Source organism: Pocillopora verrucosa, chromosome 14, assembly GCF_036669915.1.
Source record: "Pocillopora verrucosa isolate sample1 chromosome 14, ASM3666991v2, whole genome shotgun sequence".
NCBI lineage: Eukaryota > Metazoa > Cnidaria > Anthozoa > Scleractinia > Pocilloporidae > Pocillopora > Pocillopora verrucosa.
The window spans coordinates 19,610,110-19,671,057 of NC_089325.1; the positions used below are offsets into that span (position 1 = coordinate 19,610,110).

Consider the following 60,948-nt stretch of genomic DNA (forward strand, 5'->3'; position numbering starts at 1 on the left):
GTGTGGAATATTCCTGACCCATTTCTTGATGAAAATTGATTGTAATATAATTTTAAGCCTTCATATAGTCTTCTCACTTTGCACGCGAGTTGGTTAGTGTGATGGCTGTACAGGTTTTACCAATGTAATAAAAATAGATGTAGATGTAGATGTAAATGAGAAGTCACTATTGAATATTTAACATGCACAACATTCGAGAAACAATTGACAGCTTTGCACATTGTCCGTTTTATCATCTTTTTAAGCAGTTTGTGTTTATTTTGTTGACAAAAATGCAGACCGAGACCAAAACTGTTCCTTCGACTTAAAATATATTTTCGATGTTAGTAGATCACATCATATTAACTTACCTCCAGAAAACATTTATTCCAGGTAACAAAATCAAATAAACATGCTAACAATGGTATCTGAATTCATCCTTGGCCAAACACAAACGACTCCACAAGATCAATTCCCCCAGGCATTGAAAACATACACAAAATTGTCCATAGATAATTTTAATCAGACATTCATATAGAGATAGCACTGAGCAAACCAATCCAGAAGAACATAATTGGCACACTCAACAAATCATGAATCATGTAACACAGCTTGCTGTTAAAGAACTGCTCAAATCAAAATGTGCACAGAACTCCATTTTTCTCTTGAACAACTATCTAGGTATCTGATATCTTTCATCTGTCCAGTAGTATTGTATTTCTCTTAAAGCGTAGTAAAATATGTTAAAAATAAAGAAAAGCCAACATTTCTTCTAAAAGATAATTCTATTTTACGAATCGCTCTCTCCGAAGCCCCCATTACTTCATTGAAATTTGAACAACTCTCAAACCAAAGATCAAAAACGACACTGATTGGTGCGAGATACATACCCAAATGTGGCGATCTGATTGGTACAAGATACATACCTTAAATGATCTGATTGGTGCATAATAAAAAAAAAAGACTTGAAAAGTGTACCCTTGAGCTGTCAGCTCTTCAGTGTCTAGGATGTTTTCTCTCCCAGCACAGTTAATCTACTGCTAGTGTTTGAAGTTATTGTTGTTGTTGTTGTTTTTTTGATACAGAAGAAACCTGTTTGAATGAGGGTAGCTACCAAATGAGTCTAAGAAGTATGAAAAAGAACAGTCGTAAACTTAATCAATTTACTTTGATCAGTGTGAAGCAATATGTCCAGTTGGAATTTGAAAACATTAATAACTTAGGGCCTGTTTACGTGGAGGTGGGGGACCCCCGGGGTAACCCGCCTGTCCATATAGTCTCTTATTTTATCTTGATCACGTTTACATGACAGGTGGGGTGACCCGCGTAGGTGGGTTGCCTGGTCTGCTGGGTAGGGTAACCCTGTCAGCCGGAGGAACAATTTGCCATGTAAACGTGCGAAAGTCGGATAACCTGCCTAGCCGGGGTGGTGCTCATATTACCACAAGATCAAATGAGCTAAGCAACAGTGAAACACGAGTGAAACAAACTTTTTAAATTTCCTAGCCGTTCCATGCTGAGCTAAAAACCTTACAAGACCAATTTTTACGTCCTCTTAGCAATGAAACCTCGACAACGAATTAATCACGTTTTTACTTTGAACTCATCACTACATTCGCATGTTGTGCCGAAGTGAAGACATTGTACCGTTAGAAACGGTTAACGCATCGAGCTAGTGGCTAAAATCTTCGAAAATTAATTACGTTCTTTTGGCAACGTTTTACAATACGTCGCCGTGGTGACATCTGAAACTCCTTAATAGCAAGTGCGATAACAACCTCGAGAAACTTCACCCCGGCATCCCGGTGTCACAGCGGATTTGGACCCCCCCGCGGATTTGGACCCCCGGTCCATATCTGCTGGCGGATTTGGACCCCCCCGGTCCAAATCCGCTAGCGGATATGGACCCCCCTTCGCAGATTTGGACCCCCCTACCAAACTTTTCTTTTAAGCATCCTTTGTATCATATTTGGTAACTAATTCTATTTGCAAGCTTTTTGTCGATGTTCTTTTCAATCGCAACACAACATTCCTCAATAAAGGTAAAAGAAAAAAACAGTCATTTCGTTCCAATTCTACCGCATTTATTTGAGCGAGTCGTACAGTTAACGTTAGAATCAGATGTGAACAAACTACTGCATTCGAACTATTGAAATTGTTACGATAAATCCTTGCTTCTTCTGATGCGAATCAACATTGATACGAAACGTCATAACAATAGTGGAGACTATTGCGTCCAGTCAGAAAAATAACTCAGTCTGATTTTCTAAAATAATAACAATAAACAGTTTCTGAACAAGAACGAAGAAACTACTCCTACTACAAGTCGTTCGTAAAGCCTATGATAAGTAAAAATGTTTCTATTCTGAACTATTGGAACTCTCAGCTTATTTTCAGTTGCAAATCAACATTAATCAACATTAATGTCAACGTCTTAACAAAAATGGAGACTATTACATCGAACTCAATCTTATTTTCTAATTTTAATGATTATTAACTGTTGAGGGATCCAAAATAACACCTTAACAATTACGAAGACGTCTAGAGTCTGGCGATCTGCAGACAATGCAGAGCCACTCACCCTCCGGGGTAGTCTTAAATCATGTGAAACCATTCCTCGCACAACTCGCACAGAACCATGTCGTCCCAACACTCGGGCATTGAATAATGACAAAATAAATTAGTGTCACAAGTTTGTCTCCTATTGAATCTAGTGGTGTTCGACTATCTTGGAAAAGGTTCAAAAACGACCTCTCTCCAGACATCAAATTAACTCTTGTGCATTTTTCCTTGGTCAAAAGAAACATCCGACGGGATGCCAGTTCGTATGCATTAACGATACGCATGTTTTGAATGAAAAACATACTTTAGTACGCACTGGAACGTAAAGTATCATCCATTTTTACTAGAACGTTGAGGACGATGTTTTCACTCAGTTTTGTTGGGGGTCCAAATCCGCGGAGGGGGTCCAAATCCGCTAGCGTATTTGGACCGGGGGGGTCCATATCCGCTAGCGGATTTGGACCGGGGGGTCCGTATCTGCTAGCGGATTTGGACCGGGGGGTCCAAATCTAGGGGAGTCCAAATCCGCTGGGACACCGGGGCTGTAAGATTCTATGTAAACGCGGGCTATTTTCTGACCACGGCCAGGCGATTCACCTTTCCATGTAAAGCGGCCCTGAATTGAAGATTTTGACCAGTACCTTTTTACGTCTTAAAGAAGCTGATTTGTCAGTGATTGCACTTCTGAAATCTGATTTGTCGTTTTGTTTCAGTGTACCGTGTCAAGGCGTTTCAGATCTACTCATGAATAAATCACTCAGTTGAGGGTCGATCAGATTGCAAGAAACGCCAGTTATTCTAAAATGTATGTGAATGTCGAATTAATAAATAAACATAGAACTCGTCATGAGGACACGGACGTTAGCAACCTTCGCGCCCATTAGTTTTGTTGAGGGTAAATTCTCAGGGTAAATTCTTAAGCGAAATTATGCAAGACGATTTGAAAGCTTGTCGCCCAGATGACATAATTTATTCGATGTTATTGACATGTGACGGACAGTAGCGTGTTGCATTTGTAGTTTTGGTTGAACGGTGGTTTGTCGTCGCAGTGGGACAGAACCGCTGTTGGGTTGCGTAATCTAATCTATATTAATTGCTTGAATATTGACTTTTCCTCGGTTAATAAGTAATCGAAATTGTACCGAATTCTTGGGGAACACATATCGCGTGCGTAGAATGTCACGTCACTGTAACTACAACACGCGAATTCCATTGATCCTATTCCGACCGAAATTGATAATGTGACAAAGCTTGAGAGTATTAAAAGGCTGCGAAACTTCTAAGAGTCTCGACGTTTACAACGGCTGTGGTCTATTTAGTCGAGTCTGAGAGGCGCCTCATTAGAGAGCCTCCAGGGGGGACCGATCAGGGCGTAAATCAGAGTTGATCGACTGTTAGTTGTTATAATCGCCACCCTAATAGTATTGTAAGCATGATACCACGTGAAATTGTAACTGGAAGAAAAGTGATCTCACCTCCTCCGTTTTTCTGACAAAGGTACGGGAACCTCCAAACATTTCCCAAACCGACAGCTAAACCAACAGTGGCGAGAATGAATTCAGCCTTGTGGCCCCAAGTCTCACGTTGCTCTTTGCCTCCTTCGCCGCTCTCGGCTGTCCCGATGTCGGTGGAAGACTTTCCATTAGGTTCATGAGAAAGGTCTTCTTTAGATTTATGAGTCAGAAAGTCGGTTGATTTATCATCTCGCACTGAAGGATCCATCCCTGTTGTAGTAAAAGAACAGCAAACGCAATATAAACAAACTCGAGAGAACAAATGCTAGAACCACAACATGGTTTGGACAACGTACATTACGTACACCATTGAGGCAGTACTTAGTTTTAAAGTATCAGAGTAGGCATCACGTTTACCTACCGATCTGTCGGTAGTTACACGTGTTAATCCGCGGCCGGTTCGCACGGATTTAACATTCACCGTAGATCGTAGTATTCGATGAGCTTCAGCCCTGAGGTTTACTTTCTAGCGATCGCGTATGTTTCAAGCTTAGGCTGCGACTAATCACAACTTGTCCGTCCTCTTTGACGAAAATGAGTTACTTCTTTGAGGAAAGCCTCGATACACTGATACAAAGCACGAAAGAAGTTATGCTTCAAGAAACAATTTCTTTTTTAGATCCCGTGATCCCGTGATCCCGTGATCCCGTGCACGAGAGGAATGTTACAAAAGCAAATTACTTACATAGACACGCTAACGAAGCATGCTAAACGACCTTTGCTCGAACTTAGGCGGTGTCACGCCTTCACAACGAGTAAATCAAACGAAACAACTGATCAATTGATCAGATATAAGTTTGAATCTGAATTATTTTTGCGAGAAAATATTGAAAACTCTTGAAACTATAGGACCTTAAACTTACTGACCATTACAAAGAAAGGATGTTTGTCTTCCCATGGCACATATTTATTTGTTACCATTGGCGAGTTTGGAGTCCCATATTTGCATGAGTTTGCAAAGGGTTATTGTGAAACTTATATGTATTTTCTGATCTCTTGATCCTTGAAGATGCTTTTACGTGTCTATGTAGAATGACAGAGAAAATATTAAAAAATTGCGTGACATCGTGAGTGGTCCGCTTCGTTGAACGTTGTTATTGAAAGGATTATATTCACGACAAAAGGTGACTTTCTCGTATGAAATGACCATATACGTGTTCGTTTTTGATACGGCTAAATGATAGTTATTTTGCGACCAAAAACCATTTCAATTAAATGAATTTTGAAAAAGTGAATAGGTTAAGTATACGGCTATAATCAATAACGATGAATGGTGATAATACGCCAGCGTACCTTGCAAAAACAATCCAACGGACGTACACACTAAATAGTTCTCTCCTCTAAATTCCCTGTCCTCAGGAACTTTAAGTTTCCGACAAGCCCCTCGCCTGATAATTTAAAGGGCACCCCTCCCACCCCTCCCAAAAAAAGCGTTTACCTAGTAAGGAAGCGTTTAAGTAGATTTTCAATATGCCTGAAAACTGTCTATACTTGTGTTTGATTGAATTCATACTATGTGCATGTCTGTGATTCACTTTTTTTTTGTTTTAATCCATAGAAATGTATTTTACATATAGTAGATTTTGCCAACCATTCAAATGAAAAACATAACTTGCATTTTGTCTCAAAGCAGGTTTCAGTTAAGCCCTTCTCCCCTGGCCTGGCTCAAAGGATTAGTATTACACATCCAGAGGGACCCCATGCGGAAGATGATTAAATCTTGAGCTTCTTAAGGCGAATACAGTATTTGTTTGGTTAAATCATTGATACCTTTCTTACTTATCGTACCACGGAGGATACTACAGAGGGTAATGTTTAGATTTTTCTTATGGCCAGAAATTCTCTTTCGATGATATCATTCTTAGAATGCCTTTCTCATATTGCAAATCAGTGCAAATGAAGTTAGTTCATATTTCTAATGCTAACGTGCGTGACTCGTCTCCGAACCATATCGTGATATTTTGTATGGGGCTCTCCAACAGGAAATGGACTTCCTTTCGAATGTATGTGTGTATATTCGATGCCGGCGGCGGTATTAGATGATAATAAAACGAGAATGGGTCATTGAAAACGGAAAAAAAAGAAAAACTGACAGTCGTAAACAAGATTCACGCTTCGAAAAGTCCTCGAAGTTTTTTCCTGCGAACAGCCGAGAGCGAACGATATAATGAAGCTCAGTCCGCGGGTCGAATATGCCAACTTTAAGCCTAAAGAATGTCTCTTTCATCGGCACCCCTAAGAAAGGAAACTACCCCTTCACAACCTAAAATAGAAAGGCATCAATATAGCTATAGAACAGATTATAATTCGACGCAAAGACTAAAATCCTTTTTTTTTAAGCTGATCGAGTCAAACTAGACGTGATCGATCGGTGAAGTTGGTAAGAAATTGAATTTTCGTCGCCTTTATTAACTAAAAAAAAGAAAATTTGAAGTCCATCTTGTCTCGATATCGAAAATATGTCTAATACATTTAAGTAATGCGAATGTATTTTCATTTTCCATCACCACCATTCCTTTTCATTTGTCGTGGCCACTTTTCCCTTTCCCTTCGTTCCTGTTCCTGATTCCTGCTCTTAATGACACCAGTCTTTGCAATTGAATTTATGGTTGTTGGTTTATGTACAATCTCGTATGCCTGAGCGTTTAGTCGACTTGCTGTGGACTACAAAGTCTTGGATTCCTAGTTAATTTTGAATTAATACGTTTCTTTCCGCATTCCTCCTTGTTCTAATCTTAAATCATAGCTTCGGTATTCAAATTAGTCAACCAAATCACTGCGTGGGATTTGATTTATGCATTCATCTACGATACGGTTCAGAAGTTTGCTGGTCGGTGCATCGCGAGTTAGGCCACTAACTTACTTTATGTCGAGGATAGAATACTGTTATGTTGTAACTTCCTTGTCAATTAATAGTCTACGGCTAAACAGAGACTACAGATTGGATAATTCCCTCCCTATCGTTAGATCACTGTAGTTTTCATATGTATGAATCTTAAATAGTCAGCAGTAAGAATGGGCTGAATAAATTAGAATGCCTTTGAATGGAAAACACGAAAGGAAAAAAAAGGTAAATTCTACAGGGTCCAGTTTCGTGATAAATCAGCCCAACTCTTGATATAGATCGTTTCCGCCCTGGGAAACATAGGAATGAATGTCTTCATCGGATTACTACTGAGCGTCGTCATTGCGAAAACACTCCAGCTAATAAAGTGGTACGAGTAACAAAGCTGAAATCAGGACAACGGACAGTTAAATACCTTACGGGTCTGCGTAGTCAATACTTACCAGTCTCGTTGTAAAGTTGATCTGTTTCTGGATGGATTTTATATGCAGCTAACTGCAAGCGAACGATAACCCAGTCGGAATACAATGAATTCACCAACCGTGGTAGGCCGCAAAGGTCGCAAAGTTCCGGTGCGTTTTACCAAGGAATGATAGGAATGGCACACTTGATCGCTAACAATATTATGCAACCGTTTTTTTTTTGTTCTCAGTTTTGTTCCTAAGTCTGATTTAATTCCTCTCATAAACCTAGATAACCGAAGCCCAACCCCAGAGTGGAGGGTGAATTACTTATATAACTTGTTTTCTTGCGGAAAGTAAACCGATTGTCGATGTAGCCGTTAAAGGTTTAAATCAGGTTGAAAACAGTTTCATTTGGATGAACACAGATATAGTTTCTTTCGTTTCGTTTCTTTTCTGTTTCCTCTCCCTCCTTCGCTCTGCTCAGGACTCTGACACACAAAGCAATCTGCCTCCGTTTGGTCATGATCACCAAAGATATAAAAACTGGACAGAATTTTTTCGCTGGAGATTGTGGCTACGAATTGATGAGATAAATGTGCTTGCTCAAAATGGTCAAAAACCGGAAAAAGAAGGTTTAAGGTGAATAATTATGCGGTCAGTTCTCACTGTTGTGTATGTTCAGATATCGCTGGAGTGCGATCAGTAGGGATTTAAAATAGCATACGTAGACGACCAGCACATTGTGATCAGTTGACCTAACCTTTTCGTAAATACTACACATGAGACCACTGTTTTTCTCTGCAATGTACTCACCGTCACAAATAACCTTTACTTGGCCTTTGTCAGTGTACACCAGCTCCCAGCTTCTATAAAATAGCCTGACGCTTGAAGCCGGTTCTTGGTAGTGCAACTTGTACTGCGCAACAAATACCGTTATTCACTTTTGTTTATGTATGCGGTTTGTTGGGAATATTTCGGTTGCTCAACATATTTGAATAACAAAGCTGCTGTTAAAATGAGTTTTTGTTATGTTTCAATAAGCTTGGGAAAGCTGCACGTGATGTTCGCCATTCGATCACGTATACTCAAAACGAGTGTGAAATGGTACAGTCAAACCACGAGTATTCTAATAAAACTCGCGCACTAAACATGGCCAACCTTTACGAAGCCAGTGTCATAGTAGTTCAGTTTTGGCAGTGTAGTTTTGGTTAAACATTGTACTGGTGTCGTAGAGGTCATGAGTTCAACTCTCGTACAGGCCTGTTTTTTTTTTTCCTTTTTCACTACCACCTAAGTAGTTTTAATTTCTGCGAAGATCAATTTCATCTTCATCAATTGATCGGCAATTCAAATATGTGATTTTCATCTATTCTCATTAGTTTAGAGATCGTTCGCAACACTTGACTGATCGCCTGGTAAATGACAGGGTAGCTGGTTACTGAAGTCGATCATTCAATCATCAACTCCTTTCTTATTGTTCTATCAAGTAAATTTTTTCAAAGCACAGTTCATGTCAACTCTTTGTTAGTCCTCAGGGTTTAGTTTAGTGACAATGAAAACTAATTTCCGAATTAGTATACAGGAAAGGTCGTCCGAGAACACGTCCAACGAACTGCTATTACAACATCCTCCTGTGGAAGGACTGTTTGAAAGTAAAAATCTCATGCGCAGTCTAGTGTGTCCTATGAAGTCAAGAAACGGCGGAGCGTTTAGAGACGTTGTCGAAAGTAGGCTTGGGGGGCTTATCGTTCTCTAATCTTAGCGCATACTCAAACTCAACGTACGTCGGCACGGGCAAAACTCTGTGGAACTTAAACAGTATCTTCTGTGTTCGTAATCGACCGGTGACGACGCATAATTGAAGTAGATAGTTATTCTAAAAATTCCACTGCATAACATTTTGTCAAGCGCGATCTCTATGAAATTACTTGTTAGGATCATGAGAGGGAGTGTTTTGCCTTGGTGATAGAGTTCAGTCTCATCCCCAATTACTTCGTTTAATAAACGACTTGTTCGTAAATGACTAGTTTTACACAATTCAAATACCCTTTCACAAACTTTCTCCTAGGCGACCAATGCTCAAATTTGCCGTCTGCGGCTACGACCACTTGCGAACAATTAGGCAAATCTTATGTTTCTCATTTTAATAGTCAACCACCAACACGATTCCAAGAACTACAGTCGCGTAAATTATGAATGGTCTCCACGACTGTATAATTTTTAAAACAACGAACTAAGTAATCGAGAAACCAGAATCTGGATTTCATAGAAAAAGATTATTTGGTTGGAAAAACTGTCTTTGGTGCATGTTTTTAAAATGAAAATGAACACTGAAACGTTTAGCAACTTTGTAAAGGGGCTTTGCACATTCCCTTTCTTTAAACTGATACTCCACGTGGAGGAAGTAAGTCGATACATGCGATTTTGATTTATGGTTACAATTTTCCTCTTGAGCGACCGCCTCCCTCAAGCAACTACTTTTTTTGTATCCAGTAGAGTCGCTTTGAGAGTTGACTGCATTTTCCGCACTCCTGACAGGGGGTGGGGTGGTTTGTCCCCCCTTACCCAAAATTTTCATGTGTAGTAGGGTTCAGATCCACCTGTTCTCTGCTCCCACAAAACTCATCTCTCAGTGATTGGTAGATGAGCGATTTATAATATATCCATTTGTGGCTCTTCGTGCATAAGTTAAGTTTGCAGACTGATAAAGCGCCAAAAAATCAAAAAAGCCCTATTATGTGAGGCTACTTACCCAGATGTTGAAATGTTGGCTCATGTAGGTTCTTCGATATAAATACGTGCTCCATACCACTCAAGTCTGTACTTCTAGGACTGGGGGGAACAGCAGTTCCTGACAAAGTAGGAAATAAATTAAAACAAAAAGGGAACACAGTTCAACAGAGTTGAGTGAGCAGGAAAAGGCAAACATCCCAATATTTTTCAATAAAAGTGGGAGTAGATCACAGAGTCTCGGGCATGATTTCTAATCTTTGGTAGAGAAGTTGGACAAGCCTCGTCTTTATTAAGCCGGATAAATTTGGAAACATAGCTTTGTACCTATGGTGAGGGTCCCCAATGGAGTTCTTCAATCACGCGATCCCGACTACAATTTTCTCTTAATCCCGTAATCCTGACGGTTTATACCGGCTAACGCCGATCCCAATCATACAATTTTGTCTTAGTCCATTTCCTAAACTTAGAAGGGCCTTTCCAGTGGGTGATGATTTTCTTAACCAGCATTGATCCGTTGAAGTCTATTGTCACCGTCAGGCGTGAGTTTAGCTCTTTTCACCAAAAGGATGATATCGTTCATTTTAAAAGTTTTCAAAGTTTTTCACGAATAAAGTACGCTAGTTACGGTAACGACTTCCTTTCATTAAATTTCGATCACGGACAAACGTATGGGTACAAGCAGGTCAGTATCAAAGAAACGAATAACAATTTCAACAAGTGCATAAAACACAAAAGGTCACGGCAATCCCATGGTTTTATAACAACGGAGATTAAGAAAAATTAACTGAACACAATTCTTCTGTTGAAGCGAACACTTCTTCCGAGGCGGGAATCTCTTCCGAGGTAAAAATCAGCCTCTCGTTCCAAAGATGGAATGTCATCATCACTCGGGGAATCGTACTCCAATATTCCATCTTCCTCTTCGTCTTGTTTCCCGCTGTTTTCTTGCTACTCCTCCTCGAAGTCAGAGCGTTCGAGGCTGACCGGTTCGACCGGCTGAATTTTTCTCTGATAAAGGTACGACGGGAAGTTCCAGCTCTTGCCATCGTTGTTTCCTGTTTGACAGAGAGCTGACGCGCTGCTGCAACAAATGTTTCCGCCAAGTCCCTCATCTTCTGTATGCTTTGTGGTGCCTTCGGCACAGGTGGTAACGGTTGGATTGCTGGTATGGCCGACAGGATCCTGGCATGTTCGGGTACAGGATACCAAGGATTTGGATTTGTTAAATAGTACGCCGCCCAATGGATTGTCCTGATTAGGCCTTGGGTTACATTTCCAAAGTTCCTTGGGTAGTCTAACACCGTGAAAAGTTTATCTTTGTGATGCACAATCGAGTGAATATTCTTCACATGTAGTCGGTCATGTAACTCAACAGGTTAAGAGCATCATATCGGTATAATTCTGAGACTTGCAGGAGGTCTTTCAACGCCGTTAAGCATTCCAATTAACGCAGCAGTCCTAGACTACGTTTTCCTGTGGGCCATTGAGGATTTTTGATAAATTGGCAACTTCGCTTCTGATATAATTTTCATTCCCGCGCAATAACTTAAGAGTGTCGCTGAGCAGCCCCACCGCCTCTTGAATGCTAGAGAGCCTGTGTGCTTGGTGCTTTTCATGACTGAGAAGATAAATTTCTTCATAAATCCTCGTCAACGGACATCCCAGTTCTTGGTTCGTTTAAGTGATTATTTCCCGAATCCTGCTCCTCAAAATTGCCGATTCCCGTGTCCCGTTCATAAGAGCAATCCCGCATCTCGCTCTCTTCTTACTTTAAATTCCCGAATCCGGACTTTAAATGAGCCTAATTTTGCCCTCGATAACTCGAAGTCAATTTTCACTTTTGCGGACTAATGAGCCATAACATTTTGCACCAAAAGATTACATTTAGTGACATTTACATATTGAGACACCTTTGTCGAAATCACACCTTTGTATGTCCGTGAACAAACAGTTTTTACAGTTCATCCCGGCGAAGAGAAATAATGGCGCGTAGTTTGGAATCGATCAAGTGTTTCTGGTCTTTCTGTTCAAACCCCTCCGACTCGAAACCCCGATAACTCGAAGTAATTTCAATTGCCCTTGGTAATTCGAGTTACCGGGGTTCAACTATAATCTGAGTAGATTGTCCAGCGAATAGACAAACCTATTCAAAAACGCTCTTAAAGCGGATTTAACTGAAAACACCGACTGTGGAGATTTACAACTTTCAATCTTCCATTGTTTGCGATCTCGTGTCCCATTCACACAGCCATGTCGGGTAGATTTAATCCAGTCACTCCCATGATCTGAATATCAATTCTCCACATTGGCCGTGTACATTTCTTTAACTCTACCCATGGGAATTTGGGGCGAGTGTTAAATCAAACAGTGTCCCCTGGTTGATATTTTTCTCACTTATCACTGACTTTCGGCATTAAACTGTCTTGATCTCGAGAGAAGAAATTTCTCTCTGGGGCGCGAAAGGAAAATTTCTGCCACCAATTTTATCCGTTGTAGTATGGAAATGGTTAGTAGTGACCATACTGTACCGCAAGTGTTAAGTACTTGTTGTGGTAACAACCACTGTTTACCTGCAATGCGTCTCGTCACTGTTTTTAGTACTTTTGCTTTAGTGTTCAAAGTTTCCTTGTTATGCGCAAAGAGGGTAGTTACAGTTACGCAGTCATTTTAGATTACTATGAATCAGACCACGGAGTTATCATTTCCATAACCTTAAAAAATATTTATTCGAGATGGTCTTTGTTCAAGACGTTTTTGTTGTCCCCTTGTCTTACGCCTTGGGTTGTCTTTCTTTTTCCTCCTGAGAAGTTGTGGCGATCGAGCTGGTTATCATTAAATCTTAACTATGTTTTAACTTTGACGGTTGCGTCAGTTGAAGGTTAAGTCAAATCCGATGATTCAAAACCTAACTTCCTACACAGCTCTAATAACTTTACACTGCTGATCAGTCAAACACTAGTCCCTTAAAACAAGTCCTTAACTACAAACCTGAGAAGGCCTCTGAGTTGAAAGAGGACATGATCCAGCTCGATGTAGTGTTATAATTTGTGGCTGCGCTTGTTTCCTTCCGAAAACTAGTTCATTACCAATGCACTTAATAATGCAGACAGTTTGAAAGTAATTGATGTGGATTGTTAATTGTTATTTATTGTGAAAGATTACAATTGGTTGTTCGACTCATAACAAAGACGGCGTCTTTCTCTTGTGCATCAAATCAACTCAATTTGCGTATTCTATAACTCATCGCCGTTTTGGTTTGCTAAAGAGAATGTGGCTGTAATTGAGTCAAAAACGAAAAACGTTCACAAACTTTGAATTAATGATTAGTCGTGTCGGCACTCGACTGCTGCACTTAAGCTGAAATACAAAGAACTCGTTAATTTGTCAATTGACCTCAGTGCATATTAAGTATAGGTACGAGTAAAAGTTACTTAAATCAGTTTCCTTTTCATGTTTTTCTAGAATGATTTATTCATAATGTGCCAAATCCTCCACTTACTTTCGCAAATTTAGAGAGCGCAAGACTATAGAAATTGTGCTCTTTTCAGGGCAAAACAAAAACTAGAAATAAATCTCTTTTTCATCTTAGAAAAAGGCCATGGAGTACTGAGGGCATAGAGTTCTCTGGATGACCAATGATCAAAGCAAAAGACTTACTCTTGGGATCAATGCAAAACAGTTTAATTCTGTTGTTAGTTATTTTCCTGACGTCCATACAGACTTGGAGGCATTTACGTCACCTGCAAATTATTATTACGTCCACAAAATTACACAAAATACCCTTTGTAGTTATAAAGAGTAACTTGACATATGTTTGCAGTTTTGTCTTCACCTCAGTGTCCTCTATGGCATTGACACTATTGGCTCTCAGAATTATAAGAGAGTAACAATGAATCACAATATTTTTTTTCATCGAACTGAAGTGACAAATATCACCGGTATGAAAACTAAAAAAGTAAAGAAAACTGATCGATATACGGAGTGAATACGGAAAACGAAAAACAGCAAGTCGTTTACCTTGATCATATCCAGCACCAATCGCACCGTAATTTTGCATAACTTACTTTTGGTAGAGACGTCAGGGCGTTTTTATTACAACTTCTTTGTATGCTACATGTAATATTTTAAGCTCGAGGAGAGGATTCGCTTATGCATTTTTGCCACAGATTGGAACCAGACATGACCTAAAAAAATTAATGACGTTAAAATGGTATTCACTCCCGGTTTAGATCGGATCCCTTTGCCTTACTTCCTTACGGGCGCACCCGCTTGTTTGCCCTGACCGAAAGCCTCACACTGTCTAGGAATTGCTGGTTGGAATTTTCAGAATTAATAGCTGAACGTTTTGTAATTTTGGTATTTCTTGGGAAGTGAAACACAAAATTAGTGTTGTCGTATACATGTTAATTTTTATTTTCCGAAGAGGCGCCCAGAGGCTTGCTATTAGCACGCCCAGTGGCTTATGGGCCAACAACCCTCATCCCATAATAGTAACTATAAATCCACGCGGTGCACCACGGATCGTTCTTTTCGTTAGTATTTGGTGGAAGACTATGGGTAAGTATACACGTGTTTTTCTAAATTACTGTCTTTTTTTATCGATTAAAACACCACAAATACTGAGATAAACTTCAAAGTACCTCCATTCACTCCTTTAAAACTATTTTTGTTTTCTTAAGGTAAGCCAAGAGGTTTAAGGACCGCTCGTAAACTCCGAAACCACCGCCGAGACCAAAGATGGCATGACAAGGGATACAAGAAAGCGCATTTAGGAACAGCACTGAAGGCTAACCCTTTTGGTGGTGCCTCCCATGCCAAGGGAATTGTTCTCGAGAAAGTGTATGTATTTAATGTTCTTCATTCTTGATTAAGAGTCTTTGTCTGAAGTATTTTAACAATCGCTGAGCAATTTGGCTATCATCATGGACTAGTACACTTCTTTCGATTAGAAGAATATAATTTTCCATCCCGTATCCTTGTCTGTGACACTGTTTAAGGTATTATTCCGCCGTCTGTTTGATGTGAGATCGTCGTTATATTTTTCAACGAGTAATATATGAAACTCTGCGGTTGTTTGAGTTAGTTGTCTTAAATTTATGAACGAGGTTAGAGTCACTGGATCGAGGGAAACCATGAATTTTCAGTGCTAAAATCCTCGAAAAGGAAATGTGATCTTATTCACTGGGCGGCCTGCCTTATTCCTGCCTAGAACAGCGGATTAACTCAGTCACCAGTTCACATACATACTCAAGGAATTCCCCACTACAGCTTAATGGTAGAATCACTGGATAATATGCCGTTCTCAGCCCGAGCTATGCTGCCATTTAAGTATACTCAGAATTGTTGATACTTTCACTCGAAATATTCAAATTCCATCATAGGACTTCAATAAATAGAAACTTACTTTCGCTGAAAGGTAAGTTTTCTTGGCTGGGTTAGGCAAAGTGATACTGAAATCAGGAAGGTACATTTCCAGCATGAGGGCTTATCTCTAGATGCATTGTTAGTGTGGAGGAAGGGTGTTTATGAATTTTGGTTTTTACGCTTACATACTGGGTTTCCAGCAAGGGTTGCATAATTTAGGGCCCTGAATGAAGAAAATACATTAACCTCATTCAAAGCACTGAAACTGAATTATTCTTGATAAACACATATTGGAATCTGTTTGAAGTGATCATTGCCTTGCTCAAACCTCCAGTGTTTTTGTTTTGGTGGTCATTGTTGGGTCACTTTCCAAAACAACTTTTTGTATTAATGAATAAGTGTAGTTATGTGTTGAGCATTTGGCATATTGAATTGATGACAACAGTTGACATCTAAATGTTTGTTTTGTAGGGGAGTGGAAGCTAAGCAGCCAAACTCTGCTATTCGAAAGTGTGTTAGAGTACAGCTCATTAAAAATGGGAAGAAGATCACTGCCTTTGTGCCAAATGATGGCTGCCTTAATTTCATTGAAGAAAACGATGAAGTTTTAATCTCTGGTTTTGGCAGAAGAGGTCATGCTGTGGGTGATATTCCTGGTGTGAGGTTCAAGGTTGTAAAGGTTGCTAATGTTTCACTTCTTGCTCTTTTTAAAGAGAAGAAGGAACGACCTCGATCCTAAATGGTGCTGTAATGATAATAAAAAAGTGAATTGCTCCACTGCTGTTTACCTTGTTTTTTATATAGCAGTTAGCTTCCCTTCCATTACCTTTGTTTGTAACAAAAAGTGAACGAATGAAAGGAGATTGAAAGAAAAAGTGACTTAAAATGTAGGAAACTACCCTATTCTTATTTGATAAAATGAAAAGGAACATAAGAGACAGAGTTGCCTTACACTGGCTAGAGGCATCTCTTCCCCTCTTGTTTTTGCATTAATGTAGTGGTGAATCCCAATGCAAGGGAAAAAGTAGTGACTCATTATTTAGCTGCAAATGTACCATGTAGACAGTGGATTTCTCCCCATACTATTGGAAGTGTAGTTGGTCATTTACAGCGAAAAGGTTTGGAAAATCAACTTGCTCATCTTGCAATGTCTATGCTCACAATTTAGTTGATGCAATAGAAAGGGAAGATTGGTGTGCAGACATATACAAGTGACACTGAAAGGAATGCAACTCCACAAGATGTGAAGTGATTGTGCATTGAAAACCTAAAAAATAAGGCTATGGATTTCCAATGTCTTATTGAAAACAGGGCAGAGTAAGCTCTCATTGTTAAGTAAATGGTATTTAGAATTTGATGTGAATTGGGGTTAAAATTAACAATTGGTTCCTACGTCAACATGCGTTCATCAAGATATGAAGCATGTGGGAAGTTTGGAGAGCATGAAAGATGCGCAAAAGTTGCTTGAGGCATAGCCAAGAGCAACTCTAGCTTCTTGAGTGCTCTCCAAACTTCCCAAGTGCTTCTTATCTCCATGAACACACAGATGATGTATGAAACAATTGTTTAATGACATTTTCAACCCAATGGAAAATTATTCATATTCCACAATAGGAATATGAAGCACACTTGTGCAATTGAATTTGATTAGACAAATTTACTAGCTATGCTATAAGTCCTCTTGAGACACCCCACACATGCCAGAAACATGATAGCCAGTGTTTATTAGCATGCCAGTGTGAGCTTTAGTAAGAAACAGTGAGAATCTGGGTTACAAAGAAGAGTTTGGGTGAGAGGGAGCATCTTGGACTTGCTGAACATAGATTTGCAAAGCCAAGGTAGGTTTTATTCACCCTAGATGATATGGCACTACAGGGTGTGAAGATGATATGGTATAAGTACATCTCTTGCAATCATGCAGCTTGCCAGTTTTTAGAGAATTTACTTTTCATATCCAGTGATCTTGGGGAGTAGATGAAAGTCTTCCCAAGTCTGCTTTCTCTAAATCCTGCTTCCTGTGTCACTCTTAATCTTATGACAAAGAGATACTTTGATTGGTCTTGCAACATTAACCATTTTAAGACCATTATTTTCATATTTTCAGAAAAAGTATTTTTATTAACATTACAACAGTGGCCTTGAGTGGTACAGTTTCAAACTTTGCAGCTTCCCACTATTGACAAAAGTAAGTAGACTTTAAGTTTTAAAGGTACAGGGGCTATGATATCTAGAGTTCTCTATTTTTCAAAATGGAGAGTGCAGTTGTCTAGTATCGTTTCCTCTTCAATATCTCAGGTTTCCAACTCACAGGATGAGTTTCTTCACTCTGAAATGAAAACAAACATTAATAATTATGTCACAATACATGTATCCAGCACATTAACCTTAAAGCTTTTCAAGTAGCAAAGTAAGGCAAAAGTGAAGGATTGTGTCTAAATAGAGACCCAATTTCAGGCAATTATTTCACTTAGAATAAAGGTAGTGATACTTACAGCTGTGTCATCTTCTTTGTAGATCTTGACTGTTTTATCAGCTTCACATGTGATGAGTCGACTGCTACTCAAGTCAAAGGTCATTGCAAAGATACCAGCCTCACTATCCAGAGAGCCAGGTTGCACAGCTGCCTGTAATCGCTGGAAATTATAACCTGTACGCCAATCCCAGAAATGCATCGTTCCATTATCACCTGATAAAGCACAAAAATTATCTGCTCTTAGCCATCAACATATAAGAACACAAGTTATCTCTCAGTTCATTATACAGAGATGTGTCACTGGTTGAAGAATTGGTCATGTCTATGTTGTCTTTGATCCCCTTGACTCCATGTCAAAGATTGTTTAAAATATTCCTCACAAATGTGATAAATAATTCCAATGAGTGCCATTTCTTTGTGGAACACTTGCAGTTATAAAGCTTTTGCAACCTCAACTTTACCTCCTGAAACCAAGACGCCATCAGGGTTAACTGCCATGCAATTCACTATAGAGTTGTGTCCAATCAGATTCTGAAGGAAATTCCCATCTGGGAACTTCCACTGTTTGATGTTGTCAGGAGAAGCTGAAGCAAATGAAAACCTTGCAAGAAAACAAACACAAATCTCATTTTAAAGAGTCCTTTCATGGCACCCCACAGCTAGTTATTCAAAGTTATTCAGGTGTGATTATATTTGAGACAACCCTTTTGAAGCCATAAAGCAGGTTCACTTTTGAAGCTAACTCTAAGTTCTTCATGCCAGGTGGGGACTGGGGTCATGATCATGTCCCTGATTTGATTGACTGGAACTTGCTTAATTTCTTGATGAGATAGATGAACTCTTTTTAAAGTGATTCCTCAGAAAAGAAAGTTATAGAACAATTTTTTTGAACTTTCCTTAAATGTTCCCTAGCAGTTTCTGTTTAGAAAGGTGCCATTAAAAAGGTAGGTCACAGTGCTTGTTTAAGAGATGAACATGGCCAAACTTACCCCATTTAGGCCTGTTCTGATACTAATCATGTATGTCATTTCATTGGTTTATGGTTCATTTTGAGGTAGCTTACCCCATTTAGGCCTGCTCTGATACTAATTGTGTGTGTCATTTCATTGGTTTGTGGTTCATTTTGAGGTAGCTGGAAGCAAGGGTTTTTTGGCTAACATTTTAAAAAAACTTAATAGGTAGATATTTTAGAGCGTATGGAACAATTTGATACATTATTTGTGGAAAATTCACCTAATTTTAAACTACATTGACTTAAAACATTCCTTGAGTCATTACTTTCAAGGTCATAATTTGCATCATGGAGTACCAGGCTTTGAACAAACTTTCAGCTTCATCTTTTTATACCTTTAATGAGTTTTTTAAAATTCATCCAATTTATAGGGGATAATTTGTACACCAATATTATGGAATAAAAATATAGGTCACCATGCTTGTTCAAGAGCTGAAGACCATCCTACATCTTTACCTGGTTCATTTATTGAAAAACAATACCATGTTCTTGGAATGCATGCACATTTATTTCATTTTGTTTTTTTTTTTTCACAGTACAAGATGCACAGTGCAGTAGTGAGGAATCACCTTAAATGATATTCTGATCAAGGAAGGGGAGGCACGTTACCAGTACTACATGGGTGTAAAAAACAAGGATTTAAAATTAGGGGAAAACATCATCAGGTATTGACTGACTGAATATCCAACTCTTGCATAGATCATGCCACCAAAAAATCAATCAGTAGACTGAGAAATGGAAGGATATGCTGACAAGCAGACAGATAGACAGAAATACCCAGAAAGACTGACTGAGTGACTAATTGACTAGCTGACTGACATTTTACAGAACAACTAACTGATAAACCAGTCTGGTGACAGGAAAACACAATGATTCTAGGTTTTGCATTCATATGTATCTGATTGTGTACTGCTACTTACTGTGTTGGATGTAACACTACAGATCTGACACTTTTCTTGTGATTAGTAAGGGTGACTTTAGACTTGCCAGCTGCCAAATCCCACAGACGAATGGTACAGTCATGGCTTCCTGTAACAACCTAACCAAAAGAAAAACATGATCTCTGATTACTAAAATCTTTGTATAAAACATCTTCTGATCCTCACTTCACTAGTATTGTTTAATGCTGAAATAATTTCATTGACAGCTCCAGATGCTGAAAAAACTTCCCAGAGAACATTTCTGAGGATAATTGTTCAAATATGCCCTTGTGTTTTAGGTTACATAGATTGAAACTTTGATAACAAAATTTATAGTACGACATTAGCCTGAATTAGAGTTCAAGGTGGCCAAGGAATACAGAGATAAACAACAACAAGAAAAAACTGGATCACTGAAATACTGATTTGCATTACATTCTCCATTTAAGTAAGAGATAATTATTTAAGCTGAAACAATAAATTAATGCCGAAACGCATCTGAATGTGTCTCAATGTATGACTATCAATTATGTGGGGAAAAAGTATCCTGCATTTCTACCTGATGGTATTGAAAAATCATCCTAGGTTAAATTGACAGGTACTTGTCTGAGGATAACTTTTCAAAGTGGAGCCAGCCATGTTATAGTTGGATCAAGCATTTTACTAACCTGAGGCTCTGCAGCCTGAGCTTTAACAACTGCTACTGTACTTGTATGACCTGTCAGAGTGTGTATGCAGGCTTTGGTTCTCATGTCCCAAACCTGAAAACAATAATCGATGTCTTGAGTCAATCTGAAAGGTTAATCACTATACTTTATACAACATTTAAATTTCTTACAACAGAGTACTCACTGAAAGTTTGAAAATGATACTAAGGGTATCAATATGATTTTGTTGCATTCAATTGATTCTCAAGACACCCTAAAGTAGAAAACAGAGAAAGTCAACTGAATGAGAAGCTTTCTCCTGCGCGAAAGCAGTTGTGGTAGCTGGTACAAACCAAAAAAAGTAGCTTGTTAATTTTGCCTGCTGCCAGTTCTACAAATACAACATCATGTTTCTTGTTATACTCATCATTGTTACCATCATTGTCATTATAATCATCATATCCTTCACATGATAATGATAAACTGGCCCCAAATTTTAATGATTGTGCTCCAGAAGCCTTTCAGAAAAGGCGCACCAGTGTATTTGATATACTTTGATACAGAGGCCAAATGGTTACTGGTTCTGATAGTTATGTTAATAACAACTAAGGGTAGAAAATTCACCCTGGTTGTTGCATCTCTACCACAAGTGAACAACACATCAATTGTAGGATGGAGATCCAGTGAATAAATAGCACTCAGGTGACCATGGTAGTGCCGCACAACCTGCAAAACATTTACAACAAGAACAAGTTTTGATTAAAACAAATTGATAGAGTGATTGATGAGTAAGCATAATGAGTCATTTTACTCAAGAAATGTAAAAGTACCTTGTTGTACTCCAAGTCCCAGCATTTGACTTGTTTGTCCTCTCCACATGAAAACAGATATGGTTGTCTTGGACTCACAGCCAAACCCCTAACAGTACTTATATGGCCAGTTAGGGATAACTTAAGTTTGCCACTTCCAAGCTCCCATATCTGAATAAAATAAATCATAAGTTGTACTCAAAGATGATGTCATGACAGATGGCATTCTTGTAAATAAATTGCCACAAATCTTACATCATTCCACAGCAAGAGATAAAAGCAATGCACACCAAGCAACTTAAACATCTAGGCCCTGGCTCACAGCTTCATATCTCAAGTAACTTGGTTAAAATTGAGACAAGCCTACTTTGATAAACCAGAAACCAGCCAGATATATGTCAGTGGATGAACAGGCTAGGTTGCCTCTAACCAAAAAACCAGGTTGCCTCTAAAGAGACAAATCTTTAATGGGGTTGTTGTCCTGTGTTGAAGGACTTTTTGCAACAACAAACATTTCATGTTTTTTTCTATGACAAAGTTGTCCATTTAGGGTCATTTCATAACATGAGTAATTTTGTATTTCAGTATTCCTTTTCAAATACAGCTATCCTGTTACTGTTATATTCAAATTCTTGTTTTACATAAAATATTCTTTTTGGAACAAGTTTCTGGTTTTATATAGAATTTGCATGGACAGCTGTTTAGGAACTTAAGTTGAAGGGAGGGTGGACAACAATTTAGATCAAGAAGTAACCCCAGCGACAAGATGTGTGCCTCTTTAAACAAGGCCAAAAAAGACAGTTAATCTTTATCTGTCACCAGCAGATCTTATGTTCAGAGGCTAAAGATTTGAAGATGAGTTAGACTTGAAATATGTTCTTGCTGTACCTTGATTGTCCTGTCAGCAGATCCTGTAGCAAACCACTGGTTACCAGGCTCTACAGCAACTGATCTTACCCAACCAGTATGGCCACTGATTACCTGCAACAAGAGTTATGGTGTAATCTAAAAAACAGAAAAACACTACAGTCCCACAAACTCAACTACTTTATTAAACAGCGAGTAATGTTCTTAACAAGGAGCCACTCCTAAACATAATATGATACTTATCGTTAATAAACTTAATTATGTCCAGCACAGTCTATATCCACAGTCTTCTGCAATAACTTCTTAGTATAGCTTTCAAAACAGTTTTTGCACTGATGATAACTACTTCTCTTACTACATAAGCGAGTCTTAATATACATTCACAAAGTGTTCTGGAACATTCCAGAAGCTTACTCAAGAACTATTTTGGCAATATTACATAATAAATACATGACTAGATGAAATGTCCTGGAAAGTTCTCTGATATGTAAGTCAGCATGACTCAGCAGTCTGGAAATTTCTAGAAGATTATATTTACAATAATTTCTCATAGCACAAGTCACCAAAAGTCAAAGGCATTTTCAAAAATTATTGACAGGAGCTCATTCTCATCTTACTTGCAATTATCATCCAATATAATTACATCAGTGATATTGAGTATTTTAGAAATTGCTGAGCCCATAATACACATGCATCAAGTGCAAACACAAATAAAAAATTAAAATATGTTAAAGAAAAAGTACATACATCTTTGGTTGATTGACTAACTTTTAATTTTTCAGTAAAAAATGTATTTTCCTTTTTTTAAAGCCATCAATTCACAAATAAGATGAAAAAGTAAAGTTGTTACCCTCATGAGTTTCCATGGTGGATGCCACTGTGGTTTGGGCAAGGATGCTGCTTTCTTTTGCTGAATTAATGCTGTCGATGATTTGTTTCCTCCAACAGAAACCAATGCTTTAGATGAAGGCCCAAGTCTCTCCTTTCCACCTGAGGCTGAAGCCTTCTGTTGAATGGCCAAAACACCTGAGCTTTCTTTCTGGGATTGGAGTCTGTGAGTTTTTATAAAAATTATGATTTAAACAGAATAAAAAAGTGATAATACAATCAAGCTCAGTTATTTAATTGAGTTTATGATAAATTTCTGAAAGATTATCTGCAGGTAGAAGTCCTTCAATTCAAGCAAACAATTCTTCTGCTCAGTCATAAAATTTCATATCTGTTAAAAGTAACAGCAACTATAGCAACTTTAAGTGGGAAATATGAAAATTGATAACAATTCCTTACAATTTTACAAGTATCTTGACAAAATACTCACTGTGCTGCTGAAGGTGGCAAACCTGACATGAGTTGTTGAACTCCAGCCTGCGATGGGGACCTTATGTTTGCTGCAGTGTCTGCAGTCAGTGCAACACCTAACATAAACAAAATCAGTTTTAAAAATACCTCATTGCTGAATTTTCAAAGAAAAATAATTGATGTGCTTCAGAAAATAAACATATCCAAACTAATGTTGCCAAATATTCTTTACTGAAACTCAGCAAGTCGTGATACAAAAGTAAGGGAAACAAGAGTTTGAAAAAAGTTAAACTAAAGGAGTATTAAGGGTACAGCTGGCGTAGAAACACATTGTCAGTGTGTAACCACAGCTAACTTGTGTGGAACACAGCTGTAAATGTGCACCTTACAGGTAAAAGTTCACTTCAATTGTCAGTAAGATAATCTATCTATTTGACCTTCCAGTACTTTTCAAGGTAATGAGCTTAAGTGACACAACAACTATACAGGATGTGAAGTTGTTATAGATTACCTGGTGCTGATGGATAAGGATGTGATCCTTGTATTAATGGGGGCACATCTGAAACTGAGAACAAAAAAAGAAAGTCAACAGCCAATTTCATTTCCCTCAGGGAAATGACGCTTTTACACTCCTTCATTAGGATGACATTTCTCTTGTAAATGAGGGTTAGAGAAAATGGTGAAAATTTGGCTCCCTGAACAAATAACAAACATTTTTACTTGGTAATTCTAACACGAGGTATGTACATGATGCAACTTAATTCCATGCTTGGGTCAAATTTTATTCTTCACTGTTTCTAAGTTTAATACAAATCTGTGTGGGATAGATAGGAAAATAACATTTGGCCAAGTATGAATTGAATCAAAAGATATTTACTCTTCTTTAGTTTAAAGAGTGTCCCTTACCTTCTTGTGATGGGTACTCTCCAGTTGCTGGATTTCTGTTTGATGCAGTGTTTTCTTTAGCAGGAACCAAGTCTTTCACCACAAAATATTCATCACGAACTTTGCATAATCTTTTCACTTCATCACTATGTAAAAAAATGTATACAGTATGTGAGTAAGATGTGTTCAAAATGTCTCAAAGCAGTTTAAACTTCATTTCCCTTTGTTGGAAAGATGACCCACTATGACATTACAATTTCAAAAACATTAAAGTTTGATAAAACTCTGCCCAATAAAATTTATTCAAGCTACAGACCACACTTTCTACCCATTTACTTGCCTAATAACTCACATGGGATGTTGGGGCAACAACAGAAAAGTTTGTAAATCACAAGCCACAGTTTGCAGACTTTCCAAGTGTTCTTCCCACAACTGAAGTGGGTTATTATAACAGCTAACTTGTAGGAAGTGCAGTTTATTGCTTTTGCAAAGTAAACTTACAACAACAACAAAAAATTTCTATGGGTTTACTGGTGCAATAAACAACAGGTTTTTGTCTAGTCAGGGGGCTCATAGTACCACAACCATTTTCTAAAAATTACCAATTCTACAATTGAGGAAAGACATGATGTGTATATGTATGTTCAATTCTTTGTAATTTGGAAAGGACTTATCCATTCATATTTCACACTCCTCGTTTATCACTTGCAAGGGTTAAGTTGTGAACCAAATATTTTTGGAACTCAGATTAAGCTGTCAGTTACTGGTCACAAAACTGGTTAATGCTGAGAAGTTGCGAACCAAAAAAAAATGTGACATTTTCAGGACCTTATCCTATTTTTCGGATCTACAATCCATTTCGTCAGAGATTACAAAGAAATTATGCGAAGAGTAGGTGTTGGATACCTACTACATTGACATTAAAACAAAAAGAATAGTATGCTAGATGCGCTGAGGCCATTCTAAAGCTATTCTACTGAAATCAATAGATTAATATTCTGAAATAGCACCAAAAAATTTGCAATTTACACTCCAAGGCAAAGGATTCTTGTAAGAACCAAAGGTAACTTATCTTCAAACACTACCTTTTTTGATCCCTTTTCAGCGGTAGAGCGTTATCATGAAGAAACATATCATGACTTCTCTTCAGAGAACGAAACACAAGGGTGTGAACTGAATGCTTTACAATGTCCTGAAACAAAAAATACTCATTGAATCAGTTAAAAGAATGAGAGAAGGTTGCAAGCGCAAAGAACCAATTTACCTCCGCCATCTTGAATGTTGGTACTACGCATAATCTTTTAATGTTCAACCGCTGATTACTAGTCCTGCTGAGGAAGATCGAGGGAAGCTGGTAAAGAGAAGATTCTCCCGCCACTTTCTGCCAGACGCCTCTAGACGCAAGCATTAAACATTAAGGAGAGAGTATTTTACTTTTGTTAACGGACACATAAGAGCTTCGAATCGGAAGAGATGAATGAAGATATTGACGAAGCGATGATGAAGACATTTGTACACAGGGTGTTCAGGAAGAGCGATAACATTGGGTAAGTTGAGAAAGATGTTTATTTTTGTCTTGTCACAAACGTGGGACAAAGAAAAAATTCTGAGTACCCCATGAGGAATCGAACCTCAGACCTTCGGATTCCGCGCTCCAATGCTGTACCAAGTAGTCACAGAGACTCCACGGTGAGCGAGGTCTGTTACGAAGTTCATATGACTCGCGTCTTGCGTACTGCTAGGATCAGCAATGTCGATAGCGTAATGTTTGTAAATAGAAATAAGAGAGATGGTAAGTTTTTGAGCCCGGTAAAGAAATAGAAATAGATGGTTTTTTTTCATCTTGTCACGAGCTCGGGACAAAGAAAAAAATTCTGAGTGCCCCATGAGGAATCGAACCTCCGACCTTCGGATTCCGCGCTCCAATGCTCTTAAGTTGTTGCTCCGCCAAACTGCAAGTGTACCCGCAAATAACGATAAATTGATCCAATATTGCTCCAATGGGGCTAGTCTGCGAAATTTCCAGCCAATCATTTGCATAGAATTGAATATGAATAGTGACTATCGATTTATTCCCTGTTGCCCTGAGACTTCTCGCAAGAGTCTTTTTCTGATCTTCCCCTTTCTTTAAATTTATATTAGGGGTCAAAGAGCGTGTCCTTTGTGGCTCTGTGTTGGTGTCCCTGGCCCTAAATTGTAAATGTTAATGGTCCAACTATGATTCCCACAGTATTATAGAAGAGTTCCTTTACTTTAAATTCTCAAACAAACTTTTTATGTTTACTCTCAGCTACCTCCTTTGATCATATTCAGTTATCTTAAAAAAGATAAGACCTGTGACAGATCCATTTTGGATTAATCCAATGTTCAATTTTAGTTTCCTTGATTTTTTGATGTAGGAGGCTTACTGTCAAATCATTACGTCATCAATTTCTTGAACACCTGGGATTAGAGAAACTGGAAGCTTACCAGAGGGAAGTCTTCAAAAAGACTGTGCATAATGTCTATGCTTTTTATACTAATAAAAATCAAGGACAAAGTGAAGGTGATCAAGGTGAATTTGATATAAATATGCTTACTTATATATAGAACTTTTTCAAGGGTGTGATGCTAGAGAAGGTAATTCAAGGGTTAATATTGCAAGGTAGGGTGGGGGCTGGGGGTTAGAAACTGTAAATGTTATGAAAAGATAGACAGGGTTGTACCTAGGAGTAACAGTTAATTGTATACTGTGGCCACCAAGGTAAGGGTATCTTGGGAAAAAGCTCTTGTGGGTGACAGATTGTCATGAATAACAGTCATTCATAAGACCTCAAATCTATCTCTACTCTTACTCCAATTATCACACTTAATAATTAAATGGAAGAATGGCTTTCAGGTGGTGATAAGGAGAGTGTTAAAAAACAGTCCCCATTTTCAAAATATACTTTCAGTGTACATTTCCATCATTTAAATAATATTTTGACAAATATTCTAGTTCAAATAGATCAAGTCATCCATGATTAGCTTAGCTTGAATATATTTAGAGCTGTTAGACAGGGACAGTAGCAGCTGGCTACTTTCATCTCATTTACCGTATTTACCTGTGTATAATGCGCGCCTGTGTATAATACGCACCCTAATTTTTGACCTTTTTTTTCCGAAAAAAAAGATTTCATGACAAATACCAAGAATTAAAACTTTCATTTTTTCACTTAATTAACAAGAGCTGGGAATTCATCAATAATATGTTTACAACAATTTCTAACTATTTGCTACTACAAATATCGAACGCACCGAGCACCTATTTACAAGCTTTTCTATTCAGTAACAGTCAAACGTTTTATAAATGTTGTAACTTGAAGTCCTTACTAATATACCTAAATTCACAACTTGAATTATTATCATAACAGCCGTTCATAAACATTATTTCTACTCACAGTACTGCTGGTAGCTTGAATATAATTACTGCATTGCAATTGCGTGATTTAAGTAAAATGTTCAGTGTCTTTAAACCGACTCACAGTCCGATTCGAATAGGTTTTCGATGACTGAATCCTCAAGTTCATCAGTGATCTCAGTTGAATTGTAAACCAATTCATCTTGTGATTCATTCGAATTGTTTGTGATTCCACACTTCAGAGAGAGGCAGCGATCATTTCTGATGGAATGCCTTCCTACGCTTGTGAAATATACGAACAGATCAGTTCCTCCGAAGCCTTTTTTTGTTGTCCAGTAAGTTTGTGAATTCCATCAGCCATCCACTCCTTTCGGACTCCATCTCTAAATGGTTTGTTCAAAGATACATCGAGCGACTGGAGAAGGGAAGTTCGCGTTTGAAGGAAGTGTTCACAGTATCTGTCATGTGAGCTTCAAATGAGTCGTAAACAAGCAAGCTCTTTCTCCTCCCCAAGCCACCGATCCGTGCACTTTTACTTTCTTTGTTGCGTTTTAAACGTATGCAAATTAGGACGTGCTTGACAAACAATAGAATCCGTGTATAATACGCACCGCAATTTTGATGCTTGTTTTTATGGAAAAAAAAGTGCGCATTATACACAGGTAAATACGGTATTGTCATTACTGATGAAAAACTGTGCAATGATTGAAATACTATCTGAAATTTTTGAAAGAGCTATTTGTAAGTTTTGAGAGGAACTGAGTTATATGATATATCAGTGACAGTTTTGTAAGTGTACATATTGCCATGTTTAGCATATACTCAATGGTTGGTGTAAGCATGGTGGGATGCTGGGACATTTTAGCTGGAGAGGTCTTAGTCTTGTTTGAAATCTGTTGAAACAAGGTCAGGATAACTAGGTTACTTATAACTTCTTATTTAAGCTGTATAAGCTTTGTTTTAACAAGAAGTGTACCTTGACTTGAGTAACATGCAAGAACACTGTTTACTTAGTTCCTAGCTTATAAAATATTGTTGTTCATTAGAGTCAAGTGTGGAAGATTCCCAGACAGCTGATGACTCAAGTGATGCCACAACATCCACTTCATCTTTCAATTCAAAGCAAAGGCAAAGAAAACACTCAATAGACAACAAAAAGGGATCATCTAATGTTCATGATACAAATTTAGGTGACATTTGTGACAATGAAATACTTGATAACACCAATGATTTGTCTGGAGAACAATACAAAGAACAAAGAGAAGCAAATGAATACGGAAAAGAAGCAATGGACAAGGAAAATATAGATCAAAGGAATACTGTTTCAAATGGAAAAAGTTCTCAAAAGCTAAATGGAAAGTCTACATTGATTTTGATAAAAAGTAAGGACAAGGAGCAAATCAAGAGGTCTCCATTTAAGAAGAGAAAAATATCCCAGGACATTGATGATGATCCAGAAATTGACGAGGAAAGAACAGAAGAAAAGAGTATACCTAAAAAGGTGTTAGTGGAAAGTGTTGAGGATGCAGAGGTATCCAATGATGACAGTGAGGTAGTAAGGAACAACAATATATCCAAAAAGAAAAAGACATTGGAGAGAGATGAAGATGAAGAACCTATGGAATCTAACCATGACATTGATGATGAAATACATAAACAAACACAAGGAGGTGGAAGGAAAAATGGTCATGAAGCAGACCAAAGTGATGTGAGGGTGAATGATGATGATAATTCATGGAAGGGAAAACAGAAAGGGAAGTCAGAGGTAGCTGAAACATTATTATCACCAGACAGAAAGGGAAGAAAAATGCTTGCATTAAATTTTGGGGCACTTTTACAATGAACCACTTTCATATTGCTTTGCAGACTACTTAACCAAGTTCACTTAATGAGCAAGTGTTCACTTGTTCTAAATATTTACTGAATAACTTAATATAAAAAGTTTTAGCTCAAGAAGCTTGAGTTGTTTGTGCTCTTCAAACTTTTATGGGGGCTTCCACATCTTAGCACAAACCATGTTAAACATCCATCAAGAGTATTTTTGCTTTAAGGGAATATTTTTGAAAGATTTTTGGCAGTGGTATGAATATGCCAAGACTTGATAGACTGCAAGGCAAATCAACTTCTATTTTGGGCAAAACACCCATTTGGTGAATGACTTCAAACACTTTAAAGAAAACCAGGTTCTTACTACGATGAACAAACCAACTTATGGCTTTTTTTGTCTAATTGAGCACATGAAATTACCGGTACTTTGTCTACTTGGGTAGCCTCAAGATGACAAAAGTTTTGCCGTTTTAAGGGCCACGTTGATTTTTGGCCAACAACATGGGGTTACACTGAATTGGCCAGCAAGACAAGTTGGTAAGTTCTTGCTCTTTTTCATTGCTCCTCTCAGGATTTGAATGAGTAAATTTCATTGTTTTGCAGGAGATAGGCTCCTCTAGAAGAAAGAAAAAGTCATCACCACCTTCTGCAGACAGTGTTAGACTAAAAAACTTAAAACGTTTTGTTCGAACCTGTGGACTGCGTAAAAACTATGTTAAACTGTTTGCTGCATGTAATTCCATGTCTCAGAAAGAGACAGTTTTAGAAACAGTGCTGCGAAAGGATACTGGGTTTGAAGGTAAAATTTCATTAATAATACTTAATTTGGTCACATAATTAGTTTTTCTAATTATCAGACTGCAAAATGCATAGTTTTCACTGCTTCGTCCTCTGGAAAATACAGGTTGGTTTATTAATTGTCCTTGTCTTTATTTAGTAAATGTTTAAGTGATAGTAGGAAGTACTTTGGATGGTGTAGGTTTGTTAGTGTATATGTAACCATTTCTCTGTTATTCAGGAAGAATATCGCTTGGTATGTGTAAGGAGTTCAAGCAGGCCAGGGAGGAAGCAGATGAAGTAGCTGAGCTTGATTGTGGCAATATCATCTCCACAGGTTAGAAAGCAGTGACCTTAAACGGAAAAATTGAGTAGCGAGTTCTCTTTGTTCAGGTGCAGGTGTCATGGCAGATTGAACGCAAAATTGTAGGCCATGAAATTTCTTTCCTTACATATTTAAAAAGAACCATTTACCTTTCTCAAATTTTATTCAGAAGGAAGTTATTTCAACCCTTGACGATGTTCCCTAATATAAAATGATATTCCTTTCAGCAGAGAATGTCAGACTTTTCACGAAACATATACTTACTTGCCATATTATTCATTTTATCTTTCATTCTGAATGCAGTTGCGTTGGGACCGAAGACCTTTTGCCGATTAAAAGCTACTAATTTGTTGAGAAGTATTGAAATTACTTGAGGTGCGCTCTAGAAAGATGGAGAAGGCGCTGACACCTTAAAAAATTTGTTTTGAGACGTTTTGAGTTAGTTGCAGCCAGAGTTAGGGTGTGACATTTAAACAAGATAATTCATATCTTCCAAAGATCAGTTTAGTTGGTAAATTAGTTTATTATTTATTACTTTAGATGGTGGAGGGCGGCCAACTAGAAGCAGCCGTATAATATCAGATCGCAAGCCAACACCCAGTACCGTCCTAAACTCAAACCCTAAACTGTTCAGCCGACTTCAGGGAGTGGTTGATAGTGATTCCAGTAATTCGGAGGACGAATATAATGGAGGAAAGAACGAGCGGAGCACTTCTCCTTACAAGAACAGTAGTCAAGGAAACTCCAAAAAGAGACGAAGAGTTGACAGTAGCTCAGATGACGACGAGGAATAAGCCATCCAAGATGTTTGTAACCATTATTTTACACAATTTTATATACCATTGTTTTATCAGTAACATAAAAAATAAATCAATTATAACGAGGATGGCAAAGGGTTGATATGTGACGCGTGATTAGGGCCAAATTTAATGTGTGACGCGTGAATTTACAGAAAGGCAAGCGTGATTTGTAAATTTATGAAGGCGTAATTCGCCTCTTGAAATATACGTGACCCGTGAATTGTTTCTTTCATGCGATAAAACCCTAAGATTTCCCTGAAACCTTGTAGAAAAGAAGAGGGATTTGAAGTTTCCCCTTTGATATACGTCCCGCGTGAATTTCTCTAAAATTCGTGCGTGAAACGGGATCAAGATCCCCTCTGCCACCCCCTGTAATGAATACCATCTTAGTGCGCTTGACCTTAAAGCTCGCGTAGTTCGAATCAGTAAGTCTCATAGTAAAACTTATTAATTCGTAGATTTCTAAATTGGTATTTTTGTTAAGCTCATTGAATTTTTGGCATTCATGTCCATTAACACCCTATGGATTCAAGGATTTTTATCTCTATTGAAGAAATCTGTGTTAATCGCGGTCATTTTCTCTTCAAAGTACTTTCTTGTTCAGGAGGGAAAATTACAGGCCTTTGAATTGTACTGTCGAGTTTTTGTTTTGTTTTGTTTTTTTCAGTTGTATTCCACTGCGCTTTTTAGTTTTGAACCATGTTAGACTTATGCACCATTCACATCAGCGAAACATGTGTAGTTTATCAATGTTTAACTGAATGAAAACAGAAACGAGAATTAGAAAACTGAATTTCCCTTATGCTTGAAGTAGTCATTTGTATTTTCAATGTGCCAACTTGAAAATCGACAAAAATTGGTCTAAGCAGCTTCGACGAAGAAGACAATTTTAAACTGTCTGACAAAAAACAGCTTTAAAATGTGTAAGCTTTGGCATGGTGGGAATAAGACGAATTCGCCTGTGGCTATTTGATGAGCCGAATATACTTCTCTCTGTCTTTTCAGAGCAACCTTGCTCCGTTAGCATCGGGTCTGTATCGATTAACAAATGAAGGAAAGAGGTGTTTGACCCTCATGTAGTCAGAGGTCACTATCTTGGGTTTTCTAGCAAGCGTCCGAAATCGGACTTAACTAACCAAAAGTTAACGGATATTTGTTAACTCCTAGCGATAGGCTATCTGTCACTTTAATTATTCACTTATCGTTTTGGGTATAAACTGGAGTCGTTTTGTTGGGCGTTGCATTTTCAAACTTTTTTAACTATGTTGTTACTTTCATCATTTTTAGAAGTTTTGACGTGTGTTTAATGTTATTAAAGTTGTCTCCTTTGTCATTGATTGGACTGGTTGTTTATGTATGTACATACCTAACCTCAAAAACATTCTTAAACATTTTTTCCGTCGCACTGTTGATGACAGTCAAAGTGAAACGCAGCGTCCCATGCCGAACATTTTAGATTTTATTAAGATCGTGAAGACTCGGAGAACTAAAATTCTTTTGTTTAAAAAATAACTGTTAGCACATCGAGTGTTTTTTCTATGTTTTGAGGCGAACGGCCAGGCTCCCGTGAGGGCGGTGCAATGCCTGCCGATCAACAAGTCTGATCCAACCTATGGCTGGAGTGCAATGCCTTAGGGTTGGGTTCACCGCAAACCGAGGGTCACTAGACACCAAATTCTTAAGGAATCGAATCCCACCTAAAAATTAAACACACCCACTCCAAACTGAAAATTAAGCGTACTCACTCAAACCAGACAATGAACAGGGACACCCGCCCAAAAATGATGACCTGACGATCGGGGTCGAAAAAGGACAGGGAGCACTACATGATCGGCCAGTCGAGGGGTACATAGGAGTAAACTTGTCGACGCAATGCGGTGGAACTATGTTCCACCACGTTGCCACGGAGAGACAGGGAGCGAGAACGCCAGGATTTTAGAACATGGTCCACCGCATCAATCCGAGGACGCCAGTTGTCCTCATTAAGGTATGTATCTCGCACCATTCAGATCACAGCACTGGGGTAGACTTGCACCAGTCAGAACGTCAGAGTATCGTCCCTCATGCCTATCATGTCATGAAATTAGAGTACAGTAGTATGTTGCGATGGAATCAATCCAACATTGACACACGCACACGCATAAACTAAGGACGGCATAAACAAAGAATACTGAGCTCAGCTACCTAGTGTAATAGTTTATGTTTGACCTTTTCGCTTTGATCTTTCGGGGTTAAGTAGGTCGTTGGGCAATTTTTCTTTTTCTTTTTCTTTTTCAAAAGTGCAAGCAGTAGTTACGTAGCGCCCCATTTCAACCCACCCATACAAAAAGAAACTCTTGCATGCGTAACATGTTTGTTTTAGATTGTGTGCTTCGATATCGAGCTCTAGTTTGCCCTCGGAATATGCTGACGATAGCCAGATCCTGTGAATATCAGACCCTTTGAATTAATTGAGCAGCCAAATTTGTTTGTCTATTATTATTATTGTTATTATTATTATTATTATTATTATTATTATTATTATTATTATTATTATTGTCATTATCCTTTTTTTTGGGGAGGGATGGAGTAACATCCTCCTAATACATTGTTAAACTGGGCAATTCGGTGAAGTTGTCACAGTGTGCAAGAGAAGGACCACAATGCAAACTTCCTTCCAATTTACCGGTGATAAAAGATGGGACGGAGCTTTTCAGCAAACCAAAAGCCATGAACGCTATGTTTACCGTTAGTATGCATTTCGTGGAGTGACGACCGATGCTACTCCATTTTTTTGTTCATGACCATAAAAGGCCATCTCTACCTAAATTGAATGGGGGGGGGGGGGCACTAAAACGTCAACGATTCATTTCTATCATCGAAGAAAGCCATTTTCGTGAAAATACCGCAAAAGAGGGAATAATCTACCGGCCTTTCTGGTCGTCGCCTGTAGTAACCAAGTTGGTTGACAATTTATGGCTTCTTATATAAAATGATCTCCGCCACCATGAATCTCGGGTAATAAACATGGCGGGAAAATCGAACTTCAACTTGCTTTAGTACTAAGTTCCTTTGTTCCACCCCTTGTTTACTTCACAGCATGATTACCTTCACAAACAGATAGATTAAAAGCTATTTTAAGAACTTGAGATGATAAACTCCAAGAGAAAGGCTGGAAAGAAGACGAAGACGAGCTCCAACTCAACCAAGAAAGAGCAAGGCTCTGGTAGGTTTCTAACTGAAATTGGCGTTGTTACTTGACTTCAATAGTTGAGGGGAGGGGTACTGGCAACCGAGGTTGTATGGAAAGGTATCGAAGTTTTGGTTTTATGTTATTTCTTTGCGAGCCATACATCTCAGTTAACCTCCTCTAATTCTGAGTAAAACGTGAGTTTAATGTAATAAAATATGTGGTTATTAGTTCATCGTGGTGTATTGATATGGGTTGAACTTTATTTGTTTGTCTCACAATGGAGTCACTTTGAATGTTTTTTCAGGTTCCAGAGGGTCCTTAGGTTGCACTAAGTGCGACCTAAAGACACTCTGGAACCAAAAAAACGAAATGGTGTTGTTTACAAGATCCGTGAATGCGGCAAAGTTTATATCGGTAAAATGGGGAGATCAATGCCAGAAAGGATAAAAGAACATGACAGAGCGACACTTAAACAATCGACCTCATCACCTGATGAAGATTAGCAGTATTGCAGTCTAAATGGTGCAATCAACGTCCAAAGTGACTCCAACGTGAGACAAACGAATAAAGTTCATATCCTAATGTGAGTTTAATTTGGTGATTTGCCAAACAATGATGTAATTAATGACAGATCTGTAGCCAGAGTGATAACATTATTTACTGATGGAAAATGACACCGAAGCAATTTTGTCATTGCTGTACTATCTATCAACTGTCTTTTAAACTAGTCAATAATGCTCATGTATTGTTTTGTATTATTGGTGCAGAGGAACATCCACCAATGCAGAGCTTTTGTGTAATTCCTTACCATGGCCACCTCATGGTTATTGTCTTGATCTAATACCAAATTCTCATAACAAATTAAAAAGAGTGGGAGTTAAAGAGTGAAAAGGTCATACCAACTTTTGTCGCAGATGTTTTGGTTAAAAAAAAAAAAAACAAACAAGATTCAAATATCATTCCTCCAAAAGGTTTTAGCATGCAGTTCAAATTGTAATTACATGCCTGACATTCAAGAATGGCAAAGAACTTGGGTCAGTTTTATTTTCCCAGAAAATATGATATTTTATCTAGAAAGATATTTCATCTAGAAATATGATACATATACCTTTTACTGCAACAAAAATGTCATGTCATGCATTCTTATTAGTCATTGATTAGTTATATTGATTATACCTCATATACAGTACAGGTACAGTGCATACTAATACTTCAAAATGGATGTGCACTTTACAGCTTAATAGTGGAAGTCTTCTTTCACATAAATACAGATTTTTTTTACTTCGTAAATTACAGATTTCTGTTTTGCAAATTACAGAGTTTTTTTTATAGTAAATTACAGAATTTCATTTGATTTGTTTTGTTTAGTTTCATTTAGTAAATTACAGTAATACAGAGGAATACATGGCAATCATTTATTTGTACTTTTGTCTATTATTGACCTTTCTCCCTATATTACCTGTCAAATGGTCCATCACTTTGACCTATCTGGCATGATTGGTTCTACCTTGGAAAATGTGCTAAAGGTGTAAACACCAAGAAGATGTTATCAACAAGTACTACTAGCTACTGTGACCTCTTTTCAATATTATTTTCTAGCAGAACTCTAAACAATCATTTTACTCTATGTTCATTGTTAGTTTCCAGTACCCCAACAAGCACAGTGTCTGATCATGACAGAATACCAGTGGTGACCAGTCTCCCCCCTGCTGTAGATGGTCACCTTAGGTGTTTTTTAAGAGTGTCTGTGCCAAGAATTCACTGGATTGTTCAAAAGTATCCAACAGATGTCCAAGTACGACTCAGATGGTGGGGAGAAGATGGTGATGGTGTACTGTTAAGGTAGGCTGTTAATTTTGTTTTTTTTTAATTTAGTTAACCCTTAACTCCCAAAAGTGATGGAAATGTAACTTCTCCCAACAATATACATGCATCATCCAGCAAACAGGTAATAAGAATACTGAAACTTATCAGGTAGAAGTTGTTGCCTTGATCTAACACCAAATTCTTGTGTGTAATTTACCAGGAAACGTGTAGCAGATAGGGAGAATTAACAATCATATTTTGATAGGGAGTATAAAAGGGTTAAAATATGGAAAAAAATGGTGAACATCCACTCACATGAAACCTCTTAGTTCTGTAGGTATACTTTCATTAGTAGAGTCCCTCTCTTACCAAGTTTGTGGACCTGTTACCCTACCAATGTTCATTGGAATTCTAATCCACAAATTTATTACATTTTTATATATTATAATCAAAACAATACAGACCTTTAGATGACAAGGCAGATGAACAGACAAAAGATTACACAAGGCTGACATGTGTAAGATATGCAGTATGCAGTGGTCCAAGACAATTTAGTGCATATTTAAATGGTGAGTGATTCATAAGGAAAAAATTATAACTCAATTATTGTTTTCTTCTGTTACATTGTTAAATGGGTGGGCTCCTGGTGTGATGACCATTTCTTGTATACCAAATATGATTCATTTCAAAGCAATGATGCAGGGATAAATTACATTTCATTGTCCTTGTAGGTTTGTTTATTATTTCAGTACAGGAGTTGGTGTAGGAAAGAGAAGTGCTGGAACTCATCATTAACTTGAAAAAAAAATCGTGGGAGTAACTACTGTGCCAAGCAAATTACAAATTAATCTATATATTTCCAGTTCTCTGACATGTTTGGAATGAACTTTGTAGATATGTTTATTTAGATATGGGAGCCCTGATATTTGAGGTAGTTCATGGTCCATCACTTATAGTACTTGGCCGAGTGAGACTGGTTGATGTCTCAACACTGTCAGCAAGCACTCCCATCCAGGGGTATGTATCAAAACATGACAAAATTTACAAGTGCTTCAGCCAAGATATTAGCCGCTGGTTTAAAAACGATCACTGGCCTTAACATTCATTGTCATGAAATAGTAATGTAAAAGACAAATTACTCACCCTAAGTGTTTTGTTAGTCCAGGTTATTTATCAGTAGCTATTTGTTTTACTGGACAGCAAAATGCATCATGTAAAGAATACATAATGTTCTGGTACTGGAAATGATATTTGCTAGAGGCAGTTCTTCAACCAAGATGTCTCAAACTAGGAAAAGATATGATAACCGAGTGGTACACATCACACACACTTCAAGCATGGCATTGTTTATTGTCAGTAGTTGTCATATTCTTACTGCTGATCAACTTTCCCATTTCAACTGTTCTGTTGTTCACCTTTGCCACAAAAATTGATACAAGCTATCTTCTTTTTCTAGCTTTTTTAATGTTATGTCTACAACATTACCTAGTGAAAAGCTGGCTATTTTGTACATTACTCTGAGATTTGAGTCAACATCAGGTAGGAGACAGTTCAAATGTCGTATAAATTTAGAATGCATGTTTGTTTTACAACTGTTATAGCTTTATCATTTGCCAAATGAATATATTTTTTACAACAACACTAAGTACCACTGATAGTTAAACCAAAGGAGGTTTGTTCTAGCCAGAGTAGGAGAGTTATAATTTTTTGCTTGCTGCTGGGTAAGATTCAATGCATTTAATATTAACATGGAAATATTTCACACATGGAACTTTTCAGCAGCTTACAGCCAGCTGTCATCTTCTCTGGTACCTACTGTAGACATGGAAATAGATGCACAAAGACAGGCTATTGATGAGAGTGATGCCAAGCCAACTCCTCCCCCATCCCTGTTAAATCCAGTTGAACCAATCCCTCATCCAAGACAGTGGACAGAGGACATGGATCTCTTCATGCCACCTGCAGTGCCTGCCAAGGTCATTAGTGATAGTGTTAATAAGGAGAAGAAAAATGTTCATACATAAACTGGTTTGGAAAAAATTGAGAGAAAAGAGACCTGAAAAAATAAGGCTTTTCCAAGATTTGGGCCCAATTACCAACTTTGCTCAGGACCATTTGGTATTGACAATGGGAATTTAGTGGCTTCTGTGTTTAAGGAACCTGTTCACAATAACATGAAGTGAAGTATAGTTTGACTTGAGGATAATAGCAACCAACAAACTATACACATATAGGTGAATTGTAAGGAAGCTTTGGTAGAAAAAATTATTTGTGGGGTCACAGTTGTTTCAGTGTGTTTGATCATAATGAGTATCAATTGAAAAATCATAGTTAAATTGAAGATTAATTTTTTGTTAACACCTAGTATGTTTTTTTTAGGGTGTGAAATTTGCTCTCACTTCACCAGAGAGACTTGAATACACTGCAGAACAATCACTAATTTCAACATCAAGAACAGGCAAGAAACAATCAGGTTACTGACAAGGTTCATGTATTGGTCAGTGTCCTTCCTTATGCTTCGGAAAAGACATGTTTACAAACTAGCATGATATAATTTAGGTGTAAACTGTTTTCCTTTGGTTGCTCTAAATGACTCTCTTTCCATGTTTTTTTGTTTAAATGGATACAAAATGGCAATTTGTTTGTTTGTGAACTCAATTTTTGCTCCACATAATCTCTGGATGAATAAGAGTCAGAAGTAAAAAATTTCATCCAAACTCAATTTTGAGCCTCAGTGAATTTTGTGTCAGAAATTGATTTTACTTAAAATGTGTCTTCAGATGATCTCAGAACTAAAGTGAGATCTAAAGAGCTGACCAAATCAAGCGAACCACTTCACATTGCCCACAGAGGTCAAAATGAATCTTCTGATCTGATTGGTGTATTACTTCATCGAGGGGAGAAGCTAAGGGAGGCAATGGTAATGTCGGCAGATGAGGCCAACAATGAAGACGAAGCTGGAGGAGCAAGTGTTGTTTTTGACAGGTTTGTCCATAACACTGTTTTTAAATCTCAGTCTACATTTTGGTTATTGTCTGTAATGTCAGTTATGTTAAAAAACTTCCCGTTTCTTAGTCAGAGACAGTGCCATCAATAAGTTTTTGTATATGCTGTCATTCAGATATTCCCATATTTTAACACATTGTGTTGAATTATAACATCAATTGATATTTAACACTACACTAGTTTTTTTCTTATCTATATTCAACCTTTAGGTGAAAATGTATACATCTACTGTGGTAAAATCAAGAATATAACTATCTAGCAATCAAGAACTTGTGTACGGTCAAATATTTAAAGCAATCTAAGAGTGTTTAAAATTCAGTTAGTACTGTCCCCAATTAGCTCATATAGCTTAAGTGTATTGACACTTAAATAAAATTTATTATTATTAATAATAAATTTAATGCTAAAGGAATCATAGATCAAACAAGTTTAATCTTAGCTTTTCATTTAGGAATCATCCATTTATTCTATACAACAATTAAAAGAAGGTAGGTTCAGGGTAACTGCATGAACACTTTAGAAGGGAACTTAACTCACTGTCAGTGATAATACTAAGCTTAAAATTGTATCAACAAAGTTTAAAGTTCAGTTGCCCTTGTGCTGTCAGTAATAAGAGGATATGTGTTCCACTCTATGTTCAGTAAACAAAGAAAAATGTGTATATATATATATATAATTGTACAACACTCCAAGTTCTGGCAAACTTTGACAATTCTGTTCTAGTAGGCAGTGAGCTTATATTTGAACTTGGCATATTCAGGAATGCACCATCTGGCAAACTCCTTAAGGAAATTCTTACTTCTACTGAAATCAAGCATGGACTTGTCAAGTCTGGAGGAAAAGAGGATTCTGTAATTGAGACAGTATTTTTACATAATAACAAAGCTGTGGACTTGCTTCTTGGTGAAGATGAAAAGCTTTATCTGGACGAACCACTCAACTCCTCCCCTGACAGTAGCATAGTTAGTGAGCCAGGGGATCCCCTACATGATGACACACTGTTGAAAGATCTTTTTTACACCACCCCAGTAAGTTACAAGGCTTTACATTACAAATGTTTCACCCTGCTAGATACATTATCTGTGATTATCTCATTCAGTGGCCTTTGGGACTCAGTAAGTAAGCTAACAACATTGTCATTCAAAACACAGATAAAGTTGTGAAGTTAAGAATTAAGAGAAGGGTTCACATGGCTATTTTTGGAATGTTGGCCCCCCAAAAAATTTTCTTTGACTTCTCATGCATTGCCTTACAATATCACTGTACCTTGCTCCAAGAATCTTAATTCTTGCTTTAGGCTGTAAAGTTATCTTTCTGAGAAGTACTTTTAGATACATGTAATTTACAAAGCTTGTAAGGGGTTGAGGCACCAATATCACTTCTATCAGGGTTACACTTGCTATGTTAAGGGCGGCAGATTCAGACAGCTATTGTACTACTAAGTAGGTAGATACCTGTGAATGTCATAGAGAGTGTAAGGATGTGAGTTAGTCACAGAAAAATAATCATTCACAGACTATCTTTAACTAAATGGTGAGGTCAAATAAATACTAGGTTTGAATAATTGATCAATAGAGTTTTTAACATTTTTCAGATAGTACAGTCAGATACAGATTCAGATAATACAGTTGTCACTGATGAAGACAACTATGATGATGGTAGTGTTGATGATGACAAAAGTGTACAAAATCCCTTGCAAGAAGATCAATTTGAAAAGGTACAAGTTACAAGTTTGAGTTCTAAAGTAAAATTAATCTTTGATAAAATGGAGGTATGGTTTTATATGTGATACCATGACTAATGTTGGTGTAATTTGTCAAGACCATTGAACACTCGGGCTCATGGGACTGGTAAATTATATTTAAAGATTTATTGTGGCAATGAAAATTAATATTTTGATGTCAAGATAAAAGTGTTAAGTGTTAATGTGATACCCTTGTTTTTTCCTTTTAATGTTTTACATTTTTATTGTAATAAAAATATCATACTAGCACAATTCAGAGCATAATAACCATTACAGCATACTTCCCACTGATGTCCATGGAAATCTTAATTGTAAGAAAATGATCAGATTTTTTATGTGATTATGATCGATGCAGCTTTATGTTTCTATTAACCTTCAGTCATAGTGGTTATGTTTATAATTATGATTGTAATTTCACAAGTGAGAACCATGCTTGTTGATGGATGTTGAAAACTAGAGTTTTCTACTTAATGTTAGTAAAATTTACATTATTCATTGAATTCATTCTAAGCTACTTGCATAACCATAATAAGTATGTTTATCATATTTGTAGTACCTAATAAACATTTATGTCATTCTAAAAAGGTATTAAGTGAAGCAATAAGCAAGAAGAGATCTCCAAAGACAGCATCTAGAGACATCAGTACAAGGATTGGGAAGGAAGTGAATCATGTACAAAACCCTGGAGGAAATGATGAGCTTCCTAGTTTAGGTTACCTTGATAAAAAACAGAGCAGTGCTGATGACGCAAGTGAAGATTCTAGAGGTAGGTCTCTGGGTTCAGTATGATGTAGATATTCATAGGGATTAGGGATACAGGAAGCAAAATAAGGTTATGCAAACAGAAGTCTAATGCTGCCTAAACTTAATTACCTGACCACTGTAGTTTTACTCTGCTACATTACAACAGATTATCTGCTGAGACTTTAATAAAATTGCGAATCAAATGAAATGATGATAATACTGTTGAAGCTGAGGTAGAAGAGTTTGTTTAGCACTTTGTCAATGTAACTCAGCAGAAGCATTGCATTATCAGCAAATTAAACTGTGGTTTTTTCCATATTAAGTGTAAATATTGTTACTTCTCTTTACGAACTGACTTGAGATAAATCAAAGTGTGCAATTTTTTCCTATGATGGTCAAGACAGTGTACTTTGTATGTCAAGTGATTCATTTACATCAGCACCATTGCATGGGAAGCCACCAAGGATAGATCCTGATGCCTTCATTGAAAACCTTGGTCCTGAGAAATTTACTGCTCTGGGCAGAGTTGATGCAGCACGTGTCATGGTGGATAGTCTTCAGATTGCAAATGAAACCATTAAACCTGGGTAAGTGCAAGTGAGCTGGTTAGGGAAAAGTCAAGTAATAGGTTGGTCAGGTAAGTTGTAAATTGCATTTTAGCATGGGTGTGGGTTGAACTATGAATACTATCAACCATAACTAACACCTTTTATACAATTACCTAACATTTTTTCTCTAGTGAGTAGTTCTCTTCAACATAACTCCTGATTGAGTCTCACTGAGTCAAGGTGCCTCACATGTCTACTTATTAGAATGTTATCCAGCAACCATCAGTATGGCTATTTCCAGATGAAGAAACTTGTAGTGATCTTGACATCAATATGTGGGGTTTTCTGGGGAATGCCTCATTTCACCATATTATTATTATTATTAATTCAGAACATTCTTTGTTGAGTATAATTTCCCAACCTCAACCCCAACACGTGGTCAAGACCAAGATATCACCATGGCAACAGAATTAACCAGAATTGCTTCCAAGAGAATTCAAGACAGAGGTGAGTGAAAGACTCATAAGCAGTATTACATATGTATCTTTTACAAGTCTTTTCCTTTCAATTTTCTTGTCATTTAGATATCAGTGTAATTGAGGTATGACCAAGAAAGATAGCAGGGGCTTAAGCTTGAAAAAATTTCTGAGATGAGAGCTATTGCTTTTGTGTATCAGATTACCTAGCTTTCTTGAGTTTGATATTGAAAAAGCATTTCATATTAGAGCCTATAAGAGTCTAATGACATGTTTAACACTTGTTTTCAATACCATATTGCTCACTGATGTCAAGACTCTTGTTTGTGCATATGGTATTAATAACTCATGAATTTAAATGATATCAGGGTCTTACCAGGTAAGAGTACTTCTTGTTGTCATATGATATTTACAAGAATGATAAACAACAGGTCAACTGACAAAAAAAGGAAAGAAAAACAGTAGCATATTTTTTTCACACATGCTGGGTATTGTTGACCTTCCAAGAAACAAAATTAACTCATTCATCATTCTGTGTGTCAGTGGTGTCACTCAAGAGTAATCTATGCATTCACATTATGAATGTTAGTTTTAAAAGTTAGAGAACATGTCTTACAGTATTGCAACAATTTGTTGAATGTAATTTTTTTCCTACAGTGGTGCTATTTGGCCATCGTTCTGTATTCCCCTTGCTGTTTAATTCTGTTGTTATAGATTACTGGTGGAGACTTCCTCTGACATTCCGACTTTACTTCAGAGAGTCTAGACAAAGAAAAGTAAGTTTTCCTTTTGCGAAGTATGTGCCCTTCGTCCACTGACACTTTTAACATTTGATCAGAAAAGGGCACATTCAGTAGTGGACAGCTAAGATTAAAAGCATGTGGTCAGAATGCTTGGCCACATTCTTGATGTAGTTTATGAAGCAAGTATTGTGAAACAAAACAATGCTGTATAAATGATTTACTGAGGGTAGAATTTAAGTGATAACATAGTTGTAGTACATAGACAGTAAAATTTTGAGCTGTTGCAAGTAACGAAATGTTTTTCCCTAAAGGCTAGGAATGTCTGTACCATTGGATATAATATTGTTGAATTTTTGAAAAAGTGAAATAACAAGTTTTATACCATAGGGATAAAGAGTGCTTTTTTTCTTGTACTGATTGGCCAGTTCAGAAGTGATTAGCAAGTTCTATTCACCTCAGATTCTCAGAGGGGACAAAATCATGTGTCAGAGTTTAATTTCTGATCATTTTTTGGTATATTGAGAGAAATAAACTAAAATATATATATATATATATATATTTTTTTTTGTAGTATGAACTAAAAACAATTGTTTATCTCAGTGTTAGTGAAAGTGTTAGATGTATAATAGTGAGATAAATTTTTTCCTTCCTTTTTTTCCTTTTCTTTCTTTTCTCCATCCTTGTACATATGGACTGCCCCTTTCTTCCCAGCCTTTCTCACAGTAATGTTGAGTTCACTCATCAAAAATGCATCTGTAATATAGGATAGTGTAATGAAAAGACAGTAAGGGTTGAGAGTACTTCATTATTACTCAGTGACTGTAATTTATAATGGTAATAGGACTGAGTCGAGTCCAATTTGGTCTGAAATCATATGAGAGATTAACAAAATCCAACCTGTTAATGAGCATGATTACAAGCAGAATTGGATGACATGAAGTCCAGTTACCACCTAATCAAAACCATGACAAAATTTGAGAAAGAAACTAGACATCTGTTGTACTATTTCATGAAAAATAAAAAAACAACAGTTTGTTCAGCAGAATATGCAACAACAGCACATGTACATGATGTGTACTGTCCTCTTACACAGGCATGACATTTCAACTATCCAATTACAAGCATGATGCTCATACTGTCCTATTAGTGCTCAAATCAGGCTAGTGATAACCAATCATGTTTGAGAATTTTGTCATAGTTTTGATTAATACAGTAATTGTTATGGTGTTATAAATAGACCCTTTTTTTAATTATTTGTCTGTTTTGGGTGTTGATTAATTGTGATTGTAGCCAGTTGTTATTGGAGTGGCAACATTCCCTTTGAAGACAGTTCTTCAGTCTAACACTCTCAGCTCCTCTGCTTTGCTGCAAATCAAATGTGGTCTTCACTCTAAAGAAAAAGAATCCTCTTACTCATGGTCCTCTTTACATGACTTCAGTGAATCATGTGGTCCTTTGTTGGTAAGATAGCTAAGCTTCAGCTTTATAATTGCCATTTTGTATGTCAATAATTTTAAGAAAGTCACTGTCCACCAAGTTCTCTACATAGATATGAACAGCAAATTTACTGCAGTGGTTGTTTTGTTAAAGGAAGCATTCATCAGCAGGGTATCCAGTCATTTCATACCCAAATTAATGCAGTTGATGTGTACTAAGTTTGAGTTGGTTTGTACCCAAACCACTGATAAATTCTTACCTGATTCTTACCCCTTTTAAATTACATTGATTCAGAATACCTCACACAAATGAACAGATGTCAATTGTTGTGTACAACAAGTTAGTAAAGGGAGTATTAAAGATACAAACAAAATTTTTTTGTATACTTGAAACCTTATTGCCTGGCGCAAGGTAATTGAGATATTTTAAATAGAAAAGGGTATTGTTTATACTAGAGACTTTTCCTAATAATACCAGCTCGAATGAGCGAGATAGTTTCTTGCAAAATAATTAAAATAAATAAATATAAAAACAATATGTTTCTGATAGAAACAGTCTTAGTCTTATCATGCCTCTGTCTTACGACTCCCAGATCCCCATTATCAGTTTCAGGCCTTACATTAGGTGATTTGGTTTTGTTGAATAAGTTGATGATGTAAATTGAATGCACTCAGTGGTCATGCTTTAACAATGGACACCACATTAGCAAAACTTATTTAATGCAGGTAATGTTGCTATTCACAAGAAGAAACCAACCTTACTTTAACATACTTAACATGGAAACATACTTTATTAGTTTGGGTATGAAACAACCTTGCTAGGTACAAAAAGACTGGTTACAAAATGATTGTGGGTATGAAACAACCAGTAACTATCAGCAGAGCTTTACCAAGAATTAATGTACAAGGAAATACCTAACCATACAGTATAAGCATGGTTTTGAAGATTATTCCAACTAATAGGAGAATAATAAACAGTAGCCAAATCCAAGATAAGTTTTGCTTGCCTTTCTTTTCTAGTTTTATAAGGGGGCCATTTTTCACCAGTGACATCCCTGGTCACTAGCATAAATAAGATAACTTTTCTCTCTGATTTGACTTTCTCTGTGAGTTTGGTCACATTAAAGCTATAACTTTGCCAAGTGTGATTGCTTTTATAGGCTCACTGTCTGGTTAACAACTTGCATTTCTTTCAATTCTTACATTCATTTTCTTTCTTTTTATTCTTATTTTCACAGTAAGTGTACATTTTAGTACTTCCTTTAGATTTGTATCTTTGGTTAGATACTTACATATCTTCATCAAATTTTGTTTGACTGTCCTGCAGGTGAAAGTAGAGTTAATGGCTGATGGAAAGAAAGTTCATCTGAAGACCAACATGAACAGAAAGCCTCCACTTCCAACTACAACAACACTCACTACCACTGAGCATATGCATACTGCAAGACCTGCTTATACTGTTGTAAAGAATGTTGGGAAGGTCTCGGATGTGGAACCTCTTGAGATGAAAGAAATTCTGAAGACATCAAGTAAGCATTCTCTCAAAGATGGTAATCTTGAAGATGGTATTCAGTACGACAGAGATCCTTTAACTTTATACAGCCTGCTATGGATACCTGAAGGAAAACAACTCACCCAACAAGGTTACCGTGTAAACCAAGATACTCTGACTGGTCTTGTTGTTAAGAACAACCTTTACCTTATATGTCGAACTTTCTGGTGTGAAGAGGTGTCGAAATCAAGGGTATGTTGGGGTGAATCAAATCCATCATTTGGCTTCAAACAGGTTAGTTGGCAGTGCCGCAGGACATTGATTGATTATTTTAACTGTTTGGATGTTATGAAAGTGTTTTAGTTATTAAGAAATCAGTTGAACAATGATAATGAAGTATTAGAACTCCAAATATCCTTTGCTATTCACTTCCGAACTTGCACATGATTCACACCGGAAAATATTGCAATTGTTAAATCATCTTTTTGCGCTACATTGTCCCACTGTTTTGGAATAAAATCAACCATTCACCCTAGGTATTAGGTAATCTTCCCCGCCCCCCTTCCCCTAGCAACTCATAAAGTCTCCCTGACATTTACTAGCATGTATTTATACTTGTGGGTGTAGAAATCAGGTAGAGTGGAATTTAAATATCTCATTTAGGGGGACAATGCATGATTTGACCAGAATGCAGTAACTACTGGGCCATTATGACTTTCACTCAAATATTGCTGTGATGTATTTTTGTTTGTGGCCTAGGTTGCACCAGTGCTGTTAACATCAAGTCTATTGCAGCGAGTGTGTAATAACTTTATGGTTATTGAAGTTTGGAACAGAATTGGGCCACAAGACCAAGGAGACAAGGTGAATAAGTTATTGCAAATTATGATTGAAATTACCATTGGTAACAATAATTTTCTGTCGTCACTTTTCTAAAACTTTTTACAAAACTAAACTTTTGGAAGATAGGTTTACCTCTAGTCAATTGTGTTGTTTTCTTAGTTATTAGGGCTTGTGAAGTTACCTATACACCAACTGTACCTGTCATACAGGGACCACAAGATCACAAAAACACTTCTCAAGTCCAAGGTGAGTGAAATGAGTAATCATACAGGTTATACAATGGTCACCACCCAAATGCTGTAGAAAAGGCCTCTACACTTTGCTCTACAATTTTAAGTTGGATAGGAAATGAACAGGAACAGTTACCTGTAAGTGATATTTATTACTAGAGGTATGAAAGATTCATGAAGGGTAAACTGTGTGCAGTTGTTTTTTCTTTTTTACTGATGTTGTAGCAACTGAATTAGGTGGTCACTACTGTTGAACAGATGTTATAATTTAGTTTGTTTGATAAATGTATTAGTTACTGTTATACAAAATTACTCAGCCATGTTAAGTCCAATATTTAGATTATGTCACCAGTGATAGGCTCCAAATTAACATTACCTTGCTGTGACCTGTCAAATTCCCCAGTGGTGCATGCATTTTTCTTTTCTATAGAAACTGATAGAAAAAGACTTCCTCCTTAAAGTCACACATGAAATTGAGAAAAAGGGCAAAGGCAGTTTAAAAAAAACCATGAGAATAACCTTTTTTCTTATCCTTCCTGTCTGATGCTTGCTTATGGATGAATATTTTGATGGAACATCAGTTTGGGTGTTGTCTACCAGTAGAAACTTTCTTAAGGATTTGACTTACCATGTAATGAAATATTACATGAATGATTAGATATCATACATTTAGATATTTAATTATTCTGTAGTTAGGATGGAATGCTGAGGTGCCATATATTTTTCAGTATCCTGTGATAGCAGTGGATGAGTGGTGTCCCGTAACAAACCCATTTTCTCATACACACCATGGCCAGCTAAGGGTTGTCCTTGCAATGGGCTCAGAGAATCAGGTGATGACATTTTTTTCTTAAGATGTGGTTTGATCATATTTACATTGCATGAAGGAAAAATTTGCAAAGAATGCCATGGATGTTCAGGAGAATGTATAAATTTTTTTCAAGAAAGGTGTTCCTCTTCAATAAATCTTAAACTAGGTGTCTATGTGTTGCGAGTGACCAATATCGATTAGTTAGGCTGGTGTATTTACCGTAGTGACAGAATCTGGAATATTCAGCAAAAGCAAGTAATGTTTAAAGAAAGGACTGGAAAAGCTTGCCATGTTACTGGTATACATTATGGATAAATATCTTTGGAAGAGATGATTTTAAAATTGAAAGAGAAAGAAAAAAACTTTTTAAAGACTGAGGCTTCAGCAAGATTTGAAATCATAACCAGCTTTGTATACTGTCCATGCATTTCTCAACCAATCAAGCCACGAAGCTAACCTATAAGTTGTACGTCATTTGTGAGCCAATAATTATCTTGATTTACAGCTTCATAGCTTAGGATTAAATCACTGCATTCATCCTGTTGAGGATAATTATGCTAGATCCATCAACAAATGATTTTGGTTTTTAGGTAATTAAGATTTAGAAATTGCAAGATCATGAAGGTCTTTTATTTTCTTGAGTCCTGCTGTTTGTTATTACAACATTAGATTGGAGCCATTTTGTCAATGAAGTGTGGTGGGGAAGTTCCATTTGGGATGGAGCCACGCCCAGATCATCATTTAGATCTTCAAAGGTTGGTGTTAGGCTGTGCATGAAGCGTCTCTCCTGTCTGACTTTACTCTTCTAATAATGATGATTGCTGCTCATGCAGCCACTAGCCTATTCTCCATGCAGTCACCAGTTTGAAAGTGGCTCTCTCAACAAATACTAGTGAAATGAGATAATTTTCATATTATAGCTCAATTTTGATGTAGTACAAGCAAGGAAAATTAAACATTAATTTCCCAAATTGAATACTCATTTATTTGTATGTTTATTTAATTGTGTGATATTCATTCATTTTAATTTCCCACAGCCCATTCTTCACCTGTTTTTTCAGAACTCTTTCAAGGAAAAGAGAACACAATATTGTACACTCTTCAACTAATTTTTGTCTTTGAGGTAACTTTTTATTTGTACTAATAATTTTGAAGGCTCAGAGATGGACAAGAAAGTCACAGTGCTCAAATGTCAAGCAATCAAGAACTCAGTAAGAAATAGTTATTTTATTTGACAGAGCACTTTATGAATTCCACTTACTTTTTCTTCTGCAACTTATGTCTCACCCAAAGGTTTGAGTTTCCCTTTTGGCAGTGATCCAAGTAAAAAGTGAATCTCGAAAGATATTCCTAATTATTTTTACTGTGTCCAAAAAGGCTGTTATGTTTACTTGCCTAATGTAATGATACAATAAGTAAACACCAGGGCAGGGAAGTGAAGTTTAAAGGTATACGTAGTCAATTGATAATTGTTTCCCTTCCATTTTTTACATGGTAGTTGAACACCAGTTTGAGATTGTGGTTGAAGATGTCAGAGGTCTGTCTGTGTTGGGAGCACTGTCTGGGTGAAACAGACTGTTTGTTCAATACCACTTTCCATTCCAGAGCCAAGTGGAACATGAATCTTCACTAAATAGTGGTAGGTGTAATTTTAGGGTTGTAAATTATTACTTACTAAAGATTGACTTCCAGTTACAGTAAATGTGTTGATAGCTACATAATTTCTTTCTATTGGTCAATTCATAGATTACTGACAGGTTGAACATATTAATGGTTCTAATCTGCTTTTGTACTTTAATAGGGTTCTATTTGTCTTTCATGCAATGCTCAACGGTATTGCAGTGACAGATTAAAACAGTATTTGCACAACTAATGTTGATAATTAGGAATTCATATTTATTTTGTCAGTGTTTCTAAAGCCATTCCTTTTTACCTGTCAAGGAATCTTTGATCTTCAGCCTCATCGTACTCCCACCACTCTGTGTTTACCTGATCCAGTATTTCATGATGCAGCAAGACATACTTTCAAGCTTCCTTGTGGTTTTCCTGTTCAGAAACACTTACTGGCAGCTTTCACTGGCTCAAAAGTTGCTGTTCCTTCTGTCTCAGGGTCTGGTGGGGTGCCTTTTGAGTTGTGGAGAAGATACTACTACCCAAACATTAGAGACCAAATGGTGGCCAAGGTTCAAATTTACAATAATATCTATCTTCTTTCAAAAGAGAATCTTGTTCGTCGCTATCTTTTTTAGAATAAATGTTTTCTATTGACATGGGCTCTGAATACAGCCAAAGAATATCTCCCATTCATCAAATCTTACACAATTTTTATTGTCCATTCTCTTATTTGTTTGAAGTAAAGCCACAAGGTGTCAGAGAGGAGTTGCACAAAAGTTTTGAATATTTTAAAGTTATTTCAGTCTATGATTAGTGATGGTAGAGACCATGGAAGATTTTGCCTAGTCTGTTTTCTACAACTTTCAATAACATATGCTGTATTTAGGCAACTGTTTCTACCAAATACAACTGTTTACATCAAAAGAGTGATCTTTTCAAAGGCATCCTGTGTTTTTGGTACTAAACTTCTGGTTTCAAAATATCTCACACACATTTTAAGCATTTGACCCTGGAAAAATTTAGATATTTACTAAAGTCTAATGTTAGAACATAAATTGAAGCAATGCATTAGTTTTTTGTTTTTAATTTTATATTAATTTGTCTTGCTAGGCAAGTCTGCCTCTTGCCAAGCTGTGTGCAATGGTAACCATGCAGAAACAAGGTGACACTAATATCCAGACATTCTCCCTGCCACTGGCAGTTCTTTCTGGAGATGAGATAGATGGTATGCGACAGACTAGAGTACAAGACACTGGTTTGCTTGATGTTACCGTCAAGTACAAACAAGTGAAAGTGGGGCTTGTAACAGAAATACAGAAAGAGGATGATAGTCATGTGTGTTATCATTAAAAGTGTTCCGTGCTTGTGGACTACAGGTAAAGAAACTTCCCTGCTTTCTCCAACGTTTCAGTAAACATGGCTTTAACTAAAGGTTTATTGGATTCATGTAATTTTGTCATGATTTTTAATGATTTGGCCTTGATAGTTAATTATTTAAGTAGGCAGTTGATGTAAAAAATAAAATAAAATGACAAAGGAATAAGGAAAACAATAAAAACAGTACTTTAATGAGGTGGTGTTCCACCATAATGTGTCCAGTATCTTCTACACTAAGAAGGAGCCACAATATGCCAGTCCATGGCAGGCTTACCATTTAATCTGTTAGGTTTGCATGACAGTTTATTGGGACCCATTTATCTTTAGTGGAGAGGGCAGTATAAGACTTTTGCCTGTCACAGTGACCTACCCAGGGCTTTTGATGTGGAGTCCAGACACTAAACACTACACCTCATATGTCCCATCAACATTTTTTGGTTGTAGGCAGCAGCAGTTCTTCATGCCAAATCCAACCCCAGCCTGTCATACCCTGCAGAGGTTGGTGTGAATGCTTACTTAGTAATCCAGTTCCCACTTGGAAAGAAGCACAAATATGTAACAAGGACTGTGGCACGGACATTCAGCCCTGAGTTTTCATATAATGCAGACATCCTGTTGCTATTATTTACACCATCTGGTGTAAATGGCAGAGGAAATTTGAGTTTAGCTGAACAACTTGAAGATTCTGAAGTGATGTTTGAAGTTTGGTAAGTTTCACAGAGGTTCCAAACTTAGCATTTGCTTTTGAAATTACACATGATAAACTATTTGGAAACCACATAGCATAGACTGGGCACTGATCTGAAGTTTTGAAATACCACCACAGACATGGAGATATGGGAAAGTTAACCATTTTCATTTGTCTAAATAGCTTTGTTAGGAATTTGATGAAATTGAAGAGCTTTAATCAGGAACTTGTTCCACATGTAATTTAAAAGCCGTCTATTTTGTACATCCTGGGAATGTCATGGTGAAATGGGGAGAGGGATGATGATAATGTTTTTGATTTACAACAGTTAGACACTAGATGTATTTTTGGCCAAGTGTACTTTGAATTCTCCATAAAATTTTTGTGCCACTTTAAATTAACAATCAGGCATCAAATGTCACGAGAGAGGAGGAGTGACCATCTGGGTGCATCAGAAACAGAGAAAAACTTTGGAAGTCAGAGGGATGTATTACTTGGAGTGGCTAGAGTACCACTTGTAAAACTTCTTGCTTACAACACAGGTTTGCAGACAATTTTATTGGGGGAAGTTGATAATTAATTTTGGTTCAGGAGTAATAAATAGACTGCTTTAGCTTGGGAATAACTTACAGTTTTGCAGATAATTTACTCTTGGTTAAACACAAGCTGTTATTAACTCTAGTAAGTACAGGTGAGTGGTCAACAATATAGTATTATATAGAGTTTTTTTCATTCCAAGTTGGTCAGACTCTTTCAATTTTTGTTCTTTAGCCTCTCAAATTATAAGAACAATTCTTAGAGTGTGCAAATGTGCTCACATTTATACAATTATTAATAAACATGAGTGATCTTGATGTTCTGCTAACACCCAGAAGAGACACATCAGCAGTTTCAAAGAAGTTCTGTTCAGCATAGCTATTACTGCCCCTTTTCTTGTTCCTTTTCTTGTTTCTTTTTTTCTTAATTAATGTGAGTGCCTCTGCTAGTTAAAGGTAATTTTTTTAATTAGGTGTGAAAGGATGGTTCCCGATACACTTGCCAGGGGAACAGGACACACATGATGCCTCACCATATAATGAGATCAACAAGGTTGTTGGAGGGTTGGAACTTGGTATTTCTTTCTCCAAAACAGAGGATAGGGACCACATCATTCATATATCGAGAGGACTTGGCTGGTCTCCTCCACCTGAGGTAGATTGTAATGAAGTCTGGTTGGACAGAGAAGAGCCTTCTGTGAATGAGCACTGGACGTTTTGTTTAAAAATCAGCTCAGCATGGATTCCTTTATCAGAAGTAAAACCTTTAGTGCTTCAGAAAAGAATACAGATAAGCCTAAGATGAAAGGTTATGCCAGATATAAACTCCACAATAAAGGTAACTGCATAATATGCACTAGGGAGGTGTTAAACACTTCACAGTTGTGTTCCATTGGGATAAACGGTTTCTACTGCAACATGTTTAGGATGTAATGGTTGGAGTCTTTCAAAGAATACTTAGCACACACTTTTTTTTAATGCAAAAACTCCTAGGAATAGCTGTCACTCCGACTTTTCTATGTTGACAAATTGAGGAAAGAAAACTAGAAGCCTTTTTCAGTTTATTGTCTCTTTAAAAGGCTAAGATTATTCTAATTTTTATTCATTACAGCTCCCATATTCTCTAGAATGTCCTCTGTGAAAGATTGTGGTGATGGTAAATTAATATGTGAGCTGAAACACTCTAAAGAAATAGTACTACCAGCATCACACTCTTTTAGTTGGCACATGAGGGAAGAGTCTTTGGAGATCCAGCTATGGCTTAGCATTGGGAGGCAAACTGCAGACACAAACTCTAAAAAGAGGGATAGATTGGTTGGATCAGCTTATGTAGACATGTCATCTTTACTTGCCATCAACCAAAGGAAACATAGGCAAATAGGGTGAGAATTTTCACTTCTACCAAGATTCTGCATTTTTCCTCATTGTCTGTGTTAAGGTTGTACATTTCCTTTTTGCTCTAACTATTCGTTTACACGAAATTTCTTTCAATAAGACAACCTCTTTTCCATGTGATTATTAATCATATAATTGTTCTCCAGTGGCTTGTACCCACTGTTCAGATCTGGGCAAGTAATCTGTTTGGTGGATGTATCCATGTTCAGTCATTTGTTAAGGTTGGAGATATCAGTGATCATGAGGTAAGTCTTCAACACTTTGACACTCAGTAAGTTTTGTTAATAAACACAAATTTTAATTTTTGTATTAATTTTTGAAAATAGCATGGCAACCTGTCAACTCTGGTCTTTATAAACAGCTATTTATGGCATCTTATTATTATCGGAGAGGCAATGCTTTCAAAGCCAAATGTAAATTATGTTTCACATGAAGCTGTGGCATGTTTTCAAAACTGTCTATGCTTAAATTTCACACTGATTTTTTATCAAAATGCAATGGGAAATGGGAATGGGAACATAGCACTAGACATTCCAGCAGGTGGCTCCTCTTATTCACTTTTTCCAGATGGAGTTGGATTTGGAATGTTGGTTTTTTGTGGAGGGAGGAAAACTTAAGGAACCTGAGACAAACCCTTAGTGCAAGGACAAGAACCAACAACAAACTTTACCCACATGTGAAACGGGTCTGGGAATTGAACTTAGGTCACAGTGGTGGGAGGCATGTATTTAAAATGCCAGTAATGCCTGCATCAGTTGATCATTAGTTTTTGGATGATTTAGGTATTATACAAAGACAGTTTTTTTAGTTTTTAGATGATGTAAGTATTATACAAAGACAGTTTTTCTCAGTTTTCTTAGTTTTTCTTTTTTCAGAAAAATGCAAACAACCTAATGGTTAAAGGAGTATGTGGTGTGTCCAATAAAATCAATGAAATGTTGGAAGAAGTATTACAGAGTGCTAGTTGGAATGTTGACTTTTGTAAACTATTTCTAATTATTATTTACTTGGTTGATCTTGTATAGCCTTTAAGCTCTGCTGAATCCATCGATGCTAGTTCTCTTCATGAGGATCAAACTACAGATAGCAGGACAAAATTCCCTATCAGGACCAGGTGTCATCAGTTGAACCAATGGTGCAGCAACAATCCAACAGACAGCTGACAGTCACTGAAGCTAGTGATGAGACATTCATGGCTCATGTCATAATTGAACAGCACTACACCTCCCTACTGTTCCGGAACCAGTGATAACAGGTATCAGTTGGTTACAATGGAAAAACAATTTTCTTGTTAACCAGTAACTCTACATCAATTATAGGTTGTTGCAATCTTGCAATATGCCCAGCATGGTCTTACACATAAGAATATTTCTGCTATGGCATAGTAATTGCGTTTACTATTCTGAAGTGTTAAAAGCAGTCACTGTTATTTTCTGATTTGTAGGAAGCCACCTTACAGAGGACTAGATGTAAAATTGCCTATAGCAGAGATGTCATTTTTGAAGTCTTACGTGTTGCTTCCTTTGTCTCCAGAGTAATGCCAATGTGTAAGGGTCTTATCAGACGCTATCATCAATATCCCCAGCTTCCACACCAGTTGTTGTGTGTTCATCCAGTCCAAGATGGGAGTATCAGTAACTGGAGAGAATCACTTACTCTTCAACTAAATTACAGGTAAAGCCCTGTTGGTATTTGTTTTTTTTTTTAATTTTTTTGCTAGTCTGTTTTTATTTACTGTTGAGAAGGGTTCACCTTTAACATTCAGAGGGGATCTTATGAAAAATGGGATTTTGTGGGGGTTATATTTCCCTGTTTAGGGTCATTGTGTTGTGGGAGACAGTGGGCTCTCAACATGCCTCTCCTCACTCAGGAGAGTAAAGAGATTTGTCAAGGCACTATACAGATGGTTAATACTGTACAAATGAGGATAGGCTTTGGTAGCTGTGTGAGTCAGTCTTGTTTACATACTTTGCTATACACATTAAGTGACATTATGGCACATTAAATTTTGTGTCTTGAAAATCTTTGTTTTGGATATGTTTAGGATTTTCAGTTCAAGGTGTGGCATACCTCAGAAGCTCAGAAAGGTAAATGAATAGTAGAATATAGAGAGATATGAGATTTAATCATTCACCTGAGGAGCCAACAGTTTGTCTGTTGTTCTCAGTCCATGGTCAAAGATTTTAAAGTCATATGTAACAGGGTCCTAGAAAAAAACAAGTCCTAGAAACCTGGAAGTCTGGGATTTTATTTTGACATTTTCCAGGACTGGAAAGTCCTGGAAATCTACTTGTGAGCAATAAATGGGTCAGATTTATGTTATAAGAAATGTATGTAGAACGTATGTAAGGAGAATTGATTTTAAAATCTTGGTGATGAAAAGGATTATGGTGAAATTTGTTGTCCTGGAAAAATCAATCTGAATTCTGGAAAAGTCCTGGAAAAGTCCTTCAGATTTTTCTGAAAAAGGGGGTGAACCCTGATGTAAGAGGCAACTTTAAGAAAACATTCATTTGCTTGGAGGGGGAGTTTCTGAATTGTGTAGTATAATGATCAAGAGAAAAAAAGAGATTTTAAACATCATTTCTAATCTATTTTCCACAGGCCTAGACAGTAAAGAATCAGAGTCTTTTGAACCTAAGGTAGACAGTTCTGGTGAGGGACCGTTTGATTGGGTCTGTGTCATGTGACTTATCACCACTGTTAGCTGGTATGCGACAGCTCATCGGCTGGTACAATGTAATGATTTCAACGGAGGACTGTCAAGGACAGATTAAGGTAAATGATTAACACCATTATAGGGAAACATATTCATGTATTTACTTTGATTGAAAACCTCTTGAAGACATGTAGCATGTTATTGAAAAGTCTCCCTTTCCGGCTATTATTGTAAACAGCCCATTTTGAGTTCAGCAATTTTGTAGTGCTTCAAATAATCACAAAAGTGAAAATACGTACTCGTCCCTATGTAAACAATAATTAACTGGCCTCCCCCTTTCAGAGAAAGAATGAATGCCTGAATCACTTAACACAACATGTGCAGTTTTGATTGTTTAAGTTTAATGGACTGAGATATAGGTATTTCCTGAGCTTTCTTAATTACTCAGTCCACAAAGTAACTTTTTTGTCACTAATTATTTAACTTATGTGACTACACTGCAAAAATATTTTAATCAGTGTCAGTGAAAGTGTTCTTATGGTTTTATTTTCACTCCAGTGACCAGAAATATTTGTGTATCTATGTGGTTTCCAGGTGGCATTTCTCCTGTGAATCCTCTCTCCCCCAAGAAGTTTCACAAGTTCAAGAATAACACACAGCCACATACCAAAGCAGGATGTAGAAGAAATTTATGATTATTGTAATAACATGTGTTGTTCAAGACTTAAGTCAGTGAAAAATTGGCCAACACACTACAATTACAATCTCCCTATTCTGAAATGGCATCGATCAATGTTATTTCTAACGCATTTTGTCTCACCTCCTCTTGATTTTCTTCTGTGAAATGTTGCACTTTGTTTTCTTTGATTGTACACCATTGAATGGGGGAAAGGAGGTACTGTCACAAACTGTAATTAATTTAAACTTGTATCTAGAACTTCCTTAAAGTGGCTATGGAGATATCATGTGTCATAATTTGTCATGTTTACATGTGGACCTTTTCATCTCAGTCAACAAGAATTAGGTTGTAGTTTTCCCGCAGTTGGAGGTTTGTTATTTTTTGTTTGGTTGTGTTGTTGTTTGTTCTGGAAATTCCTTGTATGCCAATTTTAACGTAGTTTTCAAAGAGTGCAGGTCAAGCACTACTATCTATGAATGACTACTGTTAAGTCTAAATTCATGACAACCCGAGCACCAGTTATTTATGTCGCTATGTCCCCGTAGGCAACCTTTATCTAAACCTGTGCCAAAGAATCACAGAGCAAATGATTTAATTAGCAAACTCAGGGAGGCAATCCCTCTGTAAAGTCGTTGCAAGGATGTTCTGAAGAACAATGGAAGGATTTAAGGAGGGACAAACAGATGGAGAAACGAGAGCAGAGTCTAAGGTTGTTCGTCATCTCTACTTATGTCTCAACTAAGGTTTGTAACCATTACAATGTAGATCTAGGATGATAGTTCTCTACAGTACTTTTACTTGGCGTGGCGCTTACAGAGTTTCTGTGGTAGAACTTCGTAGAGCTATGTAGTGAGCAAAACATTACCTGCCCACTAATAGATACAGAGTTATCTTCTCGCATTGATATAATTTATGTCTACATGTAATTCTCTCCATGTACCTCTGAAGACATGAATTAAGTATGAATGGTGTTTTATTGCTTTGCAATCTTGATTTTACTGCTCTGTTCATTGATCAATCTTTTGTTTTTAGGCATAATATGAAGGAACTAGACATTCTTCAGCAAAATTTAACTGTCAAATTAAGATCAAATCCTGTCAGTGATGGTGACGGCCACAATCGGGAAGATTTGTGGGCCACTCTCCACCCACAGTGCCTTTTTTCTGGTGGAGATGAAACAGTAAGTTTTCCTTTAGAATCTTCAAGAACATTGAGAACTGAAAACATGACTGGCAGTGGTAATGTCTTGGAAGGAAAGTTGGCTGAAGCTGTATTTAAAGAGAATTGTGATGAACATATGGGGTTGAATGGCAAACACATGACTCAGGTCAGAATTGATGGTTACATACTGCCCTCTCCAAAACTGACCCCAGAATTGAAACAAAGCAGTAGCTTTGTTGATAATGAAAAAACTGCTCTAAGAACTGCAGATAATGTGCTGGATAGTGGGGCAACAATACCTAACTATTGTGAACTTCAAGAACCTTCTGCAAAATGTAGAGAGGAATGTCTAGAACATACTTCAGTTTTGGACAGTTTACCTGATGAGGAGAACCAGTTATCTGTTACCATAGATTGCTGGCCACCTTTGAAAAGGGAACCTTCCCTCACTGATATTTCAGGAGACTTTTCAGTTAGCGGGTATGTTCAGGACAACACTAATGACACAAGGTTTGCTGATTTGAAAGACAGCTGGCTCAGCAGTGAAGAAGAAGAAAACTCAGGTTTGAGCCAGGCTGAAAAGCCTGGCATGTTAAATGTACCTTCTGGATTAAAAAGTAACAGACATACAGCTGGTGAACTGGAGAGAATTACTGTTACAAACTTTCAAAAGACAGAAAATAAAGTGAGTGACCGGAATGATGATCATTCCAGTATTTTTGGTGATAAGGATGAACAAAACATGGATGTTGATGTGATGTCAAGTGAAGCTGAAAGAAAACAGTCAGTTGATGACAGCATTAAGAGTAATGATAGTGGTGAAGATTTCACTAGATTGACCAGTATTGAATCAGGTGATATTTCTGCTGCAGGCAGAAAAATTACATCTAATCATGATAACATTAAGGAAACCTATTCAAATGAACATGCATCTAATAACAGTTTAACTCCAAACAAAATGGTAATACAAGACTCGTTACCTAGATACCCTCTGTCTCACCGCCAGACAAGTGCTATGTTGCCAAATTTCTTCATGCCTTCAGAACAACTAGAGGAGTCTATGAGGGCGCTTAGACTGGGAACCTCAAACACATCTTCACATTCCAAGCTGTTAGCTTATTCACAACATACAAGAAACAACCAATGCACAAAAGAAAACCTGACTGAGAAATTTGCAAAAAGGAAACAATATTATAAAGACAAAAAAGATGAAAGGCCCCCAATCTCCCATTCAGAGGTGGATAGGATAGCTAGAATTTTCAAGTTGAATTCTGGGAGTTTGTAAGACTATGTTTAAAACAATGTGATGCAACCATTTGCATTCTTATGGTCATGTATTATTTCACTCCTGTCAAATTTTAAAAAAAAAGATATATTGACAGCTATTTATTTCATCTGTGTAGCTTCCTTCTACCCACATATTTTTGGCTGTATGCTAATTACTTTTTCCAGATCATGTGAAATCCTCATGGTATTTGATGCTTTTAGTTTTTGAAAATCAGTAGTGCATTCAAACATAGATATTACTCACATCAATGGAAAATAATTCCTTTTACAAGATCAATACTTTGACAAAAAGATGTGCAGGTGAATGAGATTTTCTATAAGGAACAATAGTGGGCATATACAAGTTGAGGTAGGGGATATAAGCAAGGGAAAAATGATATTTGTGTGAGATGAGTTACAAATTGGATAATACAGGCATAAGTAGCATTGTTTCTTGTTGCTCAATGAAGTCAAATATTTGTCTCGTCATTCCACCCATCAGATTGGTGCAAGCTCTGAGTGACTGTTGCACATTGGGTTTCATAGTGTCAGGCAGTTAAATTCCTAACAGAACGATACTATTTGTCCCATTTGTTTGGAATGGCAATGTGACATTGGTGCTCTTCCTTTGTTCTTTGTTACAAAGAAGACTGGTAGATAGATTAATTTGTATGAACCAAAAGCAGAACTTTACCCCAGCAGTCCATAGTAGATTTAAGGTCTAGAGAGACAAGAACCTGGTCCAATGGAATTCATTTATTTGTAAATATTTACTAGTGATGGTTGAATAAATATACCATACAAACCTAGAATACTTTTTTGTTTCATACTTTGACTCTCAAATTTTTTGTCAAATCCCTTGCACCAACAGTCATGCATAAATTTTTATGATCTCGATCCATTCATTCTAATGTTGGATTGTACGTCTTACCAACAGAGGAGAAGTTTCTGACTTGTACAATCTGGGTAAAATCACTCATCAAAGCAAAACTGCCTGATACGAGACACGCCTATTCCATTACATACCCAAATTTATTCAATCTTTCCGTTGCAACCATCCACGGTACCTTTAAATCCCACGTGAACACTTTAAGACGTCCT

General features: G+C 37.1%; 5 protein-coding genes and 1 non-coding gene across 9 annotated transcripts in view; 4 read left to right on the forward strand and 2 right to left on the reverse strand.

Annotated features, from left to right (window-relative positions):
• Positions 1-7,502, reverse strand: part of LOC131793321 (sodium- and chloride-dependent GABA transporter 1-like) — a 12,171-nt gene extending 4,669 nt beyond the window's left edge. Inside the window, exons 1-2 of one of the 3 annotated variants that reach the window (XM_059110721.2) lie at positions 7,344-7,502; positions 4,017-4,265 (exon numbers count right to left, since the gene is read on the reverse strand). In XM_059110721.2, the coding sequence (XP_058966704.1) occupies positions 4,017-4,263 (247 nt within the window). In that variant the 5' untranslated portion in view covers positions 4,264-4,265; positions 7,344-7,502. Of the gene's footprint in view, positions 1-4,016; positions 4,266-4,416; positions 4,693-5,348; positions 5,394-7,343 lie in introns of those variants that run through there. The other 2 variants (XM_059110722.2, XM_059110719.2) reach the window with 2 other exon arrangements.
• A 7,044-nt stretch (positions 7,503-14,546) lies between these two features.
• Positions 14,547-16,178, forward strand: LOC131793331 (small ribosomal subunit protein uS12). Its single transcript, XM_059110738.2, has 3 exons — positions 14,547-14,594; positions 14,717-14,876; positions 15,873-16,178. Exons 1-3 carry the CDS (start codon positions 14,591-14,593, stop codon positions 16,138-16,140), a joined length of 432 nt encoding a protein of 143 aa, XP_058966721.1. The 5' UTR covers positions 14,547-14,590; the 3' UTR covers positions 16,141-16,178.
• LOC131793366 (small nucleolar RNA SNORA3/SNORA45 family) lies at positions 15,137-15,284 on the forward strand. The gene has a single exon (XR_009340908.1). It is a non-coding gene; the product is annotated as a small nucleolar RNA SNORA3/SNORA45 family (small nucleolar RNA).
• A 1,320-nt stretch (positions 16,179-17,498) lies between the features above and the next one.
• On the reverse strand, positions 17,499-25,594 carry LOC131793336 (pleiotropic regulator 1-like). The gene is made up of 14 exons (XM_059110744.2): positions 25,578-25,594; positions 25,399-25,505; positions 24,335-24,459; positions 23,940-23,993; positions 23,448-23,544; positions 22,980-23,181; positions 22,151-22,243; positions 21,284-21,433; positions 21,078-21,179; positions 20,475-20,567; positions 19,807-19,925; positions 18,336-18,475; positions 17,894-18,087; positions 17,499-17,727 (listed from the first exon to the last, which is right to left on the reverse strand). Exons 1-14 carry the CDS (start codon positions 25,584-25,586, stop codon positions 17,668-17,670), a joined length of 1,545 nt encoding a protein of 514 aa, XP_058966727.2. The 5' UTR covers positions 25,587-25,594; the 3' UTR covers positions 17,499-17,667.
• A 98-nt stretch (positions 25,595-25,692) lies between these two features.
• On the forward strand, positions 25,693-32,756 carry LOC131793365 (HIRA-interacting protein 3). Of its 2 annotated transcripts, none has more exons than XM_059110777.2 (6): positions 25,693-25,860; positions 26,713-26,867; positions 28,739-29,457; positions 30,123-30,318; positions 30,538-30,633; positions 31,162-32,756. In XM_059110777.2, exons 1-6 carry the CDS (start codon positions 25,787-25,789, stop codon positions 31,413-31,415), a joined length of 1,494 nt encoding a protein of 497 aa, XP_058966760.2. In that variant the 5' UTR covers positions 25,693-25,786; the 3' UTR covers positions 31,416-32,756. The 2 variants fall into 2 exon arrangements, with proteins under 2 accessions (XP_058966760.2, XP_058966761.2); XM_059110778.2 differs by having other exon boundaries at positions 26,713-26,858.
• A 1,663-nt stretch (positions 32,757-34,419) lies between these two features.
• Positions 34,420-60,659, forward strand: LOC131793325 (C2 domain-containing protein 3). Its single transcript, XM_066161831.1, is given in 39 exon segments — positions 34,420-34,626; positions 36,234-36,435; positions 36,862-36,968; positions 37,308-37,416; positions 37,856-37,938; positions 38,179-38,375; positions 38,779-38,872; positions 39,180-39,384; positions 40,166-40,433; positions 41,000-41,122; positions 41,735-41,915; positions 42,294-42,480; positions 42,833-42,948; positions 43,575-43,693; positions 44,951-45,121; positions 46,424-46,882; positions 47,348-47,452; positions 47,591-47,677; positions 48,390-48,494; positions 49,142-49,227; positions 49,628-49,683; positions 49,971-50,111; positions 50,414-50,655; positions 51,197-51,425; positions 51,428-51,462; positions 51,908-52,170; positions 52,560-52,693; positions 53,161-53,445; positions 53,448-53,525; positions 53,799-54,069; positions 54,229-54,254; positions 54,257-54,327; positions 54,958-55,063; positions 55,635-55,756; positions 56,729-56,862; positions 57,337-57,366; positions 57,368-57,441; positions 58,130-58,163; positions 58,453-60,659. Coding segments are annotated over 39 exon segments (6,825 nt in total). The 5' UTR covers positions 34,420-34,550; the 3' UTR covers positions 59,867-60,659.
• Positions 60,660-60,948: the final 289 nt, after the last annotated feature.

Excerpts from the sequence above, each read along its gene's own strand:
- LOC131793331 (XM_059110738.2), top strand. Across the intron at positions 14,877-15,872 it reads GGAATTGTTCTCGAGAAAGT|GGGAGTGGAAGCTAAGCAGC; the intron begins GTATGTATTTAA and ends TTTGTTTTGTAG.
- LOC131793336 (XM_059110744.2), bottom strand. Across the intron at positions 23,994-24,334 it reads AGAGTACCCATCACAAGAAG|TTTCAGATGTGCCCCCATTA; the intron begins GTAAGGGACACT and ends TTTTGTTCTCAG. Across the intron at positions 21,180-21,283 it reads GGGACTTGGAGTACAACAAG|GTTGTGCGGCACTACCATGG; the intron begins GTACTTTTACAT and ends AATGTTTTGCAG.
- LOC131793365 (XM_059110777.2), top strand. The coding sequence starts at position 25,787 with ATGAATGAAGATATTGACGAAGCGATGATGAAGACATTTGTACACAGG. Across the intron at positions 25,861-26,712 it reads AGGAAGAGCGATAACATTGG|GAGGCTTACTGTCAAATCAT; the intron begins GTAAGTTGAGAA and ends TTTTTGATGTAG. Across the intron at positions 30,319-30,537 it reads AAAGGATACTGGGTTTGAAG|GAAGAATATCGCTTGGTATG; the intron begins GTAAAATTTCAT and ends TCTGTTATTCAG.